The 61,947-nt window shown below is 48.4% G+C and overlaps 18 protein-coding genes across 19 annotated transcripts; 10 read left to right on the top strand and 8 right to left on the bottom strand.

The window, feature by feature from the left end:
* Window positions 1–1,210: 1,210 nt before the first annotated feature.
* FOXG_17127 (uncharacterized protein) lies at window positions 1,211–2,143 on the top strand. Its single transcript, XM_018397141.1, has one exon. It carries the CDS (start codon window positions 1,402–1,404, stop codon window positions 1,972–1,974), a length of 573 nt encoding a protein of 190 aa, XP_018258017.1. The 5' UTR covers window positions 1,211–1,401; the 3' UTR covers window positions 1,975–2,143.
* A 2,743-nt stretch (window positions 2,144–4,886) lies between these two features.
* Window positions 4,887–5,525, top strand: FOXG_17125 (uncharacterized protein; the record flags this gene model as incomplete). Its single annotated transcript, XM_018397140.1, has 2 exons — window positions 4,887–4,976; window positions 5,034–5,525. 2 exons carry the CDS (start codon window positions 4,887–4,889, stop codon window positions 5,523–5,525), a joined length of 582 nt encoding a protein of 193 aa, XP_018258016.1.
* Window positions 5,526–8,280: 2,755 nt separating this feature from the next.
* FOXG_17124 (uncharacterized protein) lies at window positions 8,281–11,212 on the bottom strand. Its single transcript, XM_018397139.1, has 3 exons — window positions 11,145–11,212; window positions 9,663–11,088; window positions 8,281–9,609 (listed from the first exon to the last, which is right to left on the bottom strand). The coding sequence occupies exons 2-3, from the start codon at window positions 10,514–10,516 to the stop codon at window positions 9,315–9,317; spliced, it is 1,149 nt and encodes a 382-aa protein (XP_018258015.1). The 5' UTR covers window positions 10,517–11,088; window positions 11,145–11,212; the 3' UTR covers window positions 8,281–9,314.
* Window positions 11,213–14,216: 3,004 nt separating this feature from the next.
* FOXG_17123 (uncharacterized protein) lies at window positions 14,217–17,058 on the top strand (the record flags this gene model as incomplete). Its single annotated transcript, XM_018397138.1, has 2 exons — window positions 14,217–15,160; window positions 15,210–17,058. 2 exons carry the CDS (start codon window positions 14,217–14,219, stop codon window positions 17,056–17,058), a joined length of 2,793 nt encoding a protein of 930 aa, XP_018258014.1.
* Window positions 17,059–18,872: 1,814 nt separating this feature from the next.
* Window positions 18,873–20,373, top strand: FOXG_17122 (uncharacterized protein; the record flags this gene model as incomplete). The annotated part of the gene is made up of 4 exons (XM_018397137.1): window positions 18,873–19,169; window positions 19,226–19,293; window positions 19,351–19,724; window positions 19,773–20,373. Exons 1-4 carry the CDS (start codon window positions 18,959–18,961, stop codon window positions 20,371–20,373), a joined length of 1,254 nt encoding a protein of 417 aa, XP_018258013.1. The 5' UTR covers window positions 18,873–18,958.
* Window positions 20,374–21,130: 757 nt separating this feature from the next.
* FOXG_17121 (uncharacterized protein) lies at window positions 21,131–21,576 on the bottom strand (the record flags this gene model as incomplete). Its single annotated transcript, XM_018397136.1, has 2 exons — window positions 21,131–21,394; window positions 21,490–21,576. The coding sequence occupies 2 exons, from the start codon at window positions 21,574–21,576 to the stop codon at window positions 21,131–21,133; spliced, it is 351 nt and encodes a 116-aa protein (XP_018258012.1).
* A 3,263-nt stretch (window positions 21,577–24,839) lies between these two features.
* FOXG_22701 (uncharacterized protein) lies at window positions 24,840–24,971 on the bottom strand (the record flags this gene model as incomplete). Its single annotated transcript, XM_018403108.1, has 1 exon — window positions 24,840–24,971. The coding sequence occupies one exon, from the start codon at window positions 24,969–24,971 to the stop codon at window positions 24,840–24,842; it is 132 nt and encodes a 43-aa protein (XP_018258011.1).
* Window positions 24,972–24,980: 9 nt separating this feature from the next.
* On the bottom strand, window positions 24,981–25,643 carry FOXG_17119 (uncharacterized protein; the record flags this gene model as incomplete). The annotated part of the gene is made up of 1 exon (XM_018397135.1): window positions 24,981–25,643. One exon carries the CDS (start codon window positions 25,641–25,643, stop codon window positions 24,981–24,983), a length of 663 nt encoding a protein of 220 aa, XP_018258010.1.
* A 6,762-nt stretch (window positions 25,644–32,405) lies between these two features.
* Window positions 32,406–33,592, top strand: FOXG_17118 (uncharacterized protein; the record flags this gene model as incomplete). Its single annotated transcript, XM_018397134.1, has 2 exons — window positions 32,406–32,786; window positions 32,868–33,592. The coding sequence occupies 2 exons, from the start codon at window positions 32,406–32,408 to the stop codon at window positions 33,360–33,362; spliced, it is 876 nt and encodes a 291-aa protein (XP_018258009.1). The 3' UTR covers window positions 33,363–33,592.
* Window positions 33,593–34,283: 691 nt separating this feature from the next.
* On the top strand, window positions 34,284–35,392 carry FOXG_22700 (uncharacterized protein; the record flags this gene model as incomplete). Its single annotated transcript, XM_018403107.1, has 3 exons — window positions 34,284–34,654; window positions 34,715–35,042; window positions 35,104–35,392. 3 exons carry the CDS (start codon window positions 34,284–34,286, stop codon window positions 35,293–35,295), a joined length of 891 nt encoding a protein of 296 aa, XP_018258008.1. The 3' UTR covers window positions 35,296–35,392.
* A 2,829-nt stretch (window positions 35,393–38,221) lies between these two features.
* FOXG_22699 (uncharacterized protein) lies at window positions 38,222–38,425 on the bottom strand (the record flags this gene model as incomplete). The annotated part of the gene is made up of 1 exon (XM_018403106.1): window positions 38,222–38,425. One exon carries the CDS (start codon window positions 38,423–38,425, stop codon window positions 38,222–38,224), a length of 204 nt encoding a protein of 67 aa, XP_018258007.1.
* A 1,274-nt stretch (window positions 38,426–39,699) lies between these two features.
* FOXG_17117 (uncharacterized protein) lies at window positions 39,700–41,090 on the top strand (the record flags this gene model as incomplete). The annotated part of the gene is made up of 3 exons (XM_018397133.1): window positions 39,700–39,999; window positions 40,054–40,539; window positions 40,587–41,090. The coding sequence occupies 3 exons, from the start codon at window positions 39,700–39,702 to the stop codon at window positions 41,088–41,090; spliced, it is 1,290 nt and encodes a 429-aa protein (XP_018258006.1).
* An 801-nt stretch (window positions 41,091–41,891) lies between these two features.
* FOXG_17116 (uncharacterized protein) lies at window positions 41,892–42,585 on the top strand (the record flags this gene model as incomplete). Its single annotated transcript, XM_018397132.1, has 4 exons — window positions 41,892–42,040; window positions 42,100–42,114; window positions 42,186–42,237; window positions 42,415–42,585. 4 exons carry the CDS (start codon window positions 41,892–41,894, stop codon window positions 42,583–42,585), a joined length of 387 nt encoding a protein of 128 aa, XP_018258005.1.
* Window positions 42,586–42,589: 4 nt separating this feature from the next.
* FOXG_22698 (uncharacterized protein) lies at window positions 42,590–44,410 on the bottom strand (the record flags this gene model as incomplete). Its single annotated transcript, XM_018403105.1, has 3 exons — window positions 42,590–42,630; window positions 42,678–42,947; window positions 43,288–44,410. 3 exons carry the CDS (start codon window positions 44,408–44,410, stop codon window positions 42,590–42,592), a joined length of 1,434 nt encoding a protein of 477 aa, XP_018258004.1.
* A 613-nt stretch (window positions 44,411–45,023) lies between these two features.
* FOXG_17115 (uncharacterized protein) lies at window positions 45,024–47,388 on the bottom strand. Of its 2 annotated transcripts, XM_018397131.1 has the most exons (5): window positions 46,914–47,388; window positions 46,619–46,866; window positions 46,417–46,565; window positions 45,919–46,366; window positions 45,049–45,816 (listed from the first exon to the last, which is right to left on the bottom strand). In XM_018397131.1, exons 1-5 carry the CDS (start codon window positions 47,307–47,309, stop codon window positions 45,225–45,227), a joined length of 1,833 nt encoding a protein of 610 aa, XP_018258003.1. In that variant the 5' UTR covers window positions 47,310–47,388; the 3' UTR covers window positions 45,049–45,224. The 2 variants fall into 2 exon arrangements, with proteins under 2 accessions (XP_018258002.1, XP_018258003.1); XM_018397130.1 differs by having other exon boundaries at window positions 45,024–46,366.
* A 1,284-nt stretch (window positions 47,389–48,672) lies between these two features.
* Window positions 48,673–50,434, top strand: FOXG_17114 (uncharacterized protein). Its single transcript, XM_018397129.1, has 4 exons — window positions 48,673–49,012; window positions 49,065–49,192; window positions 49,260–49,648; window positions 49,701–50,434. The coding sequence occupies exons 1-4, from the start codon at window positions 48,802–48,804 to the stop codon at window positions 50,191–50,193; spliced, it is 1,221 nt and encodes a 406-aa protein (XP_018258001.1). The 5' UTR covers window positions 48,673–48,801; the 3' UTR covers window positions 50,194–50,434.
* A 3,139-nt stretch (window positions 50,435–53,573) lies between these two features.
* FOXG_17113 (uncharacterized protein) lies at window positions 53,574–54,725 on the top strand (the record flags this gene model as incomplete). Its single annotated transcript, XM_018397128.1, has 3 exons — window positions 53,574–53,633; window positions 53,672–54,284; window positions 54,343–54,725. 3 exons carry the CDS (start codon window positions 53,574–53,576, stop codon window positions 54,534–54,536), a joined length of 867 nt encoding a protein of 288 aa, XP_018258000.1. The 3' UTR covers window positions 54,537–54,725.
* A 2,773-nt stretch (window positions 54,726–57,498) lies between these two features.
* On the bottom strand, window positions 57,499–58,647 carry FOXG_17112 (uncharacterized protein; the record flags this gene model as incomplete). The annotated part of the gene is made up of 1 exon (XM_018397127.1): window positions 57,499–58,647. One exon carries the CDS (start codon window positions 58,645–58,647, stop codon window positions 57,499–57,501), a length of 1,149 nt encoding a protein of 382 aa, XP_018257999.1.
* Between the last annotated feature and the right edge of the window lie 3,300 nt (window positions 58,648–61,947).

The following is a 61,947-nucleotide window of genomic DNA, read 5'->3' as shown; positions in this document are numbered from 1 at the left end:
CCCGGGCGGATATATTCTCGGCTAGGTGTGCCGCTCCTGTAAGCTCAAGGCAAGTCCCGAAGGAACACACTTCTGTGGCCGATTATTTGGAATCCCGAACCACACATGTGATGCCGTATAAGGCGTGTCGGTTACCAGACTTCCAGCCATCGTACTGGATATGGATCTGTCCCGGACTCTTTCGCAAAGCATCTTTCACTCTTTCCATGTTGTTGGTAAATTCTCGTTCTGCGATGGCACGCACGGTCACGTCAGTAATGTTAGCTTTTGTGATCTCGACAGATGGATTGAGGTAGTTGAAGATGTCTCGAAGATCTTGATCGTTGACGATCGAGAAGGATTGGTTAGAGTTGACAATCCAGTTGACAAGTTTCTGCTGGAATACAGTTTTGTCGAAACGTTTGATCAAGGTATTGATCAAATCTTGTTCCTTCGGCTCCTTCGGGTTCAACTGTAGGATTGTTGCAATGGACTGATGTGCTTTCTCGGATGCCTTTGTAGGCTTTTGCCTCTTGCCTGTCGGATCCATGATGCCATTGTGGTCCGTGTACAGGTGACCCTCAGCGTTCTGCAACCCTTTGATGGCGTAACTCTTTGGCCTCGGCCGCTTTTGCTTGATGCAAAGGCAACACACCCATCGGCGTTCCCCCTTATCGGCATGCTGGATATCGTAGCCGAACTGATATACCCATTGACGCACTTGGCCGTCTCTCTCCGTCAAGGTCCAGCCTTTGTAGAGCTGAAAGAGTCGTTGATTGTCTTCTTCTGTACGTTCTGGAACGGGTGTGGTTGACTTGGTAGGATGAAGGGTGGCCATTTCGGTTTGGAGTAGTCAGGGCGTGAGTAATAGTAAACCCTCCTAGAATAGACTTGTTTGAACTTTGTGTACGGGTAAAACGGAGTGGAAAATTGTTGCTATTGCGTTGTTATTGGCTATGGAAAGTACTTAGGGTATGCGCTATTTCACAAGGAAATCCAGGTATTTTCAAACCCCACCTAAATTTCCATTCCTTTCCACAATTTCCACATGTGGAACATGTGGAAGGGGTTCCGTGGCGTGGATGTGGAAAAGCTGAAGCCTACGTGGAATGGAATGGAATGGATATGGATCCACATTATGGATCCATATGTGGATTTCGTGGTATGGATTTGGACCCTGGGGGCGACATACCGTTATGGAGCAACTGCCGGGGACGATCCTCAGGTATGACGATACGATACGAGATTGAAGGATCAATAAGGGAGAGGAAGACTGAGACCGATGTGTAAATAAGATCATGTTCGCGATCCTTTATCTCAACTCATCTCACTCATCACTCACTCACTCTCAACACTCAACCACTACCACTACCACTCTTCACCACTTAATTCTTTCCATCACAACCACCAACAACCGCCAACATGCAGGTCAAGACTCTCCTCCTCACTCCTCTCATCGTTGCTGGCATGGTCTCGGCTGCTCCCAAGAAGACCACCACCGAGATCTTCCAGGGCCTCGCCCTCCGCTCCGCCAGCGATATCCACTTCAACTACCTCCAGGCCTCTGAGAAGCACTTCTCCCTGAAGCTAAAGAAGCAGGGCGCCAGCTGCGACCGCGGCGTCAAGACCAACGAGGCCACCTTCCTGCTCCAGGATGGCGAGCTCTTCCTCTACAAGACCGACAACCCTCCCCAGCAGGTCTACGTTGACCGCTCCTGGATGGGCTACACCACCGGTGCCCAGCCCAGGCCCAAGAACGCTGAGGAGAAGGGCTGGGCTCTCGACAAGACCGGCAACCTGACCTTCGACGGCAAGGGCTTCATCGCCTGCCCCAACACCGACAAGAAGGACAAGCCCGACGGTACCTGGACCGTCGGGGTCAACGCCGGAGTTGACCAGCCCGGCTGGGGCAAGAACTGCCTTGGCTTCAACGTCCGCGCCGCCAAAGTTTCCAAGCCCGTTGGCTGCTACTACTCCAACGTCAAGCAGCAGTAAATTCTGGTCCATGATCAGATTGTCTCAGAACGTACTGTCACACAACATGGTTAAAGCCTTCGGGCTTTGGGGATGAGATTTATTATTTACATTGCATATATTAGCGATTTCGTTGGGTTGATTGAGAACCAGACATCTCAATAATAAATAAATACATAATTTTGACATAACGTGAATTACTAGTATGTGAGCCAGACAAGTATGTGAGCCACTTTTCTTAGCCTTTAAACTAAATATTACGATAAAAACACCACAAACTAGCTAATCAATTAAAATTACCTACTATCCTCTTCTCCAGATATCTCAATATCCTCCTGACATGTTCTTGCATTATGTCCTGTCTTGCCGCATATACCACAGCGCCGAACCCCCGGTCGTGCCGACCTTCCTTGACCACCACTCCTCGACGATTCGGCCACTACCTGCATATCAACCTCCATCTGATCAATTAAATCTCTTGCTTTCCCTACAGTCATCACTCCTCCTTTCTGTAGTCGGATTCTTTTTGCCCTTCGACGCCGGCTTAGTATCTCATTTGCCTCTTGAACTTCTCTAAGCTCAGCCCTCAATAAGGCATTCTCATGCATTATTGCCTTTGTTCCCTTTGCAAGCGACTTCAGAGCTCCTAGTATTGACTCTGGGGAGCTACTTTGATGCCTTCTGATTCGCCTATAGAGGTATTCAGACTGAGATTCGGCCTCGAGAACTGTCTTTGGTGTCTTTGAAGTCCAAGGCTGAGCCTGGCTGGCCTCCTCCACGGGAGGTGTTGGAGTCCGTAGCTGAACATCAAGCTTTGAGATCACACTTTCAGGGTCAAAAGGAACAAGGCCAGCCCCTCTAAAAGCCCCTCTGATATTCTTTTCGGTCATAGTGGCCTGAAAGGCGGCGGCAAAGGCAGGAAAGAACTCGGTCTTCGAAATGTGATGTACAGACCTTCTGATCAGATCCTCAATTTCTCGACCATATGCCTTTTTAAGCGGCCCAAAGCACCCAATATCGAGAGGCTGGAGTAGATGAGACGAATGAGCCGGCATACAGAGCGTAATAATCTTATTTGCCTCGCAGTATATCTCAAATTCGACAGAGTGGTGGCTTTCGTGGCCATCACGGATCAGAAGACGATAGGAACCAACTGCTCGATCAGCTGTGCGTCGGTCAAAGTGCTTTAGCCACTCAAGACCCAGTTCGTTATTTGTCCAGCCATTTTGGCTCATTGCAATAACCCAATCGCACGGGAGGGTAGGTTCTTCATGCCAGTTAGCGAGGTGATTTTGGCCCGCGCCAATGATAAACGGCTCAATCGCCTGGCCTTCCGCATTAATCGCCTGAATGACTGTAATCCATTCACGGTTTCCAGGCTGCACTGATCTCGGTCTTCCAAGCCTTTCTGAACCTGTGACGACCATTCCGCTTGAAATCATGCCCATCATAAAGCCAGTCTCATCAAAATTCCAAATATCATGTGATTGGATACCGTATTTCGCGATTGTGTTCTCTACAAGCCTAAACCAATTTCGAATAATAGTCGGATCTTCACATTTGGCTCTTTGGTAATCATATCTCCGAAAGAAACGCATCTTGAGCTCTGGTTGTCGCTTGATAAAATTGTTAGCCCAGTGCATGCCGACAGGTGACGCGTTGCGGTCAGCGAGGAGACAATTAGCCATTGCTTCAACAAAAGACAGTTTTGGGGGAAACCCTTGGGAATCTAGCTTTAGAATAAAGCGAACTAAAGTCTCTTCTTCTAGATTAGATAGCTTTCGTGATCCTGGTGTCCAGGCTTTCTATCCATACTCCATACTCCATACGGCGCCTTATGGAATATGGAATATGGAATGCAACCCATATGGAACTTAATCCATACATATGGAAACTAAGAAATGACGTCATTTACATTATCAACTAAACCGAATCTGGGTTGGAGCTCTGCCAGCCAGCCGAATCATCTAACCCCTCTACGTTGTTGTCCTCAATACCTTCCGCTTCAAGTAAATCTACCGGGTAACCTTGTGTTATCCCGCTTTTGATCCAACTCTTCATGCATTCACCTCTTTCAATTGTACGACTACCCAATTGGCACCGGTCCCATGAAATTGTGCGTCTCGCCCCGGAGAAGACGCGCTCCGGCTCGGCAGACATGGCTGGTATCGAGAGGATATCAACAGCCATTCGAGAGAGACGAGGGTATGCCTGTTGTTGTTCTTCTCTGAGCCACCAAGAAAGTGGAGAGCAGTCAATGACAATGGGCGGTTGCGTCGTGAAAGCATCGTACTCGTCCAGCTCACTCATAGATGGGCTAACAACGTCAAGCTCCCGAGCGAGTAGGTCATACTCATCAAGGCGCCGTATTTCGTCTCTCAGCTGTGGTGTCGTGGTGGGGAGCGGGAGCTCGTGGTAGTAGTCTTTCCAATGCTCCCTAGAGCACTCCACTCATCAGGCGTGAGGTAGTCATCTCGCAAATCCTGGTAATACTTCTTCTGGTACCACTCAACATAGCTCTGAAGATTGAGAGTGGTGTCCAGCAGGAGAAACCATGAGTTCCACCGTGTATCGTTGTCGAGCCCCAGCGATCTTCCAGCGCGCTTCTTGAATTCATTCCATCGATAGTCGTTTTCGCGCATGTGAATCGATATGTTGTGCACCTTTCCAAGAGGCCCAAGCCGCCGCCATCCTTGCGCCCTTTGTGGTTTGATCCTTTCAGAAAAATCAGTGCCAAAAGCCGATTCATCGGTGTCTTCGATATGCTCCAAAGCCGCTCGAGCAGCCTCTTTTGAGTCTATGAAAAGGAAAGCCTGAACTGCCAGGTTCACTATATGGCCGTGGCACCGGATTCTACGGGTCTTGGCTTCCCAGTCGACACCCTTCTCCTGGAGATAATTGGCGAGTAAGCGGCATAATTTGTCGTTTGATCCATGGTTATCACCAGTGTAGAATCCCACCTTATTCCAGATATTATAATCCTCGAGCACGTGCTGAAGAAGCTTCCATTGTTCGGCACCACCGTGACTACCCGGCCCGTCAAGACCTGGCAACTCCGACAAAGCTAATAGTGCCTGCAGCGCTTCCTTTGCATCCGGATCTACAAATTTGACGCATATCCCAAGGAAAGCTTTGTGATTTGGAGCAGACCACACGTCAGCAGAGAGATGAAGTTTCCATGGTGTAGACTGCAATTTTCTTCGCAACATGTCTTTGTGTACACGAAAGGAATTGGAGACAAGCTTCTGTATGGAGCCGTGAGAAAGGCTGATGAGGTCATCTGCCGCAGGATTGACTGCAGAAATGAGCGCATGAAGCTCTTGGCCAGAACTGCAATTGTAAGAGAGATTACGGACAGTCACGAGCTGAATAAGTGCCTCCAACGCTGCTTTGTGATTGATGACATGTCTCAGAGTTTCTTCTCGTTTTGCCAGTTGCTTTGCAGCATGCATATCGCCGGCCTTGGCGAAAGCATCCTGAATCAGACGGTCACGCCGTTTTTTAATCGGATGTTCATGGGCTTCCAGCTCAATGCCGTGTATCTTGAGCAGATGATTCCGAAAGGTCGTTGAAACGGTCGTGGAGTAAGTCGGACTTACACAATGCATGCAGTAGTAAATCTTCTCATTTTTGCGACCGCAACGAGATGGCTCCGAATTGAGGGGCTCACGGGCGTGAGCCCAAGTATTTGCGGTCGTTTTACGCTTTCGAGCCATGCGCTCTTGCACATCGCCGCTTGAGAATCGAGGGTTCGTGCTGAAGATTGAGGAAGAGCACAATTCGCTTGTGGACACTGGAAACCCCGCAGGGTCAGTAGAAGTGGACGTCATCAGCGAGGACATACGCAGCGTCCTTACACAGTGGTGTTGGAATTAAAGAAAGAGTGGAGAGTTGGAAAATCGCCCCTGAACGGGATTACTACAGGGATCAAATTTTTTCCGCCGTATTGCCATACTTATGGGATACGACATCCCGGTATGGAATATGGATTAACGCGTATGGATTATTCCATATGGATTAATTAATCCATACGCGTATGGATAGAAAGCCTGCTCTGTGCCATTTCGACCCAGCGGTTTTGTCTAGTGGTCTCAACCAGTGAGACAAATTGTCGAAGCCCAGTCGTGTTCCGGGCGGCAGCCGAGGCTGCAAAGAAGAAGATGTTCTCTGGGCAGTACACGACTGCAGAGATCGGTCATGCAGCTTCCGAGCTGCAAAAAGGGCAACGAACCATTTGGGGTCCGTGCGTCAAGGTCGAGGGCACCAGAGGGCCCAGAAAGTCGAGCAGCCGAAGGCTGTTTGTGTTGTTCGGGCAGCCAAAGCTGCTGTAGTCGGTCGAGGCAGCGTTAAACTGCAGGCGAAGGTGAGAGTGAGGGTGAGGGCACGATGACCTCCGATGTCAAGCAGCAAGATGCTGCGAATGTCGTCTGGGCAGCCGAGGCTGCAGAAGTCGGTCGTACGGGAAGTCGAGGGGCACAGAGGCCAGAATGTCGCAGGCTCGCGAAGCCGAAATGTCGAGGTGAGAAGAAGTCGCAGATAAAGACAAATGAAATGGTGCCCGGAGGCGATGTCAAGAGCTCGCGAAGCTCAGTGCCGTTGAAGACACTTGTCACGAAGAAAGGTCAACTCTCCGAATCCCTTTCTTCTGGCAGCTGTTAGGGTCCCGCTAGTCCCACAGTTGCTTTTGTTGCCATTTTGGCCTGTAAAAATTCTCTCGCCTAGCAGAGCGCTAACAGCGGGTGCCAAGGAAAAATTTTTACAGGAGAGAGTTGTGTGAGAATCTGGTATGTATGTATGTATGTATGTGTATTTTTCGTCTGGGTGGCTGTAACGAAGCCAAATCTCCTACTGGAGCAAAAGACGTGCTGAGCTAGCTAGGTACAGGATACCCCGCTTCCTTCACCATCCAGCATACCAATGGCACAAAAGGTGCTGTATTTCTCAAGCCCGTCACCCGTCAGCGGGTTCGAGGGCAATCTATTGTCGAACTTTTTCCACCGACCAGAATTCTCTCGCGCATCACTACATCTGCTGACGCAGTCCACAATCTCCAGTAACCAAGTTGTAGCTCGTAGTCGACTGTCGCGGCGGCAGGGAAAAACCTCGGGAAGGGATCAGAGGCCGACGGTGCGGCTTGCCTTTAAAGGAGAAAAACCCATCGCAATCGGCGTCGTTGATCGGAAGGATGTCGCTACGAATGCCCGGGGCATCGCCCTCCGATATCTAAGGCGTTCTGGTTCTGAGGTGCCGCCATTAGATCCGACAAAGGTGTTGTCAGAGAAGGCGAACTCTCCAAAATTCCTTCTCTGAAAACTGCTGTTAGGGAGCCGATAGCGTCCCCGCAGTTTTTGTGTGGTCGCGTGGCCTGCAGAAAATCCCGCTCCTAGCACCGCACTAACAGTGCGTGCCAAGAAAGAATTTTTACAGGAGAGAGTTGGGGTGCCCGACGTTAGAGGGATAGCGAGGATATTCAGGGTATGTACAACTACATACGAGAAGGTCCATGACGAGCACCGTCGACCTTTGGAGCACCTGGGCCCGAGTAACAGTCGAAGCCTAAATTGTACAGAGGAAGCTTGTAATTATATGACATTCAGTCGAGGCGTCGATCGGGCTACCATAAACTGCAGGAAGTGGCATGCTCAAAACCAGAGGGCGTTCAATAGGCGAATGCACTCCATTCGCAGTGAACTGCTCAAGTCCACGAATCTGACTGGTGTCCAGGTTTTGCATCAGTGTTCCCAACGCAGGCTTTGCAGCCTACAGCTCAATCAACTTGTCCATGTCACCAATGCCAGTTCATGTTCGGCACTCAGCTGAGTGATTGCAAAGTTCGTGCTTTCGAGGGCGTCAGGGCAATGTAGCCGCTCAAGGGCCCCAGGTTTCTTGCCTTTTTTTTTTAAACCAAGAAGGGAAATGCAAGGCACCACCGAATGGCAGAGGAATCACTCTGTCAAGTTTTGCTTGTGGTATTAGCTATCAACTGCCATGACTTGGCGTGCCAGAAATGCTTCATTGGTTTCGGTCTTCGCATCCAATTCCTCCAAGTGCAGAGATGTACTCTCTAGTATTGATTTGACCCTACAAGTTTAACCGGAACATGCCGGTGCAGGTGTCTGTCTGGCTTACATGATTAGCCGGAAGGCGGTTGTGGGTGAGGCAATGAAGCAACGTCATCGAGAACCGGGACAATACGAAAACAATGAGCACCGAACCGCTCTCAAACTCACGCATTTGACCAATGTTGACGCTATCCTTGCTGTGTAAATTTATAAAGCTCGACCTGGGCACTTTCGTCTCTCAGGTCTAGATCACTATGGGTAAGTACAGGGTTCAAATCCATACCACGAAATCCACATATGGATCCATAATGTGGATCCATATCCATTCCATTCCATTCCACGTGGGCTTCAGCATTTCCATATCCACGCCACGAAGCCCCTTCCACATGTTCCACATGTGGAAATCGTGGAATATTTTAGGTGGGGTTCGAAAATACCTTGATTTCCTTGTGAAATCCCGCATATCCTAAGTACTTTCTATCACCCACAACAACACAACATCGATTTGCCACCCCATTTTCCTCCGTACACAATGAGTCCATTCTGGGGGCTTCACTGTTACTCGCGTTACTACCCCAAATCGAAATGGCCACTCCCCATCCTACCAAGTCAACCACATCCGTTCCAGAACGAACAGAAGAGGACAATCAACGGCTCTTTCAGCTCTACAAAAGCTGGATCTTGACGGAGAGAGACGGCAAGGCGCGTCTATAGGTATATCGGTTCGGCTACGAATATCCAGCATAACAAGAAACAGGAACGTCGGTGGGTGTGTTGCCTTTGCGTCAAGCAACGGCGGATTTTAATGGACCAATGACAAAAACATTGACGTCACCGAGGGCGGGCGGGACCCATTAATTACCATTGTTGGACGAAGTAGGTTTCCATTCCACGAATTCCACAATATGGATCCATTTCCATAATGGATCCATTTCCACCCATTCCACATCGAAATTATTAGTCAGCATCCATATCCACGCCATATTCACAAATGTGTCGTGGAGTGTCGTGGATTTGAACCCTGGGTAAGTAACCAGGTGAAAACGTTGTCCTAAAATCATCAAGCTCTTGAACATTTACTTGTTGCGCCACCTATAAATAACTGCTAAGCCATATTCAACTCGCTATCTCCCTTACTCCTTTCGTTGAGGTTTCTTGTCCATCGAAATATACTGGTGTGTGTATGAGAGCAGTATCTGCGAGTACCGTGTCCCTATTTGGTGACATTGTGGTTCAACGGCATGTGGCGCTCCCTGTATCGCAGTCGATCTGGTTGGTCCAGTCGAGAAATCTACTATCTCAATTACATTGTGCATCATTGGTTTTTAGGCAAGGCATGCGCGCAATTTGTAGTGAATTTTCCTTCCCCTCGATTGCTGCCTCGGCTGTCTGAGGCTTCGAACGGGCTCGTCGCTTCCTGCTTCGCTCCTCTTGTTCAATAACAGGAACTGCAGCTGGGATGAACTCAACGCCACGGTTGCGGCTGTTGGGCCGTGCGTGCAACTTGCGGTGGTTGTTGAGGTTATCTTGGCGGTTGAATTGGTTCTTCCGGCAGAACTCGCAATAGAAACGGTTACCTCCTTCACCGTGGTAACTGCCTAATGTTAGTTTTCATGTCCAGTTTTCATCACTTGCAGTGAAACTCACGTTTGCTTATGACGCCTGAGGTGGTCGTTTCGTCGAAAGCCCTTGTGGCAACCGGGGTAGTCACACTTGGACATTGCTCTTCGAACCAGATCAGCTTGTCCAGGGTCAGACTTGATAGATCGCTTCATTGACGATTGAATCTTAGATTTGTGCAGTTTTGCGCTCTTCTGCTGAACCTTCACCATCATCTTCCTCTGATCTCGCATGCGTCTGGGCGAGATGGGTTCATGTAGAGAGTAACCCAGAGGAGACTGAGAGTGTCGGTCCAGATCAAAAGAGTCAAACCCACTGAAGAGTTGCTTATCAGGGAAGAACGAGATTGGTCTATCGTTGGCACGAGACCATGATGAGCCGGCCTCAGCGGCCTCAGAGCCAGAGAGGCTTTGGGTTGGTGTCATCATGAAAGAGGCGGCTCCAATGGAAGCATCAGGGGAATACCTATACATGCCAAAAGAGTTTGGTGTTAATGAGCTCCTTGATCCGTGAGGTGTCATGTTCATGTCCATCATGTACTTGTATTCGAAATCAAGTTTCTCTCGCTTCATGGGGGTGTTGGGGAGAGTGTCATGGAATGACATGTGCTCTGGCTCATTCTTGACAAGACTGAACATGAACTTGCCCATTGCTGAAGAGGAAAGGGTCAGCTCCGGCCGGTGAGAGACAGAATTGTAGGGGACACCGAAGTGCATGTTGCCGAATTCATGAGGAGTTGATTGTAGAGATATAGGAGTGAAATGGTCGTAAGCTGATGAGGCGGAGGAGAAATTTGTGGTGGTGGAAGGGCAGGACATGGGTTGGCTGCACAGGCTGAAGCTGTCGTCCATGCCGAGCCGGTCATCCGACTCGAACTGCATTTTGATAAAGAGAAAGGAGCGTGAAGACAGAATGAAGGCCCCTAGATGTCTCTAAAACAAAAGAAAAAGAATGAGAATACCTGATGTTCGTTTCCAAGGTTAAATGGCTTTATGGAATGCCTAAGTGGTCTATATTATACAGCGACTTACTAAAACTGCTCGCCAGTTGGGGACGGAAGCATGTTGAATTGGCCGGACTGTGGAGTTCTGTAAGTCTTGGACATCAAAGCTGCAAGTGTCACAGATAGGTCCTGCATGCTACCCGATGCTACACATTGAAGTGGACCGAGGGGCATGGGTATAACCGTAGAGGTTTAAAGTGGCTTGATAATGGAGGCCGAGATCTTTAGGAAAGACATTGCATGTATGGATAGCCTTACAATTAGGCAGATGATGCGAGTTCGTGGCCTGCATGGATCGCATGCTGTCTTGGATGCGCATGTGTCAGTTATCATCATGCTCTTGATGCCAGGCGCTTCGCGAATCAGCAACCGCATAGGCCGCGTCCAAAGACCAGGCATAGGCCATCCCCTTTAAGCTACTTTATAGATTCAACGTCGTCAGTTTATTTTCTAAAATCAGATGGTCAGCTATATATCAATCTTTCCGGTAGAGGTTTTAAACCTACTGGGGATAGTTCACTATAGGTAATCTGAAGAGTTTACTTACTACTTGAACTTGGTAAATCAATAGTAGCTTCTACTCTGTACCAATGCTAGTTTTGGTTATTGCTATAAGTACCAAGGTCAGATAAATAATGCTTGCGTTAAGGCTTGTAATCCAGTACCTACTGAATTTGGCTAAGTATAAACATAATAGGGTTAAACTAACTTCTTTTGATTATTTAATGTGGTATACCCTGTCACGCTCCCTTGGATGCAACCTACATATCCCCCTTGTATTCTATGTATCATTATAACCCTTGCCGGGAATTATCTTCCTAATTCTAATCTAGGCATTCGTATTTCTTCGGACAATTTGCTTCTAGTAGGTAAGCTTCAAGGCCTGCGCGGAAAACTGGCAACCATGCTATTAGAGTTGGCGATAAAAGGTTTGGGCCCATGTACTGTAAACCCCTCAAATGATTGTCGGTCTGGCACTAACCCACTTAAAGTTAGTGGGATAGAGATTATCATCTCTATTATATGGAGCTTCGTATAATATAAACTGACATTGACTTGTGGAACTAAATGTGATGCTACAGTGGGGGGCAATAAGTTTGAATCCTAACTCAAGTACACGTTCGCTGACTAACCGAGGTAAGACCAGTTTCCCACGTAGCAATACCCTAATCGGGATAGCCTTCTGCCTAATACAGATTAGCACTTACTTTATTAAGCTAAAGCTTTATATACATCTGCTAGATTACAACAGCTGGTACTTCAGCCTGGATTCAAACTTATTGCATCCCACTGTATCACGATGTGGCGGTGTTTGGGGCGTGGACGGGATGGTGGTCAAATACGTTAGCATAGATGACCCATGGGCAGTTGATATGCAAATCAAAAGACTATTTTGCTACTGCGAATAGGAACTTCTGTTAAATTAATTTGGCTTTTAAGAAAATCATGTTCTTGCCTAAACTCAAAAGACTTAGCTTTGGAGCATGGTCCGGTTTTGAGCCACATGACACACGGGTAATTACTCCATCTCCGTGCCGCGACAATAGTCAGGGTTTCCATCAAATAAGTGTATTTACGGAGGTCTTTTTGAATCCGGTAAGAGACAAAGGAGCAGTCTCAGTAGTAATATGCAGCCTTCCCAATCCAGATAAAACACTCCCCTCTCGATGTGATACTTGGAATGATTTGCTCGTACCGTGATTGATACTTGACCTATACCGCAATTATGCAACCGAAAACCTTACATGGTATTGACGTATTGTCAATGCCCATGCTTGGTTTTATTTGCTGACGATTTATGTTTCCATCTTCCATACGATATCATTTATGCTTCAGATTGGCCTTGGTGAGCAGAGCATGAGACACAGGAGTCCCGAAAACACCGGACGAATTACGCCAGAAGCTCACGCCGTCTTCTCCATTGGCGGTCCTGTAGTCGACATATGCCATCAGATCCCGTTTGGCCAGCTTTGGTGGACTCCATATGGTGTACAGTGTCCATCTTCTGCCGTTGTAGTTTCATTTTCGCGCACCTTAACCAAGTAGGTTTAGAAGCTGTGGGCCAATCCGTGCTCCACTGACAAAAGTTCATAGGTTCAGGGTTCAGGTGTAGAATGAGGTTTTGTGGCGCATCGGGTCTGTCCGTTGCCGCTTAGGACGCCACCTGTTGCATTGGAAGGGAACGGCCCCACTGTTAGCCGCAGGATCCGGCTCTTACTTTGTGCTCCATTCTTTAAGGTTTGTCGGTGCTAGAACCCGCGTTGATTTGCTTGACCCCTTCGATCCACCTTCTCAGAAGCGGCAATCATCTCACCCATAACTGCTTACAGCACTTTGACAAAAGCGACTAGGGTCCCTGGAATGATGCCCGCAAGGAACCGTGTCAATATACCACAGTATAGTTTCTTCTCTTTGAGGAACGGTCGCTAATGACTCTACAGTTGGGGGGGAACGGGGGGCGGGGGCGGAGAAAAGTATTCGCAGGCGTGCAGGTAGGTCGGATGCTCCGAAGCTAGTCAGGGGTAGCTTGTCAGGTCCTCAATACCTTATATTACACCGTAATCAGCGAGATAACCTAGTATCGAGTACATAGGCTAAGTTAAGCTACGAACGAGAGGAGCTAGGGCGACCTACACATTGCGAATACTTTTTGCCGCCCCCCCCCCCTACTGTAACATAGATATAAACAGAGAAAATGCGTTTCTATGTTATTGATGCATATAAATAACCAGTTAAAATATACAAGACGAGGAATTCTGGTTGTGGTCTTAAAAACCTAGTGCTGATTCCCCCTGGATTGCGGGCCAGTGTGAGGCCACCACAACGCCTCGTACAGTGGGATGCAGTAAGTTTGAATACACCTAGAGGTACCGATCATCGAGGCTAGCCGTAACGGGCAGTCGTTATATTGCCGCTTTAATATTGCAACTTCGACCTAATAAGATCAATTAGAACAGCCTCAATACTTGTATACCAACCTTCTGCACCAATTACAGCGTTAATGCGGTTTGGCATTGTCTCAAAAGTTCTTGAAGATCCTATCTTCAAGGCTTTTTGATGTTCCAAGGGGGATCTAGGGGTAATGCTTATGAATTTGACTATAAGAATAACCTTGCCTCTTTAATTCACATATTTTTGACCGTAATGAGGGCGTAAGTTCCTTGCCTGGAGGCATGGTGAGGCGTTATCAGGCGTTGTGATGTGTGTAGAGGAGGAAGAAGAAGCGGCATCAAAAACGCGGTCCTGATCGGGTTAGCCCGGGCCAAGATACCTGGAGATGTGTTCAAACTTATTGCACCCCACTGTATCCAATATCATTGAAGAATACTTGCCGCCCGAATTACCGTAACGTGCCTCGGCAGCAAAGGTCAAAGTTTTGCTAAAAGAAACTATGTCAGGCAGCCGGGCCCGTCCGTTCCGTCTATTCGTTCTCGGCCTCGGGTGGCCGGGTCGTAACTCTGTCCGGCCGTGCCGTTTTGAACCCTCAACATGCCCAACAGTTCTTCGATTCCGGTTCCCAACTCTATCGCGACGTTCCTGAATTGCACGCCGTGCCTTCTCCCCCTCACAGCGCCTTAATGGATTTCACACACTTCGACGATTTTGCGTTTGCTTACTATGGTCTTCCTGACCAGGCTTCTCTCGCTTCCCTAGTAGATCACACCCACATGTTCCAATCCCCCACTGCGTTTCCCCAGCACCAGGCCATGTCTGGCCTTGCACATAGCGGTCTGCCGCTCGGCACCTTGCCTACGGGCAACCGAAGCCAGAGCATGGAAGGCTCCAAAGCCCCCCCAGATCGGACATCTCCCGCATCCAACGCCCTCGAAGACCCGACTACCGATGAGTTTGGTTTGGCTTCCCGTAACCGTGTGGGTGGTATAGATCTAGGCGGTAAACCTAAGGAGGATAAAGCCGATGCCACACCTGCGTGGAGTGGACTTAAGACAAAGGCTGGCAAGGAAAGAAAACGCCTCCCGCTTGCTTGCATTCCATGTCGCCGAAAGAAGATCCGTTGTTCAGGCGAGAAACCCGCCTGCGAGCACTGTCTACGCTCATACATCCCATGTGTCTATAAGATTACGACTCGGAAGGCTGCGCCTCGGACAGATTACATGGCTATGCTCGATAAGCGACCGAAGTGCATGGAAGAACGGGTCATCAAGGCCATACCCAAGTCCGATCAGGAAGTCGCATCATCTGTAACTCGCCCTGTGGTCAAACCGGCGATACCAGGAACTGTACCTTCCAGCAAGCCAACCAAGAAGCGCAGCGCCGAGGAAGCATTCGGGCCTGATCTGGAAGCTTGCGCGAAGGCGCCTTCGGAGCCAAAGATTGAGGGCGATAATGGGCCCAGCAACTTACAAGTTCAGGAAGGGGAGGAGAATAAGCTGCAACATGAAGGCACCGAAGCACTCCCCTCCAAGGACATACAGGAGCATCTGGCAGATGTGTTTTTCGACAACATCTATGGTCAATCTTACCATCTTCTACACAAGCCAAGCTATATGCGAAAGCTAAAGTGAGTTCTTTTTGGGTTCAATCTCACGTATCCTGCTAACTGTCAACAGAAATGGCACACTACCTCCGGTGCTTGTTCTCACAGTGTGCGCTGTAGCTGCTCGTTTTACCTCAAACCCCCTAGTGAGTTCTTCAGGGCCTGAATTCTTACGCGGTGAAGAATGGGCATCACACGCTCGAGATATTTGCACCAAACGATACGAATGGCCAAACCTCACCATCTTGACGTGTCTTCTCATTTTGGGCCTTCATGAATTTGGAACGTGCCAGGGCGGCCGTAGCTGGGCCCTGGGTGGACAAGCTATCCGAATGGCTTTCGCTCTCCAGTTACATAAAGATTTGGAATACGATCCCTCGGGCCGTAATGGCACCAAAACGCAGCTCAGCTTCATTGATCGAGAGATTCGGCGACGCATAATGTGGGCCTGCTTTCTCATGGATCGCTTCAACTCTTCTGGAACAGATCGACCCATGTTCATCAGGGAGGATACAATTCAGATTCCTCTGCCGGTAAAGGAAAAGTACTTCCAATTCGGCATGCCTGCGCCCACCGAGATGTTGGACGGTCGAGTACCTCATCCGCCGTCGCCCAACGACGGACAAATCGCTGATGTACGAGAGAACATGGGAGTTGCGGCTTTCCTGATTCGAGCCATTGCCTTATGGGGACGGATCACCACCTGCCTGAGCCAAGGGTGTAAGGATCTAGACTCCAATCCACTGTGGGAAGGCAAGTCTCACTACATGAACCATCTCAATGATGCTGTAAACCTTGAAGCTAGTCTGCCCTTGTCACTCAAGTACTCTGCAGAGAACCTCGAGGTCCACAAGACAGAGAACACGCCAAGCCAGTTTCTTTTCATGCATATCTGTCTGCAGCATAACATTCTCCTTGTGAGTCGAGCTGCCATGTCAGCACGAAAGCAACATGGTGTACATGATGATTTCTTCTCCGAAGCAAGCAAGAGGACCTTCAACGCTGCAAACCGAATATCCGAGCTTCTCCGTGAGGCTGAACAGTCGGGATGCTTTGTTTCGGCTCCGTTTGCTGGATACTGCGCCTTTTCCTCGACAACAGTTCACATCTTGGCTATTATCTCTCGCAATCCCTCCATGAAGCTAACAGCCGAGGCCAATTTGACCACCAATGTGAAGTATCTTCACAAAATGAAGAAGTATTGGGGCATGTTTCACTGGATGGTGGAGAACGTTCGCACTCAGTATCGAAATGTCTTGGACGCTATGAGAGCTGGTGCGAATGTCGAAGAACGAGCCACACAGCTTTCTTTCCTTCAATACGGAGACTGGTTTAACCGTTACCCTCGCGGTCTTTCTGACGCTGAGTTCATGGATCCTGCCACTCACAAACGAAAGGATTCAGGAGCAGACGGCGTCCTCGACGCGAAGCCCGAACTGCGATCAGTGGAGAAATACTTCACGCTTCCAACACCACGAAGGGTTGAGAATAAGGATACTATCCGCGCAGCAGCGCCGAAACGAAAGCAAAGCGCCAAGAAACAGACTGGCATGCCAGCACAACCTGGCCAGCATCTCGATTCGTTGCAGAGTATAGACGCAGACGCAGTCTCCCAGGAACACAAGTTCTCGGGTGGTTTGGGATTACAAATCACAGGTGCAGCAGGCTTCAACCCTCTTGCAGCATCAAACCAGCAGAACCCGGATTTCAGCACCACCATGTCACCTACGAGCCCGGCCAACATGACTGCATTTGCTCACTACGCACACACGCCCACCTTTTTCCCACCCGAGCTGCTCGCAATGAACTTTGGGCAGGACTCGAATGGAAACATCGACCCGCTTGATCGTCAGCTTATATATGGCGGATACTCAATGGATGCTAGTACCGGCCTAGGTCACGGCCATACTTGGTCATTGTAGAAAAAAGCATTACCCAGTCTGCCCACCCCTGACTGGTCAATCAGATCTGATCTTCTGACAGGATTAAGACTGTGGATGCTGAACTTTTTGGCAAGTCGTCTAATTTTGTTCATTCTGTTCAATATATGTCGTGGTGACCTCTCATGCGAGTCCATGTCACCAAACATGCTGCCTGCTACTGCCTGCAACCTATTTGGAACTACATTGAATAGGTGGTCCACTACTTTTCATATATATCTACCTAGAAACCTTTGCAAGGAATTAACTCACTTCTCATTTCATTCCCTGCCTGTTATTACCGGCATCCGCACCAAGATATTGTTTTGTAGCCCATCTTTATTATATATATCTCTAAGCATGTATTTCTCACAATCTTTATTATCTCCTACCGTCACTAACAACGCCTTCCTCGCTGAACCTCACTTTGCCGTCGCCCAGTGTTGCTCCTGGTGCTCTTCCACGTATTACCTCGATCCCTTCCGAGAAACCTTCAATCTGGATGTTCTTTCGATATGCAAGGGGTTCGGAGCCTGAATACAGGCCGAAGGAGAGATCTGGTTGAAGTGGGAAATCCTCAAATAAACGCCTACAGTACTGTATCGCCTGTTGGGCTAATGAGAAGAGTTAGTGTATAATATACACATCAGCAGCCGGTGATCATCTTCGTCTCAATCACCCGCCTCTGTGGAAGAGGTGGCTGGATATGGAAGACCGGCAAACCTCTTCCAAGTCTGTCGATTAGAGTCCTTCGGAACACTCCTCGTCTATGAGAGGCGTCAGGGGGTGAAAAGCCATTGCCAGTAACATCCAATATGGCCTCTGCCATGTCGTCCTCTCTGTATTTCCATCGAAATCTTGACCTTGGCATTTTCATATCGTTGTCAAAGACAAAGACCAAAAAACACGGCAAAGAGCGGTGAGGAATTTGGTGATCAAACTAACGACATTTCCATAGCACAGTACGCATAGATCACGTACCCCGCACAGCCTTATAAGGTCAGAATCATCACATCCAATCATTTCTATGATCAATAGAGGTAATTTCTTTTGAGTAACTATATATTTAGGCTAACTTTCGTGTAAGTGAATTTGATGAGTTTTGATGGACTTTTTTTATTTTGCCTGGCGAAAGAGGGGTTGTGGATGGTACGGACTGAACAAACAGGGCTTGCAAAGCTTAACAATAGTTGGTCAAAAATTCCGACCGGGAGTTCCATGGCCTAGGATCCACTACGGAAAGAACTGGATACCCCAATAAGGCAAAGTTTCACGGAAACGCTGTTACTGTTGCTGCTATTACCCAGCAAACCTTTGGCGATGGTCGGGAGGGTAAGCTCAAAGAGAACTCAAAGAGACCGAACTTGTGCAAGCAAGGCAGATAATCTGCAATTTAAAACTGCCCGAGACTAGTGACTTCTAGGGTTTCTTAGTGATCGTCTTCTCATCGCCAGCGGATGAGTTGTTTACTACTTGTCACTCTATCGCGATCTAATCCATGTAGAATGTTTCGTTGGGCCACGGGATCTTTGGTAAATCAACGACGCCCACATGACTCATTACGATCGGCAGATGTCTGTACCTGAACAATGGTCCGAGCACAAGCTCAAGAGTCGCCCGCAAGCCTTGCATCGGCGACAGCTGCCAAAAGGCGGCAGTTCATGTCTCCGTCTGATTGGCTCTCATATTGGCTGTAAAACCATGATAGGTAGGGGTCTTCAGGTCCAGTGGCATGCGTTACCAGGCGGGACATTTGCCCCCTTCGAGTACTAAACCCGTCGCTTCTCCCTCGCGCACGAACCCGTTTCAGCGAGAATCCAAAAGATGTGTTATACATTGTAAAATACCGACTTTCCTTCCCTTCACTATGCACCTGTGTTAGGCCGACGACGGCCATACGACCATGGACTACCGCTCCTTAGACAGTGCTGTCAGTGCATCACGCTCCCTCGAAATTCATGCTATTCTTGTCGCCTTCTCCATCGTGTCCGCTACAGCCGTCGCTCTACGAACCTATATACGATCGAGGGTGCTTCACTCTTTTGGCTGGGATGATGGGTTTATGGTGACTGCCCAGGTGTTTACCCTTGGGGCTGCTGTGGCTATTGGCTTGGGTAGGCTCTTGATCTACACCAAAAGGCAAGATGACTGGTTGCTAACTCCAGTGTAGAGAACAAGTATGGATTGGGATATCATACCTGGGAACAACCCACGAACGCATATGTTGCTTACATGAAGGTATGGTTCTTATCCTTCCTATTACACTCTTGAAACACTCGCTTATATGAGCAACAGTCATTCTATGCGTCCGTCGTTGTGTACAATATTGCCATGTGCCTTGTCAAGATTGGCATTATCTTCCAATATCGCCGAGTCTTCGCCTTACCGATCATACAGCGCATTACATTGTACGGAATAATCTTCATGGTCGTATGGACTGTCGTCATCGCCTTTCTCAATATTCTCATTTGTGTTCCGGTTGCCAAGTTCTGGGATTCAAACCTCCCTGGTCGATGTCTCGATGCCTTGACGATATGGTATGTCATGGCTGGTTTCAACCTGGTCACCGACATTGCCATATTCTGCCTTCCGTTGCCTGTCATAAACAGCCTCAATCTTCCCCCGAGACAAAAGATCATGCTTTTTGCAATCTTTAGCCTGGGTTTCTTGTAAGTCACCGAAATCTACTCTTGATTGACTAGTACTGACACCACTAGCACTTGTGTCATCTCGATCTACCGTATCCGAACGCTGAAGACTGCGACCTCAACCAAGGATCCCAACTGGGATAACGTAGATGCTGCCATATGGTCGTTCCTAGAAGTCACCATCGCCATCATCACGGCATGCCTACCAACCCTTCGACCGTTCTTTTCCAGACTTATACCCAGAATATTCGCTTCCTCCTTTGACCGAAGTAATCGTCCATCCAACAACTATGGACAATATGGGCAATACGTCCAAACCCCTAGCAGTCAATGCTTAAGAAACATGTCTAGGACAAGGACTGAAGAACGCAGCAGGCGCTCGATGGACGACACAAGCACTTTACGTGGGAGTGATAGTGTCCCACTTCCCCCCACCAACAATACTCTCCATGCTCGTCCATATCCTGGCGTTACTGTCAGTATCATGGCTGGGAAGAAACGGGATCATTCCAACGAGGAAGCTCAGTCGCAAAGTCCTACGGGAGCAACTAGCCCAAGTCAAGGAGGGATAAAAGCTACAACTCTTGTCACCCAGAAGGTTCTGATGGAGAGGGTCTCAGAGGAGGAATGGGATAATAGCAGGCCGAGTTGCAGTGATGCAACTCTTTGACGACACTTTATGTTGAATAAGTCTGCTATACATAAACAACTAGTCTAGCTCTTTTTCTACTTATAAAGGCTGAGCTTAATACTTAATGCATAATACATAATACCTCCATGAAAATACTGGATCTGTCCTTCTCAGTTGTCAGATAACTCGCAGATGCTGTGGTTAATAAATGTATCGTACAAAATGCTATCAAACCGTAAGGTAACAATCGGCTAGGGACAGATACTAGAAGCTCCAGGCATTGATGCATCTATTCGCAATACTAAATATTCTATAGCGAATAAAGTTCAAGCCAATCAATGCCCCAATCATCTTTATCCTGGAAACCAATCATATCGCAAAAGGTTTCAGCCAAGCGTCTTGAAGTGTTTATCTCACCCTCTGCTGATGCAGCTACCTACTTCGGGCAACTCTATCGTTGTTTAAACTCACTCTTAGAGTAGGCGCGGCGGTGTCCTCGATTCTCGCTAGACGGGAATGTGTATATGGTTCTGACGTTGCATTGTCAGGCGTCTCAACGTATGTTAACGTCATCCTGTATTGGTCGCGAACTGGGCTATTGACTCCGCTATGGACCAGCTCGATACGGTTTGGGCCCTTCAACTAGGTAGAACGATCTGAATTGCTAGGCAAGTCTGAGAGGCCTTGAGCTCTATGGTGTAGGTCTTGAGCCTCTAAGATGGTCAGTGGTTCATATTGTTCTATGTCGGCCACTCGCCTAGGCTTTGCCGTGATAACCTATCATTGGTGCAAGAGGCTACCAAAACATCTGAAGAGTGTTGAGTATGTGGGATGTATCCTGTATGTACCGAGATATTTGAACAAGGCTCTGTCTAAACTCGCTCCGTGCAGATTCTCTCCGGCGTCCAGACGGTTCAGTGGACTTGGTCAGGGCAACGACCACCGAAGTAGCCAAGTAACTGGCAATCGCGGTTACCGGGATGATTTTGCTCAAGTCAGGCGAGGTAGCAATGTATTCTTGAATCAACCGGCAGTGTTGAAGGGCATGCTGAGCTACAAACTATGCATTAGCTGGATCGTTAGCTACCGTCGTCGGCGAATCTTGACGATATCCTGAGAAGAGAGATGCAAGAGGACAAATCGAAAACATCCGACAGAGATAGTATAGGGAATGTAGGCCGCAAAGTTTAATGTGGCTTGCCTCGTCCCAAGCATTTCGTGCATGCGCGTCAGGCCAGCCATTCAATGGGTGCCATTGAATGCAATATGAATTTGACCGGGAACACTCAGGTAATCGATTACGCGCGTCTTTTGTCGGAGATAAAGGTTGACGATTAGCCCTCGAGCGGTATTATGAGAGATATGGGCATGCGTCATCGCGACTGATGAGTCCAGACAGGCATTCGAATATACGTCGAATCCGGTAGTGCTCCGGCTGGTGAAAGGAAAATGTTGGCGCAGACCACCTGCTCAAGAAACGATTTCTGGGGACGGTCCCTAACGAAGCGTGGATGAGAGCATTCGAAATGGCTTGCTCTTTAGGGTCTGAAAATAGTGATGTTGATAAGTCGGCTTGGACTACCATACAAGAAATAGCAAGGAAAACAAGAAGAGAAGAGTAAACGAGCATGAAGTAAGCCGAGGTTGAGTGGTGACAATAATGGTTTATGGAATACTAGCCCTTGCCTTTTAGAGGCACAAAATCCATTTTTAGCGATGATATAGATTAAAGTATTCCGTCGCGATATCCTTTCTTACTTCACCCACTCCACCCAAGAATTCCTCATTCTGACAAGTATCGAAATTGTCGTCAAGTGCCAACTCCATAGGGCCTGTGCCAATTAGGGTTCCGTTTTTGACCGTCAAAAACGGTATTTGACGGTCAAATTCCTAAAGGGGGTTTTTGGCGGTAATTTACGTCAAAAACCCTACAATTTTAGGCTTAGTGCCTACCCGTATTAGGACTAGTATATGCACGGAATAGGTTTAGTACATCGTAAAATTACCGATGGGACGCACAAATCATCACCAATTCTCATCTTCGGTGTTGAAAAGCAATGGACATGAGACTGTCACCATGAGTAACAAAGGCGGTCGCCCTAAAACCCATGGTGTTCATGAACACTTTGCAGCAGCCCCAATTCCTCCAGGAGGGGGTAAATTCAGTCAACTTCGCGTTCGGTGCAAATACTGTTCTAAAACCATGGCCAAGCACGTTCAACGTCAACAGAATCACCTTGCCAAAGAGTGTCTTGGTTTCCAGCAAGCTGCAGGCCATGTTGATCGCCAGCCTCGAATCACTACGGCTTTGTCCATAATGGATCGAAACTCTAAAGATCAACTCGATCGAGCCGCAGCCCTGGCCATCTTTAAGTCTGGCAAGCCATACACCACCTTCGAAGACTCTGGCATGGTTGAGTTCATCCAACAGCTCAATCCAGCGTACAAGCCCCCTAGTGGTGATCGAATTGCCACCATACTTCCTGAAGTTTACCAAGATTACCGAGTCCAAGTCAAGGGAGATCCTCGACGATGCCGATCATCTCAATGTCATCTTTGACGCTTCTGACGACATAAGCAGCAACCGTATTGTCAACATTTCGATTTCAATTCCCAACTCGGTTACATTCTATTGGAAGACTGTTAATACACGGAACGAGGAACATACGGCCTTGAATACCATTCGCCTAATCCAGCCACTATTGGAAGAGGTATTCACGAAGGAAGGAGAGGACTTCCAGGATTTCTCTCGTATGAACGCTATCTGCACAGATACATGCTCGACAATGCGGAAACTTCACGCTGAGATGAAGAATATGCCTGAGTTCAGGCATTGTTTCTTCCTTTTGTGTGACTCCCATGGTCTTCAACTTCTAGTGAAAGACATTGTGGAATCGGAGAGATGGGCTTCAGTCCTTAAGAAAGTTACGAGAATCATCACGTTCTTTAAAAAGGCCAAGCTCCAACTCGCACGACTTCGTGCTTATCAGCTTGAGTGTTACGGTAAACAGAAGGCTTTCATTACACCAGCCATCACTCGTTGGGGAACACAACTCGGAGCTGTTATGTCTTCACTGGCGAACAAAGATGCTCTTCGAGCATATGCACGTGATGCTATGGTCCTCAATTCCCTAAAAGCTAAGGCTATCAAAGGGGAAGAGGAGGAAGAGGAAGATCAACAAGTCCTAAGGGCAATACTCTCGTCCATCAACAACTTTGAGTTTTGGCATGAGGTAGAGATGTTGGCTAAGATCCTTCGGCCTATCGAAAACGCACAACGTTGCTCGGAGCGAGATCGCTCATGCGTTGGAGAGGTTATTCCCCGTTGGTTGACTATCCAGAGCAGATGGGATGCCCTTGAAGAGGCTAACCAAGATCCTCTTATCAACTACTCGGAGCTGAGGCAATGGCGAGTCCAAAGGATGAAAGGTCAAACGACAGACATCCACCACTTCGCATTTGCCTTGGACCCACGGACAACAATAGGGGAGGGCCTTGGGCTTGACACTATGGAGAGAGCACATCGCTTCCTAGAAGAAAACACTAGTAACGAAGAGTACCAACAGCTCTTTGGGGAGTTTTGTCGATTCCGTGCTCGCGAAGGTGCTCTCTTTGGCCCAACCTCGCGGATCTATCGAGAACAGCCGAAGACTCCTCATACGCCTTCTCACTATTACATCCTAAGCGCGTGGGGATACTTTGGGTCTATGGGAGTCAAGTTGGCTACATTGGCAAGGAGAGTTCTAGGATCCTTGGCAAACTCTGTTCCTTCAGAGCGTTCCTTCAGTGCTACGAACTATCTTCATTGTAAGCTTCGGAATCGGCTTAGTCCGCTTAGCACTGACAAGGTCACTTTCATCTATATGAACAGTCGGGTGCTCAAGAGGCTCAAGACGGTCAAAGATAATCCGGCAGAACCGATGGTCGTCAAAAACTGGGAGACAGTTGATGTTGCTCGGTTAGTAAAGATAGAAAACGCATTCCAAGACTCTATTGTTGTCGATGGCTGGCGTTGGGAAGAGACCGATTTGGAAAATAGTGGAGATGATATGGACATCGGCCAATGAGAGGTTTTGACATGTAAAATACCAAGAAGTTTCAGACGTCAAAAACTTTGGTCAGATAGGTAAATTACCATTCGGTAAATTACCTCGACGGAACCCTAGTCCAGGTCGTGTTTACAAAAACGCAATAAGATCGTCTATGCTGTCGCATGGAGTTCAGTTTGGCTGGGCTTCACAAGAACAGGTGTTGTATGCGGGAGAGTGTACGCAAAGACTTGGCATCATTGGCCTAACTCAATGTATAGTTATTGGATAGCTAGTGCTGGATCATGTTCTTTGATACGACAGTGATTTCAAATTTAAGGTGCCCGAACTCAATATTTTCATTGGCCTAAAACCTGGAACGGGCCCCGTTACGGTCTAGTATTCTCGAGTAACCAGCATAAATGCTCCTCATATCGATACAGTAGATTTCTAGCTCCGCTTCTCATTCAGACCGCCTTATGTGCTTCCTGTCATTTTCTTGAGGCGTTTGGCCTCCCTTCTTGCCCGTCTCTGTGCCGTCTCGCGCTTGTCCTCAACCCTCTTACGGGCACGACGATAGGCACTACGGCAACCGCAGCAGAGAGGCATGTCAAACACCTAATGGACAGAAGGGTTCTCACCGGGGAGTAGGGCTGGAAAGTCTGCAGACGTAGTGGTTATATAATCATTTCTAAAGTAATAGTCGCTTGAGTCGGCATCTTCCGTGCCACGGCCCGCTCTGGGCTGAGGTTCAGCTACAGGACGAATAGCTCTGCACTTCTCATGCCCACTGAGCTGAATGGCGTTGTCAGTTGAGCAGAAGAACACTTGAGATCCATTCGACTTGAGAGCTTTCGCCAAGTTTCTGTGAGGGACACTACTTGTTGCGAAGAGAAGGCCAACGCCGATGGATATGCGCGGAAACGTAAGATGTGCTAACTTGGGATTAGACTGAAGCGTTGATTTGCTATCGATATGAAGAAGGTCTAGTTCCGGATTAAAATATCCATATGGACTGCCCTCTTTATCGCCAGCCTGTCCATCACGCAAGAAGCGCGAAAGATGTCGTTGAGCAGTCTCTCCGGAAAGAGTATTGACCAATAATGCTGCGGGAAGAGGCGGCGACCTAATGAGTAACGATGGGTCTCCTGGCGAGGTGTAGTGCATTTGGCTGGAAAGAGTGAGCGACCAAATCATTTGCCGCAGCTCTACGGGGAGTTTGTCTAGAGGGAAATGTTCAAGTGGCAAAACCTTGAGCTGTGATCGAGTCGCCACAGGCATCTGTGGTGTTTGTGAAAGAAATATAGTCACTGCTATCGAAGCAAATCACCAGGCACTCGCAAAGCATCTGGAGGAAACGGCACTGCGAAGGGGAGTGAATCTGTCATCGTGGAGGCTAGAGTTCACGCATGAAGCAGTGAAGTACCAGAAGCTCATTGCGTCAGTTGAATATCTACCACGCTTACACCAACCGACAATTGGCACCTCAGAGTACACCCATATCAGCCATACCAATCCCGGCATTAACGGATATATGAGAGTTACTGGCCGCATTCAGAACTTTCGCAAACTCTGGGTGAATATCCCTTCCTCTTACTTACAATCGACGCATCGGCCGACAGATTCCCAGACTCCTTCACCGGGGGCAAGTTCCCGGATAGAATTCTGTCTCTCGTGAGGAGCCCGAAGACGAATTCATTGACTCTTGTCCAGAGGGCATGTCATGCGCTTTTGATGCGCCAGCCCATGTGTACAGGCCGCAACCCAGCCTTTTGGGCAACACCTCGAAAATAGACACCTGTAAGGGGATTGATAAATCTTCCTCAATCCGAAAAGTCCTACAGAAAGCGGTATAAGTTCGAGCCTGCCTTGTAACATTCTAAATGCATTGCAGAATCCAGCAAATAATATAAAACTACCGGTGACCTCTAAGCTTCGTGGAGGTGTAAAACTTAAGTAACTGGGCCATTCCACACGAAAACCCTCCGACTTGCGCGATTTATCCAGTGGCTCGCCTGGTTCAGACTACGCATCGTGGATGATTGATGGACCTAGAGGGGGAAATGAAAGAAATTGAAATCACTGGAACAGACACTGCCCTGAAAGTTGATAAATTAAGGGATACAAGTCGCAAATGTGCCAGGCAGGCTTCCCACTAGCTGCATTCGAGAAATGATAGGTATAGGCCAATGTGTTATTTGTAGCTGGAGACTGAGTTTTCACAAATTAATGTAGACATATTCCGTAAGTTAGAGAGTAGATCGCATCCCAGGCTGATCCCTATGGCATGTTTGAGACATTTAGTCTAAGTGCAGCAGGCTTTACGCAAGTAGCGAAAAGGTATTGCTTCAATTCAAGTAGTATAAGAAGCTCCATTTCCTCCGGCAAGGCAATCCAACTCAACACCACAAACAACCAAAATCCTAGGATGACAGAACCGAGAAGACCAGTCTTCAGTACTGCTGGCTCCTACATAACTGAAGTCCGTAGATATATCGCAGAATCCAACATTGGCCTAGATGACACGTATGGCGGAGTCATGGGCGCTGAGGTGGGAGGGTGGATTGGATAATGTTGCAAGCCACCAGAACGTTGAACCCGGTGGAGCCGAGCCGCGCCTAGCTGCCTTCTGTCCTTATTCCTCTTGGTTCTGCACCATCGATGTCACCGAACAACTACTCCGACCAGAAGAGGATTCAGCACAACCTCGAACATCCGCGCGCAGCCATTACGGCAAAAAGTCACACATGGACAATCCATCGCCAGAACCCCGGACCGTCGCATTGCACGATATTCCCCAGTGGTGTTGAATGTTGGAGGGTTCACCCTCAACTTCAGGATTAAGGTTCAGGATTAAAGTTTGACGCCCTAAACTTAGATCGTAGGACTTTCATCTAGGACTTTCTAGGACTCAAGTCCTAGAAGGAACCAGTCAAAGATATAAGGTCTCAATGGTCCTTCGATTGCGAAAGAATCAAGAAATATACACGATTCACCTTAATATCTGACAATTAAGAGTCTCATTGCCTCAACCATTTTTATTTTTATTTTTCAATACCTTGAAGAACCCTCTTTCTCATACATAATGTCCCTATCCAAGCCCCAAAAGGAAGGTCTTACGGCTACCCTCTCTAAGCCTGAGGACTTCCTCAACTGGGAGCATGAATTCCTCCTTCAGGCCCATCGTCTTGGTCTTCAGCAGCACCTCAAAAGCAAGACATTCCTCGGAGACGAACCAGCTATCCCGGATATAAGAAAACGCAGATATACGAAGACCGCTACAGCCCAACGAACAATCCGGTCTCATACTGCCGAATCTCAAGACGGCGCCCCAGACGACATTCAGGAAACGGCAAATGGAACATGGTCTATCTCTGACCTTACAGACCAAGGCCAGAAGATCTTCCAGCAGGATTTAACCTTTTATCAGCTACAAGAGAAGGTTTTCGAAAAACAGAAAAACGCTCTTGGAACCCTTCAGGACTGGGTTATCCGTACGGTCTCCCCAAGCTTGATTCAAACCTGCTGTCAGTCACACGAATCAATATACGAATGGCACTGGAACCTTCGTGCCCGGTGTGGAAGGACCGAGGAAGATGAAACGAAGGATGCCAGAAATAGGTATCTTACATTACTAAGAACTGCCCCAAAGACGGTCAGCCAAGCAGCATTCAAGTGGCTAGATCAATGGGAAGAGGCAATGGCGAAAGGGCGACAACGAGAGGTCCCTGAAACGCTCCACAACAGTGCATGGGCCTGGGACTTCTTCAGTGTCACCACACACATCTTGCCCAGCTGGACTGCCTCATACAAAATCTCTTCAAAGACTCTATTGCAAAATAGGGCCCTCTCATACCGAGATGTAGGGAACGCCTTCCGAAATGAGCTCCAAGATGCAGAAGCCACGAAGGGCCGAGTGGCCCGCGGTGCGTTTTCTGCGAGCTATGCTGGGGAGGACCCCCAGGATGATGAAGGGGACGCCCGCATCATTGAAGGCCAGTACCCATTTTCGAAGAAGGGAGAAAGAAAACGCCAGAGGTCTCCTGAGAAGAGACAGGAATGCCCGGCGTGTGGGTTATCCCACGAACTTGCGAAATGCTTCTATGTCTTTCCAAATCAGGCATGGAAGGGATTCAAGCCCCGAGAGAAGATCCAAAAGAAGGTGAAAGAAGCTCTCGAGGAAGACTCAGACCTGGAGGCCAAGGTAAAAGCCCTCACTCGGAAGAAGGCCAGGACCACAAAAGACAGAACCTTGATGCAGCCAACAAAGGAAGAAAACTCAGACCAATGACTGTACGGCCGACCAGTCGCCGAAATCAAGACCGCCTTTGCAGCCCAAAGGGATAACTATCCCTTACGGAACTCCGTGATCCTCGACCCCGGAGCTACTATCTCAATCACAAACAGTGCCAACAGACTAGCGAGATTCCAGCAGGCTATTCCAGGCGACTTCATCTGGGCAGGAGACCGAAAACTACCCATCTTAGGCTACGGAACCATGACCATCAGGCTCACAGGAACTCGAGTCCTAATGCTTGAAGATGTAGCCTATTGCCCTCGGCTCCTTACGACCCTAGTCTCCCTACGTCAACTACGAAAGAAAGGCTTCTATTGGGATAATAGGCGTAACCCAACGACCCTCCGACGACTCGACCGAACGATTGCATGCACAATCCATGACCTATACGGCCAGTATGTCGTCGAATACCAGTCAGAAAGCTTCCCAAAAGCAGCCTTTGCAGCCCACAGATTCAGCTCTCACACAAAGAGAGCCCCTTTGACGGGAGAAGCTATCCGATGGCACAGTCGCCTAGGGCACCCGGGACCACAAGCTCTGGAACATCTTATCTCGGCCTCTCAAGGGGTGCGAATACGAGGACCAGCCACTGTTGAATGCGACGCCTGTGGCATATCGAAGATCAAGAGACAAATCAGACGAGCCCCAAGACAATCCGATCAGAAGGCCGGCGAGCGTATCGCTATTGACTTCCATGACTACCAAGAAGGCATAGGCGGCTATACCTCACAGATGTTGTTAACCTGCCGAGCTACGGGTTACATCTGGGATTACTACCTCACAGCCCGGACGACAGAAGCTGTTATCACCGCTTTCAAATCCTTCCTAAGTCATCTGGAAGTCCAACACGGCCTCAAGGTCAAAGTCATCGAATGCGATAACGAGATCACGGAGATCAAGCCGAAAATCGGAGACTTCCTGAGGAATAGAGCTATCATCATCGAGCCCTCGGCCCCATACACACAAGCCCAGAATGGGGGTGCCGAACGCTCAGGGGGTGTAGTCAAGGACAAGGAAAGGGCTATGCGAACAGGCGCAAAGCTTCCTCACCAGCTGTGGCCAGAAATTGGAAGGACAGCAGTTTATCTGTACAACCGAACGCCGAACTACGCATCAGGCTGGAAAACGCCATATGATCAACTGCATACAGCATCAGCCAAAGCAGCAGGGATTCCACAGCCGAAGAAACAGCCGGATCAAACACACCTACGGGCATTTGGCTGCAAGGCCTATGCAATGACCTCAGATGCCCAGCAGAAGGTCAATCGCAAGATGCGGCTTAAGCCCAAAGGTTGGATCGGCTTCCTAGTGGGATATAGGTCCTCAAATATCTATAGGATCTGGATCCCCACGATCAACCGGATAGTCAATACTCGAGACGTCATATTTAATGAAGACGAAGGCTGCAACGGAGACTGGGAAAGCTTCAAAGATGAACTACTCGAAGCTGACCTAGAAGAAGTTGCCAAGTTCGTACAAGGATCCTCCCTGCCGGAACAAGACGACAACGAACAAGCCGAACAGGTTGAAGACTGTATTGAAGTGGTCCTTCCAACAACCACCCTAGCAGACGAAAGCAGCCCTATTACAGACGAAACAGAAGACTGCATCGTGGCGACTGCCCTAGAAAACGGCCTTAAACAGTCAGAAGACTCTGATATCCTTCTAACACCTCCAGTCACACCACTGTCAGCGCTACTAGCGCACAGCTCCAGGGTCTTATCAGACGAAGGAAACAAAACAGTCTCGTGGCAAGCAGCCTTCCTAGCCGGAACAAAGTCCCCTCTCCAGACCTCAATTGAACGGAAGCTCCGACAAGGGGTGAAAATGCATCGAAACTCTCTACCGCCGCCCCCGACGAAACATCAAGACCTAAAGCATCACCCTTTTGGAATGCTCTTTCAAGAGGCTGAAGAAAGCCACCTTCAGAGTCACAAGGAAATGAGGTCCTGGACTGAGATTCGAAAGAAAGACGCTTGCGCCGTTGACCAACAAGTCCTTGGCTGTATGTGGGTATACGTTTACAAGTTCGATAAACACGGCCGATTTCAGAAATGCAAGGCACGGCTAGTGGTCAGAGGAGACCAACAAGCTAAGGGAAGGTTGCAAGAAACATATGCAGCTACCCTAGCCGGAAGGTCTTTCCGGACCCTGATAGCCATTGCGGCCAGATTTGACCTAGAGATGGTCCAATACGATGTGGTCAACGCCTTCGTAAACGCCCCAATTGACCAGGATATTTTCATGCACATGGCCCCGGGGTATAAGAAAACAGCAACTATCCTGAAGCTCAACAAGGCCCTGTACGGACTACGAGCCTCTCCCTTGCTATGGCAGAAAGAACTCTCGAAGACCCTCCTAGAGTTAGGCTACACACAGATTCCTCACGAACCTTGTTGTTTCAAGAAGGAAGGAGTCCTCTTCTTCTTTTACGTTGACGATGTTATCATCGCTTACAGGAAGGCCCGGAAAGACAAGGCCGATGAATTGACTAGACAGCTTGGATCAAAATACAAACTAACAGGCGGAGACCCCGTGCAATGGTTCCTAGGAATGGAAGTCATACGGGACCGACCTGCAAGGAAGATTTGGCTATCTCAAACAGCCTACATTGACAAAATCGCAAATCTAGCTAACAAGGGAACATCTACAGTACCAATGACTCAAACAGAGCTACGACCTCAAACAGGACTAGCAACCCCGGCAGAACTTCAACGATATCAACGTAAAGTCGGCTCGATCCTCTATATCGCCGTTAACACCCGGCCTGACATAGCTTTCGCCGCCTCCAGGCTGGCCCGATTTCTTGTCAACCCTGGCCAAGAACACCAAGACGCCGCCGACCGCGTTATCCACTACCTCTCACACACAAGGCACCGAGCCCTACGATTCGGAGGGCCCGGAGGTCTTACAGTTGCTAGTGACGCTTCTTTTGCCGATAACACCCTTGATCGGAAAAGCTCCCAAGCGTACACTATCCGACTATTCGACGGGTTGATCGGCTGGAGAGCTAGCAAGCAGGACACAGTCACCACATCCACAACAGAGGCAGAGCTCCTAGCCCTGGCACAGGCTGCTAAGGAATCCCTCTATGTGAGTCGGCTGTTGAAAGAGCTTACAGTTCAGATGGATGATCCGACTATCCGTATCGACTGCGACAATACTCAAACTATCAACCTTGTGACCGCCGAAATCGCTACTTTGAAGACTAAGTTGCGGCACGTGGATATTCACAACCACTGGCTGAGACAGGAGGTCCAAGAAGGGAGAATTCAAGTCAAATACACCAAATCAACGGATATGATCGCAGACGGATTAACAAAGGCCCTGCCGGCAGGCAGATGGAACCGCTTCCTCTATCAACTTGGCCTGGAAGATATTCAGGAAAGACAGCAGCAGAGCCGGAAGCAAGAAGGAATAGAAGCAAGGCTCCAGAGGATAGAAGACTGCCTAGGAAATGCAGGCTCAACTGGGACCTATTGAGCCTGAGGGGGTGTGTTGAATGTTGGAGGGTTCACCCTCAACTTCAGGATTAAGGTTCAGGATTAAAGTTTGACGCCCTAAACTTAGATCGTAGGACTTTCATCTAGGACTTTCTAGGACTCAAGTCCTAGAAGGAACCAGTCAAAGATATAAGGTCTCAATGGTCCTTCGATTGCGAAAGAATCAAGAAATATACACGATTCACCTTAATATCTGACAAGTGGCGGCAAGAAAACGAGTACATCCTCGCCGGCTATCGGCCTATGAAAGCAAACTATCGACAAGTCATCAAAAGTCTGAGTTTCTTGCACAATGAGACCTGGAACGTATACACCCATTTGATCGGCGCTGTGCTGCTGCCACCCTATGCGACCGCCATTCTCCGAACCATCTCTGGGCCGCAGTACATTGACGTCACAAGAACCGATTTTATCATGTTCAATATCTTCTTCTGTTCGGCTGAGAGCTGCCTGAGTTCTAGCGCCGTGTATCATCTCATCGGATGTCACTCACATGAGGCGGAACAACTCTGGCATCGGAGGGATTTGCTAGGGATCGTCATCCTCACTGTTGGCACCTTCATCCCTGGGATCTACTATATCTTCTACTGCGACCCAATTCTGCAGAAGATTCATTGGACTATTGTTTGTCACTCGGGCCATTTGGACACACTCTCGGTCGTGAGAGGGTGACAAGTCTTCGACGCATGCTAACCAGGTTTCTAGGTTGTCTTTTGCGGATCTGCAACAGCCGCTCTCATCTCCATACCCAAGTTCAGGACGTTGCGGTGGCGTAAGGCGAGGGTCAGCGCCTACGTGGCGCTCGGTGCGTCCGCTCTTATCCCCTTACTGCACGGTGTACAGGTCTATGGGCTAGAATATATGCTCGAGTATTCGGGCATGAAATGGTACCTTGTCGAGCTCCTTCTGTACGGAGGAGGCTGCGGCATTTATGCAGTACGAACACTTTGTTTTCCCTTCCCCTCCGGCCTTTCCATGATGAGGGAGATATCTGACCTAGGAGTGCAGTTCCGTATCCCTGAGCGCATTGCACCAGGTCATTTCGACATCTGGTTCAGCTCACACCAGATCTTCCATGTATCAATTTTATGCGCCATATGTGTGAATGTGATTGCGCTGATGGAGGCTTTCACAGCGTGCCATACGTTGGACATATGCTATATTCAGTCTGTTCATCAAGCTAGGGGCACAAAGTTGTAGGGGCTGAGGTTCAGGACCAGGGGCTCAATGTAACACTTGGTCCATACCACCACTGCATTGCGATGGTCCTTTTTGCCGATACAGATGACTAAATGCGTTTTTGTCAGCTGTTATTCATTGCCACTACCTATTGAAACTCACGTATTTATATTCATATACATTTAGCCATATCAGCTAGCTTCTCTATTCATAGGCACCGTAGCAAATCTATGCCCCTCGGCAAAACTGAGAAGCTTAAAAGGCTCAAGCATGATTGCTTGGTTGGATGAGAAACGACAGCGGAGTTCAGCCTAATCCTTTGCTGATCATAGGCCTGGCGCCCACGGTGGTGCGCCAAAGAATAGTTCCAAAGATCTGACGTTCTACCTCCCGGGATTCCTTCCTAAAAGACGAGAATGTTTGTAATAGGGTCCATCTACACAGCCTCATCAGTCCCCGACCTGGGCTACTATCATAACAACCTGACGGAACTCCGTACTGTGTCACACACTCGCATCTTTGATTGGTATAGTGAGACATCCACTGACATACAATCTTCGTCAGTGGCACCTTGTACTGTCAATTGATTTCTCCTTAATCTTTCATGCGTAAATCTACACGGGACGACGCATAAGGAAGACGTGCTGGTAGAAGCCATAATTGGGAGTCCTCGTCCGGTTCCCGGCCCTGAACGGGATTGGTGGTGGTCGCTGCTCGATTATCATCATTCTGACCCCACATGGCCCACCCTCCTCGCCATCTCTAACACTGGTTAAAAGAAACCTGTAATTACCACCCGTTAAGTGCATGCCATGCTTCATACATGGATCCTTGCCCCCTGAACCCATGAAGGGAATGGCTAAGGGAATAAATATCTATAGCTACCCAAAATTTACAACATTTCAATCAATCTGTTCTATTTTCTGTCAAAGCTATTTCATCATGCCTCATAGCCAGAGTACTTGTGTCGCAGAAGCATCAAGCGCCGATCATGTATCAAATCCTTTTCTACTACCAGCCTTTGAATATGAACCAAAGCCCGACCTGCAAGCCGATTATCCTTCATCGGTTATTTCTCTCCGTGAAGATCATCCAAGCGAATTCATTATGCCATCATACATCGATCCCTTTTGGATTCATGATCTCTCTCAGACAGTAGTGTTGAGTCCATCGGCTACCTATTACTCGCTTTATACTAGCGATCAAGGGCAGACACTTAGTCTTTACCCAGGCTCACCAGAAATATCTACTTTTACTTTCTTCGATCCAGATGAGGCTATCTCCTTCAATCTCGGTTATTCAAAATTCGATAGGTATGAGCTACAAGGGCACGCCGAACCTCATGAAGCTGAATACTGACCAACCAACCTCAGATCTGACGAATCGGTAGCTCAGAATGACCCGACTCCTGGCCCCAAAGCACCAGTTTTCAGACCCCAAAGTCATGGAGAAAGCGGTACTAACTCCGAGAATTCGTTTTCCAGTGCCTCGCCCCATGGATCCAAGAGGGGGTCGGACACGGAATGTCAAAACACCAGGCTTCCCAAAAAGGCCATGTTTATGCACCCGAATTCCGGGCTGGACAATCCCAAGATTACCAATTCAGGGCCAGCTCTAACTGAGGATATAAATAAACGCACAAACGTTCCACGTACCGACAAGTGGTCCCATACACCTGACCGGATCAACAGCACAGCCAAGGTGAGATACACCTTATGCGCCACCCTAGGATCAGGCAGCTAATGAGTATAATTGGGAGCAGGATAAAGAAGACGATTATTGCCACCACGCGCTATCGAAGCTCGATAAAAAAGGGGATGCCACCTATGCTATACGCGAGTTATCCAAAGACAGGCCGGTAAACTCAAAAGCTATCCCCAGACCCAAGCGAAGGGAAAGTAAAACCCCAGACGATGGGTATCCAGATAAAGTATCAGCCAGGATTTCCAAATAGTTTTGTGTTATGTTTGGAATCTTCTTTAGTTGAGCTAGGGTTTTGGACGCAGTCAAAGCCGTCATTGCTTTGGGATAAATCTGAAGCATCATCACCACAAGGTGTCATTCAATTGCGATCATACACTTTCGTTAGAGGACCACGTACGACAGGCGGGAAAAATAGGATGTCTCTGGTGACGCCTACGTCTCATTGATTTACGAGTGAGTTTAAATGCTGAGAAGGGAATATGGAAGGTTAAAAGCGGTGTGCGTTTCTGTATCCTTTAGCTAATTGTGTCATGAAATCATTTGCTTCTTGAATCAATAATACATCTTCGAAAGGTCTGAGGTTTATATTAGAGATTCAAAGGAATCATTGAAGGAACCATTTGTAGCGCGACCATCCAACCACACAACACCGTAAATCTTGTTCGCAGGCTTTCTCCATCTCCCCTTGGCTTTTCTTGTGGTGGCATCTCGTATTTAGTAAGAATCGCTTTACGCAAGATTTTGATAGGATCTGAATCTGCAGATCCATATTGGAGTTTGCATGGAAGTATAGCATACTTAGAATCGTAAAACACATATAACCCCTTTCTAATCTCTTTACGAGTAGCTTGAAATTGTAGCGATCTTTGATTCTTTTATTAAAGATCAGATTCTCTATAGATAGGTTTACATAAATATGCCCTTGAAATCCTTCTATATAGACTTAATTCATCGGATGAATGCTTTGATTTAGACGTAACTCCCATCTTCGACTTAGTAAGCCATCTGGAGTACGGGGAGGGGTATCGCTTTCAAGCTACAAATGAAAGTAGTATGTATGAATAGCCCTGGAGTTCTGTAAACGCAACATTAAAAGAATATCATAAAATACAGATTGTACACCTCAAAACATAGATTGCCTTAGAGCATCGCTCCTCTCTACCCTTACCGCACTCTACATCCTTTACATATCACGTCCTGTCGATTTTCAATATTGTCCTTGTAGTCTCTATAGATACGCACATAATCTTTTCCGTAGTTATAGCATGAGTGTGAGTAATCATATTCAAACAAGAGACTATTTTCACTACAGATTTGGAATGGTCTGTTGGCCATATAGCCCTACAGTGTAATGGTACAGATCCTATAGACAAATTCGTTTGACTGAATATTTCTACTTAGGCGGGCGATGGTTTGCGTTTGCCTTACGGTCCTTTCTCCCTATACAAGGAACGCTGACTGTCTTCCTATGGCGGAGGCCTCGCTTAACAGCTCAGGCCATCTTGTATATATTGAATTTGCGGCTGAACCAGTCATAGCACAATGAGCGTTCAGAGTGATTCTGTGATCATCAAACGCATAATCGTATTGCAATACCTTTCCGTGAGTATGCATAGAGTGGGCCTGCTTGGTTGGGTCAAAGTTTAGTCAGTAACATAAGCGCACAGATGAATTAGGGCTAGGGGTTAAATAGGATGCCAAACCCCGTCAGAATTGATCTCGGCTCTCCAATAAATTTTCTCGTCTTCTCATTTTCTAGCTACGCCGAAATCTCTGTCAGTCAAGCACAACCTAGGAGCCCATTTATCAATCACTGCGACCTTCCATCATGAATAAAACAACATCAGTTTGGAAATGGTTAGGAAATCAAGACTGGATGACGTACGTGACGAAAGACCAGGCATTTGAACCTTGGATGTGAGACAGTGGCTGAAAAGTTTGAATTGGATGGAGGTACAACGGCCTACGCGGAGATGTGAATCATCACCACCTACTCTTCTGTTCCTAATTTTTGTGTACGCCTACTACTATTACTATATCAATTACCCCCGCATCAGGTCCTGATACACAATTTTATAGCCCGTGCCCCCATCTTTCCTGTGCGACCGAGGAACTGAACTTAACGGAGATGAAATTTTCTCTCCGGTGATTCACTAAAAGGGGAAACGCCATCGAATGACTTATAGTCAACCTTATAACAATCATTGACGGAAATACCATAAAGTTAGTAAAATGTATGAAACTAACTGGGGGTTGGACTGCAAGCTTGAGGTAGGTTATACTTCAGGCAACTAACACAGGTAATTGGAACACGGCATTCTTTTCCACTATCTAGGCTTCTACCCAAAAGGTCTTCCACGACGATCATTGGATTTTATTCCGAAGCCCTAAGGCTGCGAGAGGGGACCAGCGATGAGAGATAAATACCTTGGGTTTCTCAAAAGGCAGCCGTAACACAAAACTCAGACAAATACTAAACACCAGATGGCAGCTACTACTCCAATCCAACGAACAGTGGTCGGCGAGGGCCGCGCGAGCTCAAAAGATCAGATATACATCCAGCGCCATTCTATTTCCTTCGATATCCTCTCTGATCTCCTCAAATGCATATTAGAATGACAGCCGAGTAAGTGAGGTCGGAATACGTGACTGGAACAGTCCATGAAGTTCGAATGACTGCAAGAAGGACCATGTGAGTGCTGTGGTAGAAATCGTAGACTGTCGAAGGTTTTGTTGACAAAGATCCCGGCTGGCTGGTGGAACCTTTCCGATTCGATAGATGAGAGATGAAAAGAAAACTCAGAATAAACTAAGTTCAGGCCACATTCACAACATTGATTTTTCATGATGACCCTAAAGGCGATACAAAGGCTCATTGAAAAAGGTGGAATATTGTCAGAAATCGATAGCCAGTGCGGCCAGTGATAAAGCATCAGAAGTCGCCTCACACACATACGATATTCCTTGTACATTTCCTGCTATTTCAGGGTCACAATAAACAACTATTCCATGTACGCCTGATGAGAAGGCAGAAAAAGTGACATCATCCCGATTGGGAAGGCCTGTTAGTTTCGATAGGGTTGAAGATTGGAAAAACAACAGCGATCTTGTGCTGAGATCCTCTGTTGCGCCAAATTGTCTCCAGAATAGAGAGGACCATATTTATAAAGCGCTAGTCATGCATCATCATATAACAAGATGGTGCTGGATCTAAGCATTGCGCCATCCTGAGGCTCCTCGCCACGACTTCTGTACCATTCGATGCCGAAGAAATTATGATAGTGGTGGCTGGAGAGGACCCTGCTACCCTTCTTCATTCGAATGACCAGTCGTTGCCTAGACGCAGGTGGCGCCAGATTATTTCCGACGGAAAGTGGCATCCATTTGCATTAAACACCAAACCAAACTACAGGGTTATACATCATTGTCAAGGTATGCTGCGTCGCGACCTGTTAAATACCTTAGTGGTCAAAGCGAAACTTCAGTATATAAGATATGACTGTTAGTTGGGCTTGGGCTAAGCCAATATCCGTTAGTTGCACTTAGCGATGTACATTCCCCGTCAACGACAGCTACCCTATGCTTTCTAAATTATTCTTCAGCCTTACAGTTAGTTACTATTAAGCCAACTAGGCAGGTAGAGTTAATCTGTATTGACGTTGTTTTCTTGTTGTACCTGACATCTTTCCCTCCTTTTGAGATGGTGTTCCACGGATCTCAGTGCCCCTCTTGATGTGTATATAACCGCTCTGGTTCAGTAGTTACCTTGCAAGCTGCTAAAGATAGAAAGACCTCATTTCGATTCAGAGGCATCATTCTGTATTAAATGAGCTTTCCTGTGATAATTTTCATTCTTGTGCGGACCTTGTATTGAAGGGTGATGTAGTTGGCTGTTTGGCCAAACATATACTGCCTTTATCACATAACAGCCCGGTGGGCTACGAATTCAGTTTATGACTGCCAATGACAACTCTGTTTGATTCTTTTGCCAGAACAGCACCATATGGCGCCAAAATTTATGGCAGGAACGCCATAGAACAGCACTACTGACAAGATTAAATAGTGGAAGTGTAAGCATCAAAGAGCAGTCAATTTAGGAAAGAAATTGTTTGCTCTGGAGGAGAACATAGCTCCTAGAACTAACTACCCCGGATCAGTAGCACATAGTCCAAGGAAAGCTTCAGCTAACCTGCTCAGCGTTTCTTTCACCCTTTTATTTAAGTCTATTTAAAAGTCTGGGACCTGGTGCCAAAGGTCTCTCAGTTTATCTGATGGTGGAAAGCCTTATGATAGAGATCATTTTCTATTACCTTGACTATCAGGAATTGGCCTGGTCAATTCTAGTTTGGTGTTAGTCATTTTTAATACATCAGCAAAGAGTGGAATAATGGGGGCTGCTAGTCATGGGGCTATAACGTTTGTGAATTTGTGTAACTATGTAGTTTGACTCATTAATTAGTGTGGCTAGGTTGACTGAGTTGTTAGGCGTTTCGCGGGGCTGTTTTTGCCGTGAGGTTTGCACAGCCTACCAGCTTTCCCGGCTTCCTCCCAATCAATCCATCACACAGCCTTTTATATCTCTCAATTTTCCCATTACCTTTCACTACCATTGTGCATCGGACAGAAGTATTCCCTATCAGCAAATCTATTCACCATGGGGGACGATCTCGTCATTTATTACAATGACTCCATCGACTCAGATAACTTGGCCGCGGCTATGGCCTTGTTCAAGGCCACATGCTGGAAGCCAACCGTCCGCGTGCTTTGGATTCTAGAGCCTCGTCAAGTGTGTTTTGGGTTATCTATGACAATGGATCAGATCACCAGATGCAAGGAATTGATAAAACAGCATTTCCCATCTGTTGAGAACCCTTTCAAGACCCTTTTGAATGGAGATATCAAGCAGCAGGATATTAATGATATCAAAGATCTGACAAAAGATGATCGCAAGATCGTAAGCTTTCCCCTCAGAATCAGACACTTGAGACAAATCTGACCATGACAATAGCTCGAGATGGCAGTGAAGCCCAAGTATGGCTCAATCAACGACGCTGCCTTGCATGCACGGCTAAGTGCACTTGACCTGGCTAGTTGTCTTTCAGAATGGTCTAACAATAGCCCCATCGAAGTTCTTGCGGACTACGAGACTCTGGAACATATCGAGAACCCAGTGAATCTGCACATGCATCACCATGAAGAACTTGTCAACCGGACAGAAAATGAGCTGAAGGAGTACTACGGCATCCTGAAGAAAGTGTTACCTTTCGGCCGTCGAGCCGATAACCTGCGGGGTTGGTATAACAAGTGCATCTCGCGACTCGAGCATGATAGAAAGCTCTCAGACATTTCTGTGGAACGACTTGTCTTGGACAAAGTTTTGAATCGGATCAAGACCGCGGGAAGCGTTCGTTTCTTTGGGGGTTCTTCGTTGAGAATCCTACAACAGTTCCTTGATAGAGGCGTAGCAAACAAGATCAAGTGTCACATGCAGGTGGTAAGTCTGGTTTATACTCCTCTTTGATAAGATACTTATTGTGATAGGGTTCCTGCGACATGTCAGCGAATCTCTTCTCCAACCAGTTCAACATCGCCCTCAACCAACAAGCAGCCAAGATCGTTCTCAGCCGATCTGCCGAATTTGCAGAGTTCACCATCGTGCCTTCACATACAGCGCAGAGTATAAAGTACTCAGCCCTAGGCCTGAAGAAATTCGGAGGCCACTGTATCGAGAAGCGAATTTTGGGTTTCAACTGCCACGAGGAGCCCGTCAAGATCGTCACAAATCAAGTGTCACTTGAGCAACAATACTCTGACAAGGCCTACTCCATGCCAGACTTAACCTCGTTTTTGTGTGCACTTTTTCCAGGGCACATGGGCTCCAAGCCAGGGTATATCGAGGTCGACGAACAGGAGGGTGATACACTTCTTTTCAAAAAGTCTGACAAGGGCATCCCCATGTTTGATCTGGACGGCGTCAAGGAGTTGGATGAGGAACAGATCACGGCGATTTTCGAATCATTAACACGCGGCGAAGTGTTGCTATAACGGCGACAAGTTTTGATACCCAAAGGCAAGTTAGAAAGCAGGTCGTGGGCTTGATAGCTCCTTCTGCATACTAGCATAATGTCGACAATAGAGAGGAAAGTCCCCAGGTTCCAAAGCACGAAGTAATTGCAACGACTGAGTTACGCTAACTGCCCAGTACGATTCATATGGTCTGTGCCGAAAGCATAGCACCATTTATTACCATAGTATTTCCGGGGGTAGTAGTTATTCAATTACACACTGGAGTTAAAAGAGAGAATATGAGGTAGACACATAAAACAAGGCAGCCATTTATGTAATATCAGTTATGTCTGCTCCTTCCACTTACACTGGATTTCATGCCAACAGAAGTTGACAGTTAGTCTGACCTATCAGTGTGTTAGTACAACTTTCATTAATTTCTGTATGCTTCTTGTTGGTTTTAAATGAGGTTCATTGGTTCTGTACTCAGCACAGACGGAGCTGTGGATACCTGCTGGTGTCTTATTCCTTGAACTTTCTTGAGCCATTTCTTCCTTTTCTAAAATCCAGTCATACACAATATGTGAAACCAGATACTGCCGGGGTAAAAATGTACGTATAATAGATTGAACATCACACGTAGTCGAGTTCATAAATCTGGAGAACGCCTAACAGCTCGCCAGGCCGTAAAATGAGTGTATAGTCGATCATCTTGCCGACATCAGTCTCCTCTCCTTTCTAAGCTGCTAGAAAGTCCTTGTCTATAGAATCAGTGGTGATGTTTTCGGCGCAGACGTCGGCGATGGTGGATAAGGCGGGGCGAAGGGTTGGGCCCTCAATATGATCGTTCCATGCAGTCTCGGAGCGGTTCCACTTGGTATCAAAAGCTTGCAACTCCTCTTGCAAGAGGTCCTTCAGCTCTCGAGGTATATATCGAAGACGGCTAGCGACATTCATATGCTATTCCAGAGATTTAACGCCACAGCCTTGTTCGTTGCCTGTATCCTCTTTTTCATCGTTTTAGTCGCTGTCTCGACCCCTTTGATAGGCTTCGTGAGCTTAAGTGAGTTGTCGGGATCTCTTAACCGGGCTTGCTCACCCCGTTCGACTGGTGATGCTACTACTGTTGAACAGCTGCTGGGGCCTCACGTGCAAGCAGGGATACTTTAAGATTACAGCCGAAATGGTAAAACCTCTAAGGGGCAGATTTCAACAGAACACAACATGAATACACACCAATTCACATCAATGAACCGAATACACGTAATGTCTAACAACTACCTGTCCGGGTACCTCCGTTTCGAGATCTTGATGCAAGTGATGGCCTGCTGGCGCTGACTTTGGCTGTGAAAGACATGGACAGGTTCGTGGGAATCGGGATGCTATATTCTTGCTGTTGGGCAAGATCTGTGTCAACGGCGCTGTCGCTGTCGTCGACATCGGGACTGAAGTCAAGGGGACTGAAATGTTTACTCCCGCCGGTCATTTCTTTACGGCAACCATGATCTTCTGCTCAATCTACCACAGCATGTAAAACTCTACGCTTTGAGCTTCCCGAGTTTCCGCATTCGCATACAAGCTGCCAAAGGATTAGCAAAAATCTAGGAGGATCTTGTGTCCACATACCCTGAACCAGTCGATCCTTTGTTAAACGGGCACCCAACGTGACTACTGCGCGATAGTTTGGGGGGGGGAGCTTGAGATATGTCCCTCTGGTATGCGACTCATCTAGAAAGCTAAGGCATCGATCCGTCTGCTCAGCAAATGGTGGCGTTTCAAGCTCCTCAACGTTGCCTGAGCGATCAAGTATAATCGCCTCGTCATCTTCATTGAAAGAGACGACTGCTTGGGTCTTGTCATCATCCTGATAACGAGCCAGCCACGGTTTTGCAAACTCTAGGTTAGTGAGCTAATTCACCTGAGCGCCAACATCCCAAGATCACACGTGTCTGCTTATTCATTCCCGATATCATATCTAGAAGCATACGGCTGTTGAATGGGGTACTTTTGGCTTCTTGCGGCACTAAATCGACCCCATTTTGTGATTGTAACAGATGGCTAAGGGCGAGCCCATTCGTTTGTTCCTACCCCGGAAGGTCTAGTTGCTTGATATCCATAGGGAGAACATATCTGGAATCATTGGCCCCGCTAAACCCAGTAGTAGGATTGCCTGTAGTCTTAGCTAGATCTCCGCCTGACACCGATAACTTATGCGGAAACCTCTTTGCCTCCTTACTGGAAACCAGGTGGCTCAGGTAGTAATCAATCGCCGACTTAGGGAAGCAAAGATGGGGATATGTCTCTTCTTTGAACTGAACCCGATCTCGTAAATTGACCCCTTCTAAGGCTCTGAACGATAATGGCAGGTTCGGAGCGGTTCCAGTCCACTCATGGTATTCCACTCTGGCATTGTCAGATTTGGTAAGAATTGAAAAGGCAGAAAATAGAGCTTCTTCGTCCAGGCCGCCGTAGTAGTAGCTTAGGCAAGTAAGGGTCATCACGACGTCAGGATGGCTGAACTCTGATCGTGGCGTTGGGCTATCCTTAACGCGAAAAGGAACAGCCAACTTGGTCCCAGTCTCCCGGTGCGGAGTGATTTCATAGCTTACTATCCATCTCTTCTGGCCCAAAGCAAAAGCGAGGATACCACCTGCAGAATGGCATGCTTTTTGTTTCGCGATGGTACCAATGAGAGAAATTGCCAGAAAACTGATAAGGAACTGTTCCCCAAAAGATTTGAAAGACAGCACATCATGGATGAAATAAAACGTGACATCACGCCACTTTGCAAATTGGTGAGGAATCCCGAGTTCAAAGACTGTAGCTTGAGCTTGGAGAGTATCAGTGGGTAGCGGCCACTCGTGGACCATTATCTGCAGGTTGTTCATTCGACGCGCCAAAGAACAGCGAGGACGGTAGGGGTCGTGTATGGGATACCTGACGCCAAGTAGAGTTTGATAAGTTTCTTGGCATACTGTGGTGTTATACTGTTGCATCAAGTCGTTGTATCTCTCTTTCAGGTGATTGAACTCACTGATCTTGGGTTGTTTATCCAATTCAGCCCTCTCCTCGATTGAAGCTTTCTTACTTTGAAGTATTGGCGACTGTTGGAAATATCGCACGGGAAAAGACATGTTGTCGCCAAAAGAGCGGAACACGGATGGCTTACTTGGTGTCCATTTGCGGCCCATGAGATATGTTTCAAGACGCTGGAGTCTTATCATATCTGCCGTTGACTGGAACAAAAATGCTTGCCAGATCTCAGTGGGTACTTCGGCATTGTATTCCCTGAGAATGGGGTAGCTATGCAATGTGGCTTTGTCGGTAGCTAGCCAGATTCCGCCGATCGTCAGAAGCATTCGTGATGCAGCTTCTGGGCGGGTTGAGTAACAAGCTCTTGCAGCCGAATGATAGCTTTCAAGCAGGGCTTTAAGTGATGTGTAGACTGATTTCTCATGAATATGTTTTTTGATTCATTAGTTGAGGTTGTATTGAACCCACGACTCTATCATTGCGAGATTGAACTTGACTTAGAAATTATCACTTGGTGTTCGGACTACTGGAAGGCCATCGGCATGGGACGTGGGCAATCAGACAGAAAGTTAAGGTGTCATTATTACTGCCGGGGCGCGAAATGGATGCAAGGAAGTTCTCAATCTCTGGAATGGGCAATAAGAGGTGGTCCTTCATCTTAACTGAGGATAAGGATGCGATGCCCAGCTGCTTCTCCGAATGATTACCGGTACAGATTAGTGGCGGGGGATGGTGCTCGCAGACACGAATGAACGACTGGAAGCCGCTGAGGGTCTTTGAAGCTAACGTCGGCAAGACATGATTTTATAAATAGCTAGTTCACTTAATTTACTTCATGGCTCATACATATTAAAACAAATGGCGTAGCCCTTTCAGACCGCGTGGATTGGCCAAGTTGGCACAAGCTTGTTATTCGATCACCTATTACAGTTGTTTGCTGTCACACCTCCTAAATCCTAAGCCATAGGCAAGCACGAAAAGTGAGGATATATTTCCAAGTAGAACAAACAATAACTACCCGGAGCTCCGACCTCTCTACAAGCAGCCTGTTCTCAAGCAGTACGGATTGTTGCTTGGTACTAGGTCTTACTATCACGCTATCTACAAGCAATTGCTTCAAAATTTCAACGCCATCCACCGCTACTCTATTGGGTCTGGAGTATCTCGCCACGCCTCGGGCAAACAACCCTCAAGTTCGGCCTTGATTTGCAGCGCCACGGTCAACGAGTGCCATCGGTGCTGCTGGGTGTAGCCCCCCATGATCCAAAACTTTTCAAGGTGCAGATGTCGCTTCCACATGCCACGGATCTCACCCTCCGAGTCGATCCCCCATGTGGCATCCATGCGAGCAGCTATATCCTCAGGGCCCATCCCCGCCCCCTTATCACCAGGCTGGCCTGCTCCGAGGATTTCAGCAGCCACTTGACGGACGTTCCTGTCGCAGAAGCCGGTGCACCAGATGATGGCATCCGCATCGAGTGTGCTATCATCCGAGAATCGCAGCCCGGTCTCGGTGAAGGCTACTGGCTCAACGTTGGCCTTGACGCCGACGTTGCCATCTGCAATCAAGCTAGTAGCACCGGTGTCGACATAGTGACCACCAGCTCGCTCAACCAGGTTGTGCACAAGCGCGCAGTCCTTGTCGGTGCTATCAAGAACAGGGAAGCCAGCAGCGCTAAGGGACTTATAGCGATCCGGTTCCTTACCTGCGAGTGCGGTGAAGAGACTCTTGCTGAGAGCAGCGTCGATGTTAACTGGTAGCGACAATAGGAGGCGATCAGCGGCGTCAACACCAAAGTCGTAGACGCCGAGACTCATCGGGTCAGTGACGTACTTTAGGGGGACGATATAAGTGTGAGAGCGGACCACCATGGTGGGCTTGAGGCCGTCGTCATGGCTATCTTGAAGAATATCAAAGGCGGTGTTTGCCGAGCCGATAATGAGAAGCGACTTGACCCCCTTTTCCCTCAACTGCGCAGGGTTCTTGTACTCCGAAGAGTGTAAATTGAAGCCTTTGTAGATATGTTTGTCTCCAATTGACGGCAGGTAGGGTTTCTGCGACGCGATGCCGGTCGCCTGGACGAGATGTCTAGCCGTAGCAATCTTTTCGCCGCCAGGGGTGCGGATCTTGATTTTCCACTGTTTGGCCGCGGAGTCGTACGTTGTCCACTGGATTACAGACCCGGTAACGACGTTGAGTCGGAACTCCTCGACATATCGCTTGAGTTGGTTGGCCAAGACATCACGACTGAGGAGACCAGACCGAAACTTCTCGTCGTAGGCTTGGATACCAGTCAGAATCAAGTACATATACAGCAAGCGGGAGCCTTACGCATATAGGGCAGATCGCAGAACGAAGTCGGCACGTGGAACTGCAAGCAATCGTAACGGAGAGCCCAGTTGTCACCCACCTGATCATTCCGCTCGGATATCACACTCTCAACGCCTAGTGCCTTGAGGCGAGCGGCGAGGGCAACGGCGCTGTGCAATCGTAAGCATGAGGTAGCCACAAACTGTTACAGGCTTTAACGTACGCGTTACCACCTCCAATGATGAAGACATCCGTGCTAAAGTCATGCACGCTGTCCAATGGCTTTCTAGGACTCTTGAGCAGCGACTCGTCCTCGGGATGTATATCCAGATTCTCAAGCCGGGTACTCAAAACCCAAATCTTCCACTCGACTACCTCGTTGTCATCCTTGGTGGGTAGGAGAAGGACTTTTCCAGTGCAGGAAGCCGCCGGCGAGACAGTTCGAAAAACAAAGTCGCTGCTGATAAATGGCTACATTTTGTCAGCTTTATCACTGAAATAGGCCAGGCTTCTCGTACCATGCCGGTGTGAAATTGTGCTGTACCCTCGACACTGAGATCTCCCGCGATACCTCTGAGTTCCTTGGTCACCAACAAGCCGGCTGCAATGACGCCCGGGGTGGTCAAGGTGCGCAGATGGCAGGTCAGCGCCAAGTTGTCTTTCCAGTAAGCTTGGCTCGGGAAGAAGCAGGCTGCGAGTGCCGGGCCATGATTGCCAACCAGAGCAGCGTTGAAACTATCCAGCACGGCGCGGGCTTCCTGAGTCGGTTTCTCGCCGGCCATGGAAGCTTCGTCGATTGTCCCTGGAGCGACGGCTGGCAAGGGCTGATCAGCCATCATTTTCCGCAGATCGGCGAGCGGGGGGTATTCCCCCACTGGAGGAGTAGTAACGACTGGCGTCGTCACGGCAGCCATATTTCAGACAGTATGAGTGTGTGATATCTGCTGTTTATAGAAACGGCCGAATCACGATGATTCGAGCATGCACCAAGAGGATATGCAAGTCAAAATCTAAACTGTCGAAGCCTCTTGCGAACAACAGGCAGACTGTGTCCATCACGTGGATGCCCCACATCTGAATCCACACCAGAATCCTTAAGCGAAGGGTCTTTGACAGGCAGGTACATACTGAAAGTATGTAATGAGAGGGGCCAACTTTGCGGTAGCGCAACATTTTGTCACTCGCTTGGAAGATGACCGGGCGGAGCGGGATGCCAGTGGAGCTTTGCCCGATGGACCGAGTCGTGGACCACCGCATCCACATTCAGCCAAACTCTGTCCGTTACTTTCAAGGGCTGTTTGAATATCGTGCTCTACGACGTAGTAACTGTTGGAAGTACCAAGGTTTCCCCTCACATCATGATCAAAGTTAATAATACATAGAAGATTCGAGAACTCAAGGATAACTCAAGTATAAAAGACCTTGATGATTCTTGAATAGAAGAACAATAATTAACAACTGAATTCTTACACACAAGTGCACCCGGCATGACTGCGCATAATAACAACAGTAACTGAGCATCGAAATGGTAGTCCAGAAAGGGAAGCCGATAACACCTTGCATACAACCTGTAACGGCCCTCGCTTCGATACCCCCTCTATAGCCTTCACGAGGATACATCAAGCAACGGTCGAGAAGCCGAAACATGGCACCGTCAGGTACAGGACCCGCCGTCCGTCATCACTCGTCTAGGGTCCTTCAGACGCCTGCGGAAACGGGTGAGTGGCCGTCCATATGGCGCTGTACCGTTTAAGGGCACGGAAGGCCATTGCTGGCCGCCGGGGAACGAACCGAACTGTAGATCCGCAGTAGCGCTTATCCTAGCAAAGACTAGCTGCCTTAAGACTGTAGAGCTGGCCAGCCCCTGAAGAGCTTCGTCTCCACTACACGACAAGAATAAGCAATTCAACATGAGAAAACATGGGGGTCACAGTCCTCATTTAACGATAACCACTATGAATTCCTGCCCAAAGGCAAGGCTAAGAGGAACGTTGCAACGGCCGCCTGTCTTTGCTCGCCTAGCGTTGAGACCCTCACCGTTCTAATGACAACATGGCAGCGATACGTACATGGAAGCGAAAACGAACTGCTTTGTTCGACGGGATGCCACGGTGCTCCACACAAAAGCAGAACCATGTCCGGAGCTTGAGGCGATGCAACGTCCGAACTCGACAGGCCACTAATCCATTTACTGCTCGGTACTCTTGTTTATGCCAAGATTCCATGGAACCTTTCACAAACTTGCCGGTCTTCTCTCTTGTCTCTTTTCCCCACGGACTGGCAGGGCTTGGCAGCCCGGTATAAGACCTGGAGCCGACGCTCGCCTCCGAAGATGTTCAGTCATGACTTGGTCAGCCTACGATCTTCTCTTGAGCAAACAATTGGTCAGTCCGTCAAGACCCTAACATGTCCATGTCACGAAAGGAGCTTGAGGCTCTGTTGGCCGCGCCAGCCCTTCAGCCCCCGCCCGGAGCAGAGGCAAGCTTCGATAACCCTCCAAACCGGAATGGCCTAGCCTGGTTTGTGACGACCCTTTGTATCGCCATTGCGACGTTATGTCTTTTGCTACGCACGTATATCAGGATGTGGAAGGAGAAGAAGATTCACAGGGAAGAAGGTCGAAGACAACACCGGCTGAACGAACGAGACGAAGACTAACATGTGTCCAGTGTTGATGTTTGGTGCCTACGGGGCATTTTGGGGTACTGCGTACGCCGGGTACGCCATGATCCTGGCACCGGGCTACTATGTCCACCAGTGGCACCTACGCAACGCTGACCTCGTCCGGCCTCTATACGTGAGAATCTCTCCATTTCCAGCGGCGCTCGCTAGCTCTTGACCAATTCCTAACTCGCCATACCCAGCTTATCCTCGTCTACGGTTGCTGCTACTCGGTCGTTCTCCCGCTCATCAAGACCGCCATCCTCCTCGACTGGTCCCGCGTCTTCGTCCCCAGTGACAAGCGCCGAAGCCCCTTGTGGTGGGGATGCATTGTCCTCGGGGGACTGCAGTGTGTATGGGGTATCACCTGCATCATCCTACTCAACATGCAATGCATCCCTCACCGAGCCATCTGGGAGTTCTATGTCCCTTCAAAATGCTACAATCTGCCTTCGGTCATGCTTGGCTCTGCCACCGTCCAGGTAGTCACCGACGTCGCAATGGTGCTGCTGCCACAAAGGACCATCTGGGCATTGAATATGAACTGGCAGAAGAAACTGGGCGTGTCAGTTATTTTTGGAGTTGGTTTGATGTAATTTCCACCATCCCTATGCTTGAAGCGTAGTGGTCGCTGACACCCACAGTGCATGTATCGCAGCGGGTTTCCGCCTCTCCCACACAGTCACATTCTCCCAGGAGGCAGATAGAATGTACTACATCGGCCCCCTCCTGTTCTGGGCATGGGCAGAGATGACGGCCGGCTTCTTTATCCTCAGCGTGCCTTGTCTCCCTAAGCTTGTCATAGAGTCACGTCTACCAACAAGGATCAAGGTTGCCCTAGGTCTCAGCGTCCAAACCAATCCTCCGATAGGAGGCTCGAATGACCTCGTCACCATCGGCGGCTCGGGTGGCACGCGTCGCAAGCCGCTGCCCAAGGACAGTTTGACTCTGAGAGACAGTTACTACGAGATTGGAGACGATGACATACACCGGTCCGACACCGGGAGGCCAGAGTCGCAAGAACGCCTTCGTGAAAGGCCGGATACAGGCAGCAACAAGGCTAGTGGAATCGCAGCCATGTCAGGTTCGCACTCTGGTAGTGATACTGAAGAGAATCCCTCGATCCGGCTGAGATAGGAGTAGGAGGTGTGTACAATACATTCATGTCATTGTAAAGGACGTAATCACACAGGGCTGTCCCAGGCAGCAAAACGGTTTCTTCAGACACTGGCATTTCGAGTTCCTTTAATAGAAAGAAAATTCCGCGTTATCAAGGCGAACATCCAGCATCAACATAGCCTAGGAGTAACAGATGCCGCCATAGACAACCTGTTGGTTTCGACAAGTGGGTTCAACAAGGAAGTGATTTATCGCTGGATTCGACAAGATGTGACTTGACTTGGTACCTTTTGGTTTGGGCCTCAAGATAAGTGAGGAAAAAGAAAAGTGAGGGGCTGTCTCATACTTTTGTGCCCAGCCTAGCAAGCTAGGTTGGCTTGCCTTGGGCCCTTACCACTCCATCCGTCAAGCCGACATGGATTGGTCAACCATCAACGTGCTTTACTACTTCGACATTTACTATATCCATTCTGGATAGTATTAAAACTCACGGAAACCAGTGTTATAGGCAAAGTCAGACAATGTCAAAGTTCCTAGCTCTTACGAACATGAGCGTCAACATCGTGGCCCTCACATAAAACACTTGATCATTGGCCTTTTGCATCCTTGATCATGAGAGGCATTAAATGCTATCACAGGGCTTGATATGTCATCAGTGACACCGCAATGATGATGCTCAGCGTACAGCATGAAGAAATGGGCTTGAGATATAAAAATCACCTATATCAATCCCAAAACCATTAACGTACGTGATAAGCGAGTGGATCATAAATCCCTCATCCCCCATCCTCTCTACTAAATCAATCGATTCTTCGCCATCAAGCATGTCTCAGAAAGATTATGAAGCTAGAATCCTTCTTGCGCTTCATGCCTATCAGAATAACTCTAAGTTAGGTCTTAAACGCGCTGCAAAGGCATATAAGGTTGGTTATGGCACACTATGGCGCCGGCACAAAGGCATTCAGTCTCGGCGCGATACTATCACAAAGTCATGCCGAATATCTAATCTAGAGGAAGAGATCATATTTCGATTCATTCTTGACCTAGATACGGAAGAATTTCCTCCACGACTTCGTGGTGTGGAAGAAATGGCCAATCAACCCCTCGCCGACCGCAACGCGTCACCTGTCGGCACGCGCTGGCTTCTAACTTCATCTAGCGACGCAAAGAGCTCAAGACACGTTTTTTTCGTAATATGATTATAAAAGAGACGTATGCGAAGATCCAACCATAGTTCGCAACTGTTTTAAGCCCGTAGAGAACACAATCGCGAAATATGGTGTCGGCCTTGCTGATATCTGCAACTTGACGAGGTCGGCTTTCTGTTGCGTCTGATTGCAAGCCGAATGGTCGTCACGGCTGCAAAGGACGTGGACAACCGAAATTAGTGCAGCCTGGAAGCTGGGAAGGGATTACTGTCATTCAAGCAATTAATGCGGAAGGCTGGGCGATCCCCTCGTTCATCATTGGTGCGGGACGGCCACGAAAGTCACCACTCCCCCAACTTTGAGAAATAATGCCAGGCAAACAAGATTGTTGCGCTCTTTTTTGCCGGCAAGCCAGAGCAACTAAATCACACCAAGTTCCCTCAGCAAAGCCGAGCAGGAAAGCACAGCCTAGTTGTTGTGGCAACCTTTTCAAAAGTGCAAAGTCCAATCTTGTATCAAAGGCTTTGTTCCAAACCTATTCTTCTACGTGTAAGCCTACCAAGTAAATGAACTCAGGACCCAATCGTCTCCTTTCGGGCAACTCGGTTGAGATTTTGGAAGGTGGGAGAGCAGCTAATAATGAGCGCCTGTGCGTACCGATTCGGCTGTGGCCCAGGCCTACTTCAATTTTAACTTTCAACCCCCTCGTCGCTGTGACTCCATGGCTGTGAAGATCAGGCTGGGCCTCCGCGTAGGAGGCCTGGCATCCTGTTATTCAGTCCCTAATAGCTAACATACAACCTCCGATGGTCAAGAGAGTAAATGATCAATGGGGCAATGGCTATCAAGAAGGATGTATGGTACTCGTCCTTCTTATACTTATGGCCGAGATCATTTTGGGAAGAAGCAGGCGCCAGCCCTATAACTATCAGGCAAACCGTCAAGGCTTGAACTTCAGATTGAGATCGTTGGCTAATGAGCTACTACAGTGTTCCTGGCACCTTGTTCCCGTGAATGTATGGATGCCTAGGCCTGTTCGCGGCAAGCCTTGCTCAACAATGCGAAAATGATCGCGCCGGCCTCAAAATCCACCGCGACTTAGCACAGCAAGGATTGGTGAAGGTCGTGGACCTTGTCGGCGGCCAGCCCTACTCAAGGCCAATGACAGGGATGCCGCATAAAACAGGGGTCATCCACCTAACCCGGATGACTCCACTCTCTCTAGGCTGGAATTGGCGCCCTGCCACTAGCGGCTGCCTTTAGATAGAAGCCTCCCAGCCTCGTATTGTCCAAAGAGGATACATTGAGGCACAGACAACTGAGTCGACTTCGCCCCTTCCTTGATGCCAGAGTCCAATCCCAGCTCTCCATTCTCGAGCAAGCGAACTGCTCAGTAGCTCCATGCAACAGGCGACCCCGCTTCTACGTCGTGGTAAAACGTCTCAAGATGCGTAAAGTTGGTCGATATACACTTTGCAAGTGCTGCATGGTTAAAAACCTTGCTGGCCCATTATTACCGAAATCAAGTTTTCGAAGCTAAGTTTGAGCAGTAGAGTGACGTTTTATCCACGAGGATACTACGTAGTGTAGATAAGACTAAACCATTTTTGATGCAGGAACTCCCTGTCAACTACAAAGAGAATAGTGTCTGACAGCGGTAGAGCCTCGGTTTCACGACTATTTGCTTTTGATAATGCCGGATAGTGATAGGCACGTTAATAAGTACGGATACCGGACGTTGTTTTCATGGCGCACGTATGTTGGATCCGGGGTTTGACCTTCTGCCTAGACGTCTTACTTTGCCAGCCACTAATATTTCTGAGATTAGCATGGCATGGATCTCGCTCCATATCCAAGCTTCCACCAGCTGCCTGGTCTCTCAGGAGTCGGAAAGGCACGCAGTCTGCGCCAGTCTAGCCTCACCATATCTAAATTCATTAATGGACAAGCTATACGTCCCCATATCGCAATCAAAAGGTCCCATGTTACGACAGATGACATTGCATGGTACTCATTGAATTCCAAGCCCGTTAACAACCACCCAACGGCCGAGGCCCTCCCATTCCCCTCCACCCCAGAATATCCAAACATCACCTCAGGGAGAGTCAGCGAGCGCATCATCAACACACATTGGGCTTCCGCCAATAGGTTCCTGGGAGAATGGCCACCCCTAGTCTTTGTATAACGCCGACTTAGAGAATTCACTGCTCGCTTCCGAAATCGAAGACGATTTCCTCGCCGACCTTGCTGATGGTGATTTTTCGTCGCCCTCATCGTGCCCACCGTTCACGAACCCCGATCCACGGCCGAGTCAGTCCCATAGCGTAAGCCTTCAATCATCCGTTCAGGCTTCCACGCCGCATCGTGCATTCCGCAACACCACCGCACCCACCAACGCCACTACAAATACAACGGCCCGAGAGTTATCGTCCACCAACTGCATCCTCCACCCTTTCGGCCCTGAACGAACAACAACCCAGCTCTCCTCGGCTAGCAACTCTACTGGCGAATCTCAAGCATCGCTGCCTGTTTTCGACTCCTTCGAGGAGAACGACTTCTTCTTTGACAGTCCCGCAAGCTCCTTTTCCGAAGCTATGCCACCCGCAACTCGGCGGAGTACCACAGCTGCGGCTGCTCGAACTGGTTCAGCGCATGCGAGTAAGCGACGACGAACATCAACGACTGCTGCACCCGCGGCCCCCCCAAGACCGACGCCGAGACAGAGAAAGTCACCCGCAACCAGAAAAGACATGGATGTTGAAGAGCTATTCGGCACGAGCCATACTTGTTCCCCCATCGACGTTGAACCCAGTGCCAAATTCGACACCATCGATCTGACCGAGACCAACGAAGTGTTCGAGGAAGGCCGAAAGCCAGAAAAGGATGATCGCGTCAAGCTTGCTGCCTTTCAATGTGTCATCTGTATGGACGACTGCTCTAACCTGACAGTCACAGTTTGTGGTAAGTAATTTCGCTTCTGGTTTTGAAAATTCATGATAAGATACTAACATAGCCCCAGGTCATCTATATTGCGCTTCTTGCTTGCACCGGTCTATTCATGGCCACGCCACCAAAGGAAAGTGTCCCATGTGCCGTCATGACATGAAGCCTCAAGAGAGCTATAACAGCAAGGCCAAAAAATATTGGCCCCTTGAACTGAAGCTCATGACTGCCACACGGAAAGGAAAGCGCAAGGCCTATACACTGTCCTGATGTTATCGACAACCGTCTACAACGGCCAACGTCGTGACTCTGTGAACTCACAACGCAATTGGATACTTGGTTCAGAGTTTGATGGCTAACTATAATGCACGAATGTCGTTGCCACGTGGTATTCCGTTTAATCAGCATCCATGGATACTTGGGACTCGTCACAGGTACGGGATTGTGCTAACCGCCACATGCCCTCGTGGCTTATATAGTGTTTTTTTCTTTAACGTTACCACGGGCGGATCACTTTGTGGCGCCAGATGAAGATACCCAGCACTTACATGTATAAGGGGAACATAGAACTGCATAGATTTAATACGCGACCACGCTTTTTGCGCGGCTGAAGAAATGGCGCACTCGGAGTAACTATGTAAGCGAGGGATATGTATCGTGCTGTACCCATGGAAAGGACACAGAGACTCATCCATGGGGTTAACCATTTGGTTCTTAGGCAACAGCATATGGCGCATAGCATTTAGACCTCTGATATAGCTTGATTTACTTTGTGTTGACCTGAGGTGTCGAATATTCGAAGGAGTCATTATGAACCGACGTGTAAGATGTGAGAGTATGTGAAACTCATCGGTTGAGGACATACCAATTCCAACTGCTTGTGATATAAAAGTGTAGAAGAGCCTATGTTTCTCTTCCCACCATGCGTTTGGACTCACAACAGGTAAAATCAACATGGGGGGTTGCTTCTCATGTCTTGTCTTGGTACCAACGTGATTGACTATTTTACTTATACGGACTGAACCACAATCAACGCATATTTCATTCCATGCTATCCTATCAACACCGCATAACTCTACAGCTTATATCCCATCTTAATGCACATTCCTTGATGTCATTGCAAATTATATCGAAGGCATCTCTCCTTCTCTTAGAATGGCTTAGTGGAAGAGACCGTGGCTCTGCTGCTTCAGCCCAGGAAGGACTTCATTCTCGAACTGCGAATTTGTTACTTGCTTGGTCGTGTATCTGAAGGATTGAGCAAACGTTATTTCAAGGAACAGTGTCGTTGCGATGATAACAATCAGCCCTTCAGCCAACTCTTCAATCTTTTGATCCAGGCCCTCATCCGCGTTGCCGCTTCCGACACCCGCGTTTCATTTGTGCGGTATTTTGAGCCGCAAATTGTTCCAGATACCATATACCGTCGCGATCTGTCGGTTGATCTCTAGTCGGCGTTGCCGTAGACGCTCCAATGTGCTTGTCGTTGGAGTGGCCTGTCTCGAGTCAACGCCGCTATGGGGGCCCCCATGAACCTCCAAGTGAGTCGATCGGGGTTGGGTCATCAAGTCCTTCACCTGTCGCCAGCTATGAAGGCTGAGTCAGTCTTCGCACAATCCTTAGGTTCTTCCTAGCTATCGCACGTGCAATGAGTGGCTACAGTTCCTGAAGGTCGGCAGTAGTAGGTCGTGAGTACTGTTGACCTATTTTAACACCAACTCGTAGCACAATGTACAGATCATGAGCGATGCGAAGACTAAAGGCCGACTTGAGTGATACTGCACAGCAAGAGTTGGTGTTCATACTTCAGCCAGCGTTACCTTCTGAGTGTAGTCTAGCTGTCATCGACAGACACAAGTCTCAATAGCGATCCGAATCCGTCTGAACGAGATCATCCAACAGGGCATGTGACACCCGGTTGACTTTCGGCCTTGACGCGCTCGAGCCTTTAGTGAGGCCCGATAGCGTCGGTAGTTTCCGATCGATTTTGACTCATCGGATAACTTTATGGATAATTGGGCGGCGAAACCATGCTACATCATAACAACCGAATTGCGCTCTGGTCGAGGCTTCAGGTGTGGGGATGTGACCATAGGCTATCGAACAATATTGTCAGTATGTACTCGACTGGGCCTTCTTAATCTGGCACCAACTGACCGATTCCCAAGCCAAACTGGGGATCCAAGCCACTGTGAGCCCCTAGCCGTTGTTAACTTAGCGTTATCAGTTCCACTTCTCGTCAATTGGGCTGGTTCGTCTACCCATGGTAGTCCTTCCTCTTGAGCACTTCTGACCGGTTAACATGCATTGATATGGATGTGTGGATGGCCATTGACTGTTAACCATGACACCTATGAGAGAATCATTAAACTCCTCCATTGATGGTTTCTGCGAATACCCCACGCGCCAATCAAAAAGGCCAGGTGGCGAATTGCTTTCGGCTTTCCACGACAATGCGTACACCCTTCGGGCCGTTCGTCGAGGAAGCATACTTACGTAGTGGCCATAGCAGAAGTTGGGACTTGCCAAACAGTTTGGATACAAACACCGACTACTCGATCATCACAGCCATCTGCAATAACATTGATCCCGAAATATAGCGTTTTCTCAATTACCCCAGCGAGGATACTCGCTTGACGGACTTCATCCGTCGATGCGGGGAGGGACGATTTGTCATTTCGCAAATCGCTAACTCGCAGTCTGATCAAGGATCCATTCTACATTTTCATCCTCAAATTCTACCGATTACTCGTCTCACGAACGAGACGACCGACTCCAAGACGACCGCCGAAATGACTGCCGATCGACCGGTCGCGATGCATATAAGAAGGACATTAAAGCCGTCAGGATCCTGTCCGGGACAATGAGAAACATGTCAAGTTTGAGAAGAAGCATCAAGCTGTTGACGAAAGCGATGACGACCCTAGCCCATCGCCCAACAATGATGGACACTCTTCTGGCCATTATCGTTCTGAAGCTTCCCATGCCTCCCAAGAAGCGTACTTCACGGCGATGAACGCAGTAGGGGGAAGCCCTAGATTTTGCTAACAAACAACTTGAACATTATAAAATCACAAAGCGAAATGCTGCGAACAGTCGGGACTCAGAACTGTTGAGGTGAATTTACTTGCATAAGGAGATCATTCTAGATACAAGAGCTTCGCATCTTCTTCGGTAACGGCTTCATGTTCCGAACCTCTCGCTACCCTCTGTTACTCGGCATCTTTCCCCATTACTTTCTCGACTTGCCGGAACTTGATCGAACGGCTTCATAGTTCTGGCAGGCAAGACAATTCTTCCAGTCTTCGAAGCTCAAACCAGTTCCATCACCGTACAGACCAGCATCAGTCCTCTTCTTGCTCGAGGTGCGATCCAGATCCGACATGGCTGCGGCCAAGATAATTCGTTGACCAAGCATAGGTCCGGGACCTTCGGAGAGAAGCCTTTTTGCATTGATGAACGTGTGGTCCGTTCTGTCTTCATCCCCATGGCAGGCATCATCCCATTGCTGCCATAGGGCACCACCTTCTGCTGCATCACCGGCACCAAATGACACTAGCTTCAGGCAGTAAGAGTCTGAACGGCCCTTCTTATCCCCAGCCTTTAATTTATGTTTCAACGCCATGTCAGCGGGAGTAAAGAAACCCCTGATAGTATCGTAGGTAGCGTTGGCAACCATGTCAGGGAGAAAGTTTACCGTGTACAATGCCTGTGATGTCCGTTCACCACTTGCTTGGAAAGCAGATACAGACTGTAATTTGAATTGTGCGGCGAGCGCCACAAACTTATGAAGTTGTAGTAAAGATCCTTCGTCGAAGATCTCACCCTTCCGTTTCAAGAACTCCTTGAGTGGCCAGCCTTCTTGAGATTTGGCAACGGTGGCTACTAGGAAGGGCAATAGCTCATCCTTCACTTTCTTTAATTGTACGTCGGGATTCTCTTGTGAAAATGTAATAATTCTGCCGATTTCGTCGTCGATTGTCGTAAGAGGGTTGCGCTGCGTCGAAGCAACATGAGTAGCACTGCGAACTCTCCTGTTCCAAGACGTGTAGATCATGTCCAGGTTTTTTGCATGCATTATATCCTTAAAAACACCAAGTTCTGTGTCTTGACTATCACTTGGTGGATTGTGAAGGATACACCAAACATTGACTTCGGATTCATGGATTGTCTGAAGTTCAGACCAATGTTCCAGACATCGTATCTGAGCTTCGTAGGCTGACGCACCCAGGCAACTCTTAGGCAATACCCAGACTTCATACGTGTAGTTGGTCGAGGCCTCACCCCGCTTCTCCCATGTACTGAAAACCTCACAGGATTGGGTATGTCCTTGGGCACTGAGCTGGGTTGACGGAGAGGCATATTTATCTGCCTGGCACATTCTCAGCACTGTTGACACTATCTGCCATGCCCAATTCTAGTCGGGACCGGTGAAACGGTATTGACCAAGGGGTAGGGACCATCCCTTTCGCCAACACAGGCCCCTCAGCGGTCACCACAGGAGCATAACTACACAGTATTAAGCGTAATTGTAAGCATCTCAGAGGGGCTGTGTCAGCGCTGTACTCACTACGGCACAGGTTTGGCAGGAACCGTGGCCGGGCTACACGACTACATATTCTGGTTATCCAATTGCCAATCTTGGTAAATGTTACCTATTTCGGCAACTCATTGTTGGGATGCTGGTGATGACATCAATTCAACTTAATCGGCACCGGGATTTGATTACGTAATTCGTCAATCCATTTCGGGAAGCCATACCTGCACGACCGATGGTGCACCTAAGATCACGTGACCTTCGCACCACCGGTCGTGCGAATAATATCCGTCATGTAAGAGGCATAGGTGGCCTTATGGAAAAGGGGTAAATTTGCACCCCAATTCAACGATCAACAGTTTCTGCAGCATCAATTCAACTTGCCGTGCTTTTCTTCTACTATAATGGACTCAATTGGCATTCACCGTCAATTCCCTGATGATGCTCTTCCTCCTGAAGGCCACTACAGCTCACGGGAGGAACTACGTTCAGCAATTAATGCTTGGGCAGCGCCACGAGGTTATGCCTTTGTGATCAAGAGATCTTCGAAGACTGCCAATGGAAGAACTCACGTTATCTTCAACTGTGACCGTGGAGCAGGGCGTATTCCCTCCCTTTCAGACCGTCGGCAAACTACAACACGTCGTACAGGATGCCTCTTCTCTGTATTAGCAAAGGAAAGCCTGTGTAAGACCATATGGAGTCTCAGGCATCGTCCCGGACCTCAATTCAGTCAGCACAATCATGAACCAAGCTTCAGTGAAGTGGCACATCCAACACTTCGTCAGCTATGACGCCAAGAGGAAATAACAGTCAATCAACTCACCAATGCCGGCATTGCGCCAAAGGAGATTGGATCCTTCTTACGCATTACCTCAAATCAAGGTTCCGATCAACTACACCGAAACCCACCGGTTGATCGATTGGTGTATTACTCATACACTTACATCAATCAACCTGAACCCTCGACGTGATCAACTACCCTACATCGACGACCCTGGTTGATGTAGGTGTAGTGGATTTTTGCAGCGGTGGATTTTTAGTGGGACAGGGTATCCAGTTTTGGACATCTGGATCCACCCTGTTAGGAGGTACTGTCTTTTGTGAGGGCAGGGCCACACAGACTTTAGTATTTCCTAACTTATTTTCGGGCCCCCAGTAGTTATAGAGGATATCCTGGGGTAATTTCCCGTACAGGTCCAAATTTTCATCGATCTGTTTGACGCATTCACACCTCCCGTAATGACCGATCCTTTAGAAGACAAAGTCGTTGAGACCTCTCCACCAATTCTTTCACCATCAACGTTACTAGCTGATGCCCAACAGCTACAGGAAGAACGTCTGTTTCGTCATTTCCGCGGCTGGCTCTTCTCCGAGCGCGCAAAGGACACCTCCTCCTGGACTTGGGACTACGGGTATGATATCCAGCGGGCTCATGAGCGAAGATGGGTATGCAAACTCTGCATTCACCAACGAGTCCCCCAGCCGAAGAACTTCACGCATACTGGTCTTCAAAATGCCAGCAAACATCTGTTCAAAGAACATCATATTCGGGCGCCAGAGGGCAAGACGAAGTCTTCGACGCAGTTGAAAGCGGAAAGCGTCGAGAAGCAGCACCGCTCAATAGCTGATACCTTGACGCTCGATCCGGAAAAGCCGCGGGAGCAGGCCATGGCGAACTCCTTCGTCAAGAACTTTGACAGGGACCATTTTCAACGGATGGTGATGCAATGGATCGTTAAGAGTAATCTTTCCTTTCTCACGGTCGAAGACGAGGATCTCCGAGCCATATTCGATTATCTTAGTCCATCAGTGTCAATACGTGGTGGCCACTTATCTGCAGATACCCTCAGGACCAGGATTATCACTGAGTATCAACGACACCGCCACACCGTTATCGACGTCCTTCGACAATCTCCCGGCCTGATTCACATCTCTTTCGATGGCTGGACGTCGGGAAACCGGCATACCTTGTACGGAATCGCTTGCTTCTTCAGAGATGAGCACAACAAGCCCCGTAAGATTGTGCTGGGTGTGCCCGAGGTTTCCGTACGCCACAGTGGATCGAATATTGCAGCTCAAGTCCTTGATATCTTGACAGCCTACCAGATTACCGAGAAAATAGGATATTTCACGCTTGACAACGCAGAGAATAATGATACAGCGATGGGGGCCATTGGTCGTGAACTAGGCTTCACTGGTGCGTCTCGCCGAGGCCGCTGTTTCGGTCACACGGTCAACTTGTCAGCAAAGGCGTTGCTTTTTGGCAAGAACGCAAGCGCTTTCGAAGAGCAACTCTCCGGCGCGTCGGCCCTGCCGGAAGCAGACTGGGAATCATGGAGGAGCAAAGGCCCCGTTGGGAAGCTTCATAACCTTGTCTATGACATCTTTCGGTCCAACAGATTGATGTACTTGCTGCGAGATCTTCAACAAGATGCAATCAGCAAAGCCAGTTCGTTAAGGGAACGATCGAGGAAGCCACTTACTGTGGTGCGAGACAATAATACCCGCTGGCTTTCCCAACTGTACATGATCCGTAGGGCACTCAAAATTCGGCCATATCTTATCTTACTGGTGGTAAAGTACAAACAGGAGTGGGAAGATGAGAATAGGTCGAAGAGGACGGGTCAGGTCAGGAAGTCCGCAAAACTGCCACGTATCTGCGAGGAGGAGAACAAGCTAACGGACAGCGACTGGGAAGCCCTCCAGTGCCTGGAGGAGATATTGACGCATTATGAGAATGTAGTGAGGACTTTGGAGGGTGACGGACAAGTTAGAAAGAGAAGGCGAGGGTTTCTGGGCTCATATGGTAACATATGGGATGTGATTCTAGGTTTCGAAGAGCTCCTCTCGAAACTAGAGCAATACAAATTGCTTGCAGCAGGCTTTCCCGACGCCGAACAGTTCAGGATCGGGATTAATCTCGCCTGGGACAAGCTTGAAAAGTATTATTCAGCTCTAGATGAAACACCCATCTACTATACCGCTCTTGCTCTCCATCCTGCATACAAGTGGGCGTATTTCGAGCACACTTGGGACACCCATCCAGAATGGGTCGACAAGGCTAAGGAGATGGTTTACCGAGTTTGGAGGACCGAGTACGCGAATTCCGATATCCTCTCTCAAGCAGACGAGTCAGACGAC

This window comes from Fusarium oxysporum, chromosome 6 (genome assembly GCF_000149955.1).
Source record: "Fusarium oxysporum f. sp. lycopersici 4287 chromosome 6, whole genome shotgun sequence".
NCBI classification, from domain to species: Eukaryota; Fungi; Ascomycota; class Sordariomycetes; order Hypocreales; family Nectriaceae; genus Fusarium; species Fusarium oxysporum.
Note: the sequence above shows the minus strand (reverse complement) of the source record. Positions and strands in the feature narration are given on the sequence as shown.

Excerpts from the sequence above, each read along its gene's own strand:
- FOXG_17127 (XM_018397141.1), top strand. The coding sequence starts at position 1,402 with ATGCAGGTCAAGACTCTCCTCCTCACTCCTCTCATCGTTGCTGGCATG.
- FOXG_17124 (XM_018397139.1), bottom strand. The coding sequence starts at position 10,516 with ATGCAGTTCGAGTCGGATGACCGGCTCGGCATGGACGACAGCTTCAGC. Across the intron at positions 9,610-9,662 it reads CTCAGGCGTCATAAGCAAAC|TTACCACGGTGAAGGAGGTA; the intron begins GTGAGTTTCACT and ends AACATTAGGCAG.
- FOXG_17115 (XM_018397130.1), bottom strand. The coding sequence starts at position 47,309 with ATGGCTGCCGTGACGACGCCAGTCGTTACTACTCCTCCAGTGGGGGAA. Across the intron at positions 46,867-46,913 it reads CACAATTTCACACCGGCATG|CCATTTATCAGCAGCGACTT; the intron begins GTACGAGAAGCC and ends GACAAAATGTAG. Across the intron at positions 46,566-46,618 it reads ATCATTGGAGGTGGTAACGC|CGCCGTTGCCCTCGCCGCTC; the intron begins GTACGTTAAAGC and ends ACGATTGCACAG.
- FOXG_17114 (XM_018397129.1), top strand. The coding sequence starts at position 48,802 with ATGTCCATGTCACGAAAGGAGCTTGAGGCTCTGTTGGCCGCGCCAGCC. Across the intron at positions 49,013-49,064 it reads GAAGATTCACAGGGAAGAAG|TGTTGATGTTTGGTGCCTAC; the intron begins GTCGAAGACAAC and ends ACATGTGTCCAG. Across the intron at positions 49,649-49,700 it reads ATTTTTGGAGTTGGTTTGAT|TGCATGTATCGCAGCGGGTT; the intron begins GTAATTTCCACC and ends TGACACCCACAG.